The following is a 72,089-nucleotide window of genomic DNA, read 5'->3' as shown; positions in this document are numbered from 1 at the left end:
AATTCTCGCAGATCATGAGTGGCAGTTTACCAATTTCCCTCAAGAGGAAAGTGTACAACAGCATAATCTTACCGGTACTCACCTACGGGGCAGAAACGTGGAGGCTAACGAAAAGAGTTCAGCTTAAGTTAAGGACAACGCAGCGAGCCATGGAAAGAAAAATGATAGGTGTAACGTTAAGAGATCGGAAGCCGGCAGAGTGGGTGAGGGAACAAACACGGGTTAATGACATCCTAGTCGAAATCAAGAGAAAGAAATGGGCTTGGGCAGGGCATGTGATCCGAAGGCAAGATAACCGCTGGTCTTTAAGGGTAACGGAGTGGGTTCCAAGAGAAAGTAAGCGTAGCAGGGGGCGGCAGAAGGTTAGATGGGCGGATGAGATTAAGAAGTTTGCAGGCAAAGGGTGGATGCAGCTGGCATAGGATAGGGTTAATTGGAGAGACATGGGAGAGGCCTTTGCCCTGCAGTGGGTATAGTAAGGCTGGTGATGATGATGATGATGACATATCTAAGAAAGATTCTTGGCGGTGATGGGGATGTTTCAAGGGCACGGCGCTCAACAAATTCCATAGTCAGATTCGCGACAGTCACTGAGATAGAGGCGCCCATTGGTGTGCCCTGAAGTTGTCGGTAAAAAGAGCCGTGGAAGACAAAATGAGTGTTGTCCAGGCAGAACTGTAAGAGCCTGCGGAGATCTGGAATGTCAATGGGGGTCCTTTGTGGTAAACAATTGTCAGCTTCAAGGGCAGCAGAACACACTTGTACGGCGAGGTCAACGGGAACGCATGTGAAAATCGACTTGACGTCAAACGAAACCATGTACTCGTCATCGTCCGGTGATACGTCGCTTACGTTCTTGATGAAGTCAGTCGAGTTGCGTACGTGTGTTGAGACGAGACCGACAAGTGGCCTGAGGATCCGGTGAAGGTAGCTGGATAAACTGTGAAGAGGAGAACGACTGTAGTCTACCATGGGCCGCATCGGCATACCAGGTTTGTGCACCTTTGGAAGCCCGTAAAGAGCGGGGGCGGAACCATTCGTGCACAACAGTTTGAAGTAAAGTGCTTTGTGGGAAGGAGGAACGAATTTGAACACGTCAGAAAGAAGTCTTTGTAAAGCGCGCTGCACCTTTGCGGTCGGGTCCTTGTCGAGACGGGAGTAGGTGGCGTCATCTTGCAGTAGGCTTTGCATTCTGCTTATGTAGTCATTGCGGTCCAGAAGAACTGTCGTGTTTCCTTTGTCTGCTGGAAGTATAACAAGATCCATGTTCTTGTGAAGGCTCCTCACAGTTTCACGCTGTTCAGTGGTCAGTGGGGACGTGTGATGCTGCGGGTGGTACCTGGAGAGGACGCTGACAGCACGAGTCCTTGCTTCATCTCGGCGCGAAGTTTCAACCTGGTTAACCGCGTTTTCCACGGCACACACAAGGTTTTTGGCATCTAGGGTAGGTCCAGTGTTGAAATTTAGGCCCTGGTTTAAAACAGAAAGCTCGGCGCTGTTGGGTTTATAAGAAGAAGAGATTATGGACAACCGTTGAAGGCGCAGCTTTCTCTGTAGTTGAAGAGAGCGGAAGGAGTTGACGTAACTTGTTATTGTGTGCACGGTCAGCGGACCGAGACACCATGGTTGCTTTATGATTGGCATACAGCTGAATGCTAGGAAATTCCTTCGGATAGCGGGATTCCAGGCGGCGGCGGGCGAAAAAGGCTTCATTTTCCATTGCTCTAAGCTTTTCTTTGCATTCAAGTATCCTGGATTGGAGGAGCGAACGTTCAGCCTTCGCAATAACACTCAGCCCGAAGGGTGGGCAGACGGGACGAATCAAACGAAGCGATCGTGGAATAAATGCTAAAGACTTCCACATCAGGTTGAATTGAAGATGGCCTTTGAACGATGCGACACGGGTTACTAGGGACACGTACTAACGGATGCTTGTGACGATGGGTTGGCCGTACGCCCGGCGAAGGTTGATGAAGTCGAGAGTTGGACGAAAACTCGTCTGGTCGGGGACGATCATAATAAAACTTAAAAGGAGGACGCCGACCAAAAGTAAAAAAAACAAAAAACAAAAACAAAATGACGTTTCGGCTCCCGTACGGGAGCCTTGTTCACAATGAGAAGGATTAGAAAGTGCATCAGGATTAAATACGTTTGAAAAGAGGGCGCAGGGAGCGTGCGTATACAGGAGTTAGATTTCCAGTGTTGCGATTGAGGGTGCGATTAGTCGTTTGAATGAATAATGATTCGAGGTGAAGGCGACGGTACAGATTCTTTTCAGTTGCCAGCACGTGTGCCCTACCCCAGTCAATATCGTGGCCAGTTGATACGGAGTGTTCGGCGATAGCATTAGAGTTCACTTTTTTGTTTTTAACGTCATTACTATGTTCTTTTAGGCGTCTATTAAAATCACCAGTCTCGCCGATGTGTCACAATCAGACCAGGGGACGCTGTAAACAACGCCAGGGTACTTTTCTTTGGGGAGAACGTCTTTGACGTTAACCAGCGCATGCCGAAGTTTCCTTGTGGGGACATAGGCAACGTGAACTTGGAATGTGCGCAGCATCACCCGCCGCATCACACGTCCCCACTGACCACTGAACAGCGTGAAGCTGTGAGGAGCCTTCGCAAGAACATGGATCTTGTTATACTTCCAGCAGACAAAGGAAACACGACAGTTCTTCTGGACCGCAATGACTACATAAGCAGAATGCAAAGCCTACTGCAAGATGACGCTACCTACTCCCGTCTCGACAAGGCCCCGACAGCAAAGGTGCAGCGCGCTTTACAAAGACTTCTTTCTGACGTGTTCAAACTCGTTCCTCCTTCCCACAAAGCACTCTACTTCAAACTGTTGTGCACGAATGGTTCCGCCCCCGCTCTTTACGGGCTTCCAAAGGTGCACAAACCTGGTATGCCGATGCGGCCCATGGTAGACTACAGTCGTTCTCCTCTTCGCAGTTTATCCAGCTACCTTCACCGGATCCTCAGGCCACTTGTCGGTCTCGTCTCAACACACGTACGCAACTCGACTGACTTCATCAAGAACGTAAGCGACGTATCACCGGACGATGACGAGTACATGGTTTCGTTTGACGTCAAGTCGCTTTTCACATGCGTTCCCGTTGACCTCGCCGTACAAGTGTGTTCTGCTGCCCTTGAAGCTGACAATTGTTTACCACAAAGGACCCCCACTGACATTCCAGATCTCCGCAGGCTCTTACAGTTCTGCCTGGACAACACTTATTTCGTCTTCCAAGGCTCTTTTTACCGACAACTTCAGGGCACACCAATGAGCGCCTCTATCTCAGTGACTGTCGCGAATCTGACTATGGAATTTGTTGAGCGCCGTGCCCTTGAAACATCCCCATCACCGCCAAGAATCTTTCTTAGATATGTAGATGACTGCTTCTGCCTCATTCGGAAAGATGATTTGCTGGCCTTTTCGTCCCTTTTAAATTCCATTGAAAAAGCGATTGATTTCACCGTCGAAGAAATTAATGGCGCGTTGCCCTTCCTGGACGTATTGGTAAAACGAAACAGTGGAAAGCTATCATTCAGCGTCTACAGGAAACCCACCCACACCGGAAGATACCTTAACTTCAAATCTGTGCACCCGGCTAATCAAAAGAAATCTGTTGCCACAACCTTGTTCAAACGCGCAGAACGCATATGCAGTTTTCCTGAAGATCGGGCAGTCGACTTTGGTACTGTACGGCAAGAACTCGCGCGAAACGAGTACCCAGCTGCTTTTGTGGCATCCGCTGAAAAGCAGTTATCTTGCCCGACACGTGAAACTCCCGTGTTGTCCCCTCTGAAACATGCCGCTGTTCCCTACACACCTGGAATAAGCGAAGCCTTGGCGCGTATTCTGCGCACATTCCAAGTTCACGTTGCCCATGTCCCCACAAGGAAACTTCGGCATGCGCTGGTTAACGTCAAAGACGTTCTCCCCAAAGAAAAGTACCCTGGCGTTGTTTACAGCGTCCCCTGGTCTGAATGTGACAGCGTCTACATCGGCGAGACTGGTGATTTTAATAGACGCCTAAAAGAACATTGTAATGACGTTAAAAACAAAAAAGTGAACTCTAATGCTACTGCCGAACACTCCGTATCAACTGGCCACGATATTGACTGGGGTAGGGCACACGTGCTGGCAACTGAAAAGAATCTGTACCGTCGCCTTCACCTCGAATCATTATTCATTCAAACGACTAATCGCACACTCAATCGCAACACTGGAAATCTAACTCCTGTATACGCACGCTCCGTGCGCCCTCTTTTCAAACGTATTTCATCCTGATGCACTTTCTAATCCTTCTCATTGTGAACAAGGCTCCCGTACGGGAGCCGAAACGTCATTTTGTTTTTTGTTTTTTGTTTTTTACTTTTGGTCGGCGTCCTCCTTTTAAGTTTTATTATGATCGTCCCCGACCAGACGAGTTTTCGTCCAACTCTCGACTTCAGCAAAGTACAACAATTGTAATTAAGAGTCGGTCCGAGTGGCAGAAGTTAAATAAAAGAAAACAGCGAGCAATGTACATAGATAACTTACAGGGTGACAGGTAACGAGGCTAGTATACAAAACATTTTTTTATGCACTCATAAAATATTACAGTAGTGCAGTTTCAAAACCCTTAGGCTCAGAATTTATAACTAAATTGTGTATTTTGTTCCAGACATCTATTGTCCTCACGAGAAAAGAATAATGAAAAGAGTCTGTCCTGTAAGTCAAAGGTTTGATGTGTTTGCTGTGTTTTGTCCTTGACTGGATAGAACTGTCAGCTACAATGTACCTTTCGAGGTCTACTTTCTAATAGCCACGTAAAATATGATAAAAGAAAACAATCCTATTGTGTACCATTTTCTTCTTAACAGTGGTTAATTCAGCCTTTATTCTTAGTTCTGAAACTGACTGCAGTCTAGAATAAGCATTATAAATGAACCTAAGAGCTTTGTTCTGCACACTTTCACATTTCAAAATATTCTGCTCAGTGTATGGCTCCCAAACGGGGCTTGCGTAAGTAAATAGTGGCAGGACTGTCATTTTATGTGCTAACAACTTGACATCTGGCGTGGCATCAGTTAGCTTCTTCCATTGCGTCCAAAGCTTTCTGATCGCCTTATCACAAACTTGATCTACATGTGATGACCATTTTAGATCATATCTGAGACACAAGGCCAAGTACCTGAACTCAGCGACATCCTTTAGAATGTTTTTACGCGTCATGTACATACAAACGGTCTTCTCTGTGTTCATGACCATTGGCCACCGTTTGCAACAGGTTCTGATTATGTCCAGATGGTCATTCAGTCTTTCCTGATCATCCCAAGATTTTACATTAAAATAAATAATAGTATCATCTGCATAATGTTTAATCGTTATCTCTGGTGAAAAGCCGGTGATCATATCGCTAACATACAAAGAGAAAAGCAAAGGACCTATCACAGAGCCTTGTGGAACACCTGATCGTACATTTTTATTTGAGCTGGCAACGCTATTAAGAAAAACAAACTGCTGTCTATGCGTTAGGTACGCCTCAATCCATTTTATTACAATATTATTTTTCAATAAGTTGTGAAGTTTCAGTAGTAGTTTTTGGTGGGATATTTTATCAAACGCTCTCCTAAAATCGATAAAGATGATATCTATTTGCCCTATTTCGTCGATACATTTGGAAATGTCATGTACAACTTCACCTAATATGGTAATAGTGGAATATCCGCGCCGGAAACCATGCTGGTGGCTTCCCAGCACCCCATCTTTCAGCAAATTATATTAAGTGTTTAGTTAAAATGTGTTAAAATGTTTTGCAACACGTACTAGTAAAGATATTGGTCGGTAGTTTGTTACATCATGTTTTGCTCCTTGCTTATGTATTGGTATTACTTTGGCATACTTCCAGTCGCCAGGGACGTCACCAGATGTAAGAGACTTGTTAAATATTTCTACAAGATTGTAGGAACACCATTCTGCGTACCTTTTTAGGAACGTATTAGGGATTTCTTCCGGTCCTACGGATTTTTTCGTGTCCAGATTAAGAAGAAGGTTAAGAACTCTGTCGTGACTAATTTTTCTATCCGGTAAAGACGGTATGTTTGGCGAGTCTTCTAGATGCGGTGTTGTACCATCATTCCAGGTAAATACGGATTCGAAATATTCGTTAAAAAGGCATGCCACTTCACTACTATCGCTAACTGTGCAAGTAGAGTTTTTTAAGAACGGAATGAGGGATTTCTGTTTTGACATGTACCGCCAGAATTTTCTCGAAGATGTTTTAATGAACGTAGTCAATGATTCATTCATAAATCGCTGTTTTGCTCTCGCAATCTCTGCTTTAAATGCCTGGGAAAGGTTTTTAACCCTATAGTCTGCAGCATTTGAGGTTGTATTTGTGCATTTTGTTCTCATACGTTTCAACTGGCGCTTCTAGTGAATAATATTCCGCGATATCCACGGATTTCTCTTGCAAACTTTCTTGATGCGCATAGGAATGAAGGATTTTATGCATTTGTGAATTACTTTTTAAACCGTTCCCAAGCCTGATTTACAGGTGTTGATTCAAGAGTTACAAAATTACTGATACCGTCGAAGCCTTGTTCTAGACAATCCAGTTCTCCTACATCGTCTGCTCAAGAAAAATCAGGGACTAGCGCAGTTTTTGCGGGGTGAGTTTTTTGGCACTTGGCCAGCCGGACGATTACCATCATATGGTCGGAAAGACCACTCATGACGTCACAGCGTGAATGATATTGTGTTGCTGACTGACTAAGAAAGACTAAATAAAGTAGGGATTTTCCGGATTCATGCATTCATGTAGGCGTCCTGACAAGCTGAACCAGATTTATGGAAAATACGAGATCTAAAAAGGCACGGGATGTTGCCACAGCAACCGTACCCTCCTTGTAATTTATCCGGTCTATATAGGACACATTGAAATCCCCAGACAATATAATTTTCTTTGTTGTGTTAGCAAACAGGAGTATTAAATAATCATTTAGTGACTGCATATAACCTTCAGTGACACCCGGAGGTCTATACACCGCAATGATTGTGAAAGAGATAGTACCGATTTTCATACTGCACAAGACGCACTCTAAGCCGTGTGGTGACGGTATTTCAACGCAGATAATACTGGATTTGTAAACAATGGCAACACCTCCACCTCTGGTTCCACGGTCTTTACGGCAAGCTGTGTAATTAGGCGGGAGAAGTTCTGTATTATCCATAAACTCATGGGAGAGGCCTTTGTCATGCAGTGGGTGTAGTCGGGCTGATGATGATGACGATGAATGTTAAGACACGTTTCTACTCTGCCTATATAACTGATTTTTCATGAGTTGGAGCTCATCTCCTGATTGACTTAGCAAGGCAATCTAATCGGCGAATCGCAAAGTATTAAGATATTCTTCATCAACAGTTCCCAATCCACACCTCAGAATATCTCCTCTAAACAGGCGGTGAATCGCATTGCCGAAATCGTGTCTCCTTGCCTGACGCCCTTCCTTATTGAAACTTTATCGCCAAATTTATGGAGGACTATGGTATCTGTGCAGTTTCTATATCCAACTTCCAGTATTTTGACCTAAAGCTCATCTACACCCTGATTCCGCGAAGGCTGCATGATTGCCGAGGTTTGCACAGAGTCCATTGCTTTCTCGTAATAAATGAAGGCTATATAAAGGGGATGGTTACATTCTGCGTATTTCTCTATAACCTGATTGATAGTATGAATATGATCTATTGTGGAATATCCTTTATGAAAGCATGCCAGATCATTACGCTGATTAAAGCCTAAGGTTGCCCTAACTCTATTAGCGATTACCTTAGTAAATACATTGTAGGCAACGAATAGTATGCTGAATGGTCTGTATTTTTTCGAGTCCTTGATGTTTCCTTTCTTATGAATTAATATGATGTTAGCGTTTGTCCAAACTACCGGTGCGCTCGAGGTGATAAGGCATTGCCTATACAGGGTGGCTAGTTTTTATAGCACATTCTTCTCACCATCCTTTGAGATACATGCTGTTAACTGATCCTCACCAGCTGCTTTCCCCCTTTTCATTGTCCCTAAAGGTTCCTTTACTCCCTCTTTCGTTAATGGCGGGATGTCTCGTTGCAGTGCGCTACTGTCTCTCTCATTAACGTTCTGATTACATTGGCTATTGTGTATCTTTGTATATAGCTCTTCGGCCACTTTAACATTCTTATTCATATTGCTAATTAAAATACCCCCTTTGCGTCTTAACACATATATCTGCTTTTTACCTGTGCCTAGTTTCCTCTTCAGCGCTTTTCAGGATACCTCCGTTTTTTAGAGCATGCTCTAATCTCTCCATACTCACATTACTTTTGCCGGCTACATTGTGCTTATTGATTAACTTTGGTAGCTCTGCCACTTGTATTCTGTCTGTGAGGTTTGACGTCTTCATGGTTTGGCGTTTTTTAATCATATACTTCGTGTCCTTAGATATCTTGCAGGGTACTCGGTCCAATTTACTTTCCACCTACTTCTAGTGCGCATTACGTGATGATGACTGTGCGAATATTGTTCATTCCTTAACCATTATGGTGGTCGTTCTCAGTTAAAGTAGAATATCTCTTCTCCAACGATATCATGAACTCCCCTCTCTCTAAACACTAACTTGTTCACAGGCTTCTGTTTCTTCATTTTCTTGCATTTCCTCTTCAAGCCTAGGTAATTCGAGACCTTAACATATGTGGCAGCTATAGCGCTCCTTTCCACGGACTTACACATCTTGTGCTATGCCTCGGTGCGTGCACAAGGCGAAGTCTTTTTCATATTTATTATCATCATTGGGCCTCATGCACATGAATTTTCTGTTTTCTCGTTTTCAGAAGAATGTATTCACAATTCGTGAATTATTTCTCTCTGCGAATTCTACTAATAACTCCACTTCCCCTATTCCTAGAGCCGATACCAGAGCCGCCTACTACCTAATCTGATAGCTTGTTTCTTCCCTAGCTTGGCATTCATGCCGCCCATCAGTACAGTGTATTGTATGTTTTTTGTTCACTGCCCCTTCCGCATCATTGTGTACGCTCCCGTAATCACAGCTAAATGTAGGCACGTAGGCCGGCACCATGTCCAATTTGTACATGTTATTAAGCCTAATTACGATAGCTGCCACAATCTCCTTTCTGCTGTAGAAATTCTCCATGTTCCAGCTATATCATGATTGATTAGAACCCTATACTTAGTTCTCGTCTGTCCGTTACTCCACGATAGCATAGTTCGTATGCGCTTTTTATCCTCTATACGCTTCATCTGTGCTTCTAACTTCACTATGCCCTACGACACCTCATTTATTACCTGCCAGTTCCTTTAACAACGCTGCCAGACTGGACTCACGGGATCAGGTTTTAGCGCTACACGTTGCCGGGTTGTTTCCAAAGGCGGCCTGTCGAGAGCTCTATTTTCTTAGCACTCTCCGCTGCGTACCACTTCTGACTGTCGCTTTTGTCAGCTGCCCCGCAGCCACTTGGGTCTGAGGGCCGAGGGAGAAATGGTTTGTTCATATAGGAGGCTATGGCGAATACTACACTAGGTTGGCCAATGCCTGTACACTTGAGGGAGAGCTCTGTCGGTTCTCGTCACCGATATCAGGCCGCACCCCAGGCACGGTTATGGATCGAATTCCATCGGCACACGAAGTTTTGTATTTTTTCCAAAGCGCGGCAACAGGTTTCGAAGCCCGGTCCTCTTGTACGCGAGGTGGATGCTGTGCTTAAATTGCGGAGGGTAACCTAATTTCAAATTCCACACTTCACCCACGTGTAGCCTACACCAGTGCATGGAGACTACGCTCCATCCTCTCCAAACTGCACACCTGCTTTGGAGGCTCCTGCTACTTCAATAGACCCCACATTTCTCGCATATAAAGCAACCTCCTGGTATCATTCTTACACAAAAATGGGCATCCATCCCCAGAAGAGGGTCAATACTATGCACTAGTGTTCCTGTATATGCTCACGCAGGGAGCAGAGTTGCGCGTCTGTTTTTCTTGCCGCTCCGAACGCCATTCGCCGAGAGGCGATCACATGATTTTCGTGACGTCAAGTGTTCATCTTTCCGCGGGGAAGCTGACTTCACAGGCATAGTGTTGCTGTTTATTCTCACACAGGAACACAACACAGGGGACAGCCCCTCCTACATTGAGCACAGTCTGCTTTGTTATCCGACGGGAGGATATTGTGAAGGCCCCCCCTGGACGAGGATGGGGCCAGGGGCTCCCAATCTTGAGTGCTGTCTGCTTTGCTATCCAACTGAGGGGGTAATGTGAAGACCCACAGGGACGAGGAGGGGTGCCTCTAAACAGTCTTCTCGTGAGCTTTCCCGCAAAACTTGGAACAAAATGGCGGACCTTAGCGCAACTCTACTCCCTGCGGAAGCATATATAGGAACACTACTATGCACAAGCACTCCAACACATGCCATATGGCAGTCTACGTCGACGCCGTGGTATACGCAAAAAAGTAGACTTTCCAATCGCTTCGTAGACGACCAAGGCAACCCTGTGCCATCCGGTATACCGCCCGCTCTGGCCACTCCATGGCGGCTAAGGAGGCTGTGGAAGCGAATATAGCCTTGGTAATCGCCTCCAAATCGGCAGATGTCATTATTAGCGACTCTAAAATCACCATACAAAATTTTCTTAAAGAAGGCTTTCCACACTTACTCTTTCTCTCGTCTGCGCCGCAAAACTGGAACCCCGCCAGATCGATTTCATCTGGGTCCCAGCGAATTCCTCCTTTTCAGGACCGAGGCTGCCCACAATTATCCGCGAGATTTCTTCGACAGTGTTGTGGGCTGCTTTTCCCTGCGGTCGGCGAAGGTTCGTTTGGTGGCGTACCAAGACCTAAAAATGCACTACCGCAGTAATCGACTTCACTAGCCCTCTCGCGACATCTGCCTTACTAAGGCCGAAAAAGCCGATTGGAGTCATACAACCCAGCACCTCTCCTAACCACGCGATATACATGCCCTGAATTATCCCAGGTTACATACACCCCAATTTGGCCTGTGCGACACCCGCGCCAAACTTGGTCACAACCCGCATGCGCGCCGCCGCGGTTGCTTGGTGGTTATGGCGCTCAGCTGCTGACCCGAAAGAAGCGGGTTCGATTCCGGATGTAGCTGTAGAATTTCGATGCAAGCGAAATTTTAGAGGCCTGTGTACTGTGCGAAGTACAAAAATTCGACCCTGTGTTTTCAAGTACATTTTCAATCTTATGCCTTATACTTCTTGCCTTCGAATGAGTGCATTGTGCTTTTAAGTTGCCTCCTAGGCTTTGTTTTGATTGTGGATGTCTTCTGCGAAAAATTTCTAAAACCGTTGCTATTTGCCGCTGATTGTCATTGTCCAGAACTACAGGATCTTGTCAGGTGTTTGCAACATGCACGTTAAAGAAGAACGGGTGGTAGAAATTTCCGGAGCCGTTCCTTACGGCATCCCTCATAGCCCAAAACGTTTTGGGACGCTGAGCCCCCATAAACCATATGTGTAAACATTCCGCATGCACGCCCTCAGCATACCCCTCCTCCGGACCTGCAGTTTTCGATTCCCAAACAGTCGGAGGCCGCGTGGCTACTCTCCGACCCAAACGTCCAAACGCGTCGTTACAAGAGCTACCGAGGTTGCAGAGCACAACGGGCTCAAGGCCACCTGTTGGGGCTCTATACCCCAGACAATTTAATTACACTTTGTGGACGAAACGAAAGTTTTATTGTGATTTATGAGGGCCCAGCGCCGGCGACCCTCATAAATAACATTAGTAGATAAAGGCAAAACTCGAGCTGGAGCGGGGTTGGTATGAAGCCTCCACCTGCTGGATGGTGTTTTGAAAAATTTGTCTTCCTACACCAGCTACCAGTCAACGGTCCCCTTCTCCATTTAAAGAGTACACGAGGAAGCCGCTTTGTGCTGATTGACTGAAAAAAACAACTAAAATGTGTATGAAATGACTGAGACAACAGCAGGCTTCCGTGCAAAATGTACATCCTCCCGAAGAACGGTGTGTGCGAAAATGAGGTCTCTGGGAGCTCTCCTTCACTCATCTCTCTAGAAGGTTAACCTTGGTCACCCGGGCCTCACCAGCGGCTTTGTTTGAAACCCGTCACCTGGCAGCAATGCAGTTAGGAATCGCTTAATCACAGCTCCACTGCACCAATAATGGTATGAGGACTCAAAGCGATATGATGATGTGACTCATTTTGCATTGTTGCGTTCTAGGAATTCGGAAAGAATCACAATTGCAGTGCATCGGCGAATAAAATGCAATGCAGTCAGAATCGGAATAGAATCACAACTCGAATGGAATCAGAACTGGAATCGAGTGGCGACTGAAAGAATGCCGTCGCATTTCCGCCGCATCAATCCAACTGATCGCCCCACAATTTTTCATCCAACTACCCCCCCCCCCCCCCCTGTAACAGTCAACAAGCTTAAGACAACTCAAGAACGGCAGTGTAGTTTGCGGGCAGTGCAAACTGCACTGTTTGCAGTGTGCGTGCTGACTGCAAGCGGGTGCAGCGCATATGGCTCCCTCGCTATTCAAGCTAGGCTTGATAAGTGACGAAGGCGAATTTACATAGGTGCCAAAGGCTGATCTTGATAGTTGTTTAGACACAAGTGCCAACGCCTAAAGTTAGGGCTATGGAACTTAAGCGCCAAAATAAATGAGCGGAAAAAGAAAACTGAGAACATATGAATGGTGACATATCTGGCATTTATAACCATCTAAAACACTGTTCCATTTACTAATTTTAAGAAAGATTTAGTTGTGCACATTTCATTGGACAGTGCAATGTTTTGCATTAAAAAATATGTATGTTTGCGCTTTCCCACAAAGTAGCGGGCAGAGGCGGTTGTGCCAACCACCTTGACTATTCTGCTATAGTGTAACTCTCCGGCTTGCCTGGCACTTGCGGCAGTAGTTGGCCAACGTATCTCGTGATCTCGTTCCTTCTTTGCATGCGGTACTCGCCTTTTATCAGAGTTATATTTAACTGCTTGGTTACTTTCTTTGGGCGTGGTACGTTCCAGTCAGCAGCATATTTTTTCTCATACCAGCTGGATTTCCAGTGGTAAGAATACGGCGCATCAGCCTTTGGAAACACTATATGTGGTTCGAGCCGAAAAGCGCGTTGCACGCAAGGAAGTGGTTCTCCGTAGAAAACTGTCAGTGCGTGAAATGCTCCTGCGGTATTACATTGCGACAGTATGTTGTTAAAGTGGCACTGGAACTGTGATATGGCATCTGCACTGAATGCCTATGCCACCGCCAAAGAGCTATGGGTGGTGTGATATGTGACTTCTGGTTGCTCGCTTTGTAGTTTGTACAAAAGCGCCTGTTCGATTCGTACTTAATACATTAATTTTTCATGGAACCTGCAGTGGGATGAATGATTGTGCTTTCTGTTTATTGTACTGAGTGAAACAATACGTAAGGACTATTTGCATCCGTGCTGAACAAAGCTATGAGGAAAGAAATGCGCAGCCCTTTTCCTTGCAAATACGACGTAGAGCAAAGAGGAACACCTGCGTTGCTTACATGTCACTTAAAACTAAAAGCTACGGAATAAACATTTTATACAACAAAGTACGTATATGTTAAAGCAATAGATCAGAGAACGCAGATCTTTATGTCACGTGTCATGATCTGGTCTCTTTGCAAAATCTTGCATGCTCAGACTTTATTTCTAGTTGTTTGTTAGACACAGAGAAACCTTTATTTACATCAATTGTTTTGCTCAAACGTCTGCTAACCTCCTCGAATAAGTGTTTGCTTGAACGTTTCCTATGGCTACTAGATGAGTATTCGAATTTGTTCATTCTCTCGTATATCTTCTCAGCATTCTCATTCTCGGATCACGGGTTTCGTTTTGTCTGCACAGCTTTTCTTTGTATTAACGTGGCTCTGTCGTCAATGTGTTTGAAAAGGCCGGCTTAATTTTGCTGCAAAAGTGCAGCGCTATTTGAAAGACTCTTATGCTCTTTATGCACAACAGGGTGGTAGGTCATTCCCTGCGGGTGCGAATTTCAAAAGTGTCTCGAGGAATATTTCATAAACATAAAGCTACGCCGCGGTTCCGTCATTTTTTGGTTTGATTTTCAGCTAATAATTTATTACTTTCATTATTATTTTCAGTATTATGTTTTGATATGTGAGCTGAACACGACTGACATAATTCTCTGACAACCCATTGCTCACAAACTACGGTGCTCAAGATCCGCTCCCAAGAAAAAGCTACACCTCTATCTATAAGTGTACGATATGGGCATAAAGCGAAATAGTGCAGTATGTTGATGTATGACTGATGAGTTATGACGCCCACCGGCGTGGTAGGCCAACGTGTACTGTACAAATAAGCGGCATCTATTTTCTTCAGGTACTTGTTCATAGATGTGATTTCCTTATCATTACGATGCGGTTGGCTGATTCAGTGCGGTTGCTTTTATTCACTCGGAAAGTCTGGTGGTCTTTTAAAAAGAAAGCTTTACTGGCCTAGTCAAAACAAGGCCATCGGTGCCCCAATTGGACATTCAAGTGGACGAGGGGTGGAGGTGTGGCCGCCGAGTGAGGTACCACCTCACTCGCCGCAGCTGTAACCTCGCGAAGCCACCGTGCCGACCGCTGCGCCGACCGCAGCCTTGGAAGCTGTGGTCACGTGACTCACCACGTGACTCGCCGTTTGCTGAGAAAAAGGAGCCGGCGCCGTTCTGGCGGCATTCGCATAGCAGTTCTCTGTATGGACGAAGCGAGCCGGCCTGGGCCGTGTATGTCGTCTGGATGATTTAGTTAAACGACGCTGAGCTGAGCTAAACTGCAGCCACGTTTTTTTTTTGGCTATAAGCGCAAAGGGAACCACATGTGCAAGCAAAAGGTTTCGATCGTAATGTTGTTTATAGTGAATGGTGCATTTCTAAAAAAAATATATAAAACCGCCGTATCCATTAAAACGCGTCCCACAAGGACGCACGTTGTTAGTATGGTTAAATCCCAAAGAAAAAAAGAAAAATAGACATCTCATAATATTAGTCCCGATTGACTTTCACCGCATATTTTTGGGGGCATCTTTCTTGCAAATTTTTAAAATTTCACCGAAATTGAGGCTGTGCAGCGAGATATTCATGCTACAAAATTCCTAGCGAACGCAGAATGGCATACTGTCATGTACGAAGCGTTTATGGGATGCGGATTAGCAGAGAACGATAGATTCTGTGCAATCGAGGAAAGCTGTTCGAATAAAAGATATTGGCATTAATCAAAATGCGTGCTCATCAGTTGGAATCTTATCATCAGACTGCGTTAGCCTGTAAACTTAGAGGTGAATTCTTTCCAGGGATTGCGCATCGTGCAAGCTTTTGTGCATGACTGCAGATGCTGAAATAAATTACAGGGCGATTATGTTTGTTGCGAGACGTAAGCAAGCTACAGAAGTCAAGGTAGAAACAGTACGATCATCATTAGGTGGAAATGTTGCCTTGTCCTCTCAATTAATGTCAACTACGCTTTCTAAAGAGGCAATGCAATCGTACGCGATACACCGCGAGCATCTCAATCATTCCATTTTCTCGTGCATTGCTGCAATGTCATAGCTGTCCAACAAGGAACAGCCACCGAAAACAACACGTGATCATGGTGAAAAGCAGAAAGGAGAACGCCTTTGCGTGGAAGTGTCAATTTTACCTCTTGTTTCTTCTCGTTGAAAAAAATGCTGCTCTTCATCGTGGAATCGTTCTTAATATACTGATACGCATAACAGCAAATAGGTGCTCCTCGAAGCGATGATCTTACCATCACACCTATGTTTGCTGATCAAGCAATGTTTACTTGACATTTGCCATGCATCCGTTACTTACAATGCACAGTGAAGCAAGGAAAACTTTAATACTACCCACTTGCAGGTTTTGAAGTCAGTGGCTACAACACTCTCTAGAGCATTGCGGCCATGTACAAGGAAGTGGGAATCTACGGACATCGATGGCAGAGTGACGGTATAACTAACCGCTTGATCAATATCTACCCATCACGTCGGATAACCTCTGAGACTGAACGGCGCACTGCGGAAACACCGATCCAGAACTACGTGGACAAAACTTATGCGTGGACCGTTGATGACTCCGACACTATCAGCCGATTCCTCGGGTGCACGTTGTTTTCTATTGTCATGGCATATGCCATGGCAGCGGCCTTTGTTTTTTTCTATCATAAGTGATTGCACCGCATTCCTCAATATCCATGTCCCAGAGCGCGCGGGTAAACTGGCCACTAGTGAGCTTTTTGCGGAGACTACAGCGCTCCGGCCGCCATACGTGCATAAGCCGCCATACGTGCATAGTAGGGTACTATATATAGTGCCCGGCTGTAAAAATCGCAAAAAAATTGTTCATGCGTACAGATGACATAATTCCCCTGGTCCAAATAGAAAACATTAGAGGAGTTTAAAAGGAATGATGCATTGATACTTACAAACTCAGACATGAAGCAGCTGACGGTAGCGTATGGTGCTGAAGAAAGCTCTTGTTAATCATTTCCCGAAAACAGCTTCTCAGTATTCTTTGCAGCGCTAGGCTCCAATAAAATTCATCTGGTGGTGTGTCGTGCTCTTTTTGCAACTCACAAAATGAAGTTTGTTGGATTTGAATTCTTTAACGCACGACTTCGGTTACGAAGAAGCTAGGGAGAGAAACAAGAGAGAAAGGGCGCAGATTATCAACAAATTTCTTTTATGAGGGAATCCATTATTCGTGAGCTTTCACAAGAATAAGCATAAAGAAAATCAAACCAGACGACAAAATCAAGGAATAAAATGATGGCATTAAGGCGCATGAATATATTTTCCCTCTGATTTGGAAATGCATGGAGGGCCCAATGCGGTCCCGTGCATAAATTCCGCCTCTCTTTTCCTCAACGTCCCTGACGGGTTGCCTACACGTGTAGCTTCATTCAAGATGAACATGCGGAACTCCTTAAACAGCTCGATTTGCTGCTTAAAGACACGCTAAGTACATTTTATGCTGGCATTTTTTTTAGCAAGAATTTATTCCCTTGCCCTTTTACGGTGTGTTGACGCTGGTCTGGCACCAATTATGCATTTATTGGCGAGCAACGTCAGTTTCATTATCTTTCCCCAGGCCGATTAAAAAGCATGACGTTTTTACAGAAAGGACGTGTTGTCGTGGTTTTGAAGAAAATCTTAGTGTATCCAGGCCGCAGGGATTCGCGCGGAGATCTCGCCTTCGACGCACACGTTTTATTTGCGAAGTCGGCCGGTGATGTAAGCGCCTGTACTTCTGATTTAAAGTAGTCAATTGTAGTCTGCTTAAGTAATTCTGTTCTGATGTAGTTAGAGTAGTCGCTTTGTCATTAGAACGCGCCAGCCCATCTATACATGCCACAGTCTATTTCTGCTCAGTGTACCTCTAGCCTGGAATCGAACGTTGGCTGTCGGCTTAGTAAAAACCAGTTACCACTTTGTTAGTTTTTATATTAAATAATTAAGCTCTCAGGATCTGCATTTCTTGCCTGTTGCTTAAAGCTATTTCTTCGCCCGTGTTTCTGGCATACTTGCTGGTTAGATTCAAAGTATTTTTCAACACAATGCGACAAAGCTCTTTCTGCATAAGTATTGAAAAACCTTAGTTGCCCAACGGTTACCATAGAGTTTGCTCAGTCGTTCGCCATATATTATTTTACTCTCAGTTTCGACAGCATCACACGATTCTTAGCTTATGCCACCCTGTACTGCCTAATTTGTGGTCTTGCGCGGGGAATCCGCGCAAATCTATCAACAGCTGTCCGATTTATTTGTAGTCCCGACTCAACTTCTGCTGTTAGGCACACAAACGAATTCCCAAAAGTAAGCCCTGGGACGTATATTCTTTTTCAAACACTTTTCAATGATTCATACTTCTTGTACCTCTATAATGCTCCATGTTTCCTTATCGTGGCATCTTTTCGCCCTTTTACCCTAATGTGAGTTCCCGTTTTTCTGTGTATTTGCAATCGTCATGACGTCTATGTTATTTACATAATATAATCAGTGAAGAAGTAAAATTCGCGGCCCATTTTTTCACAGTATTTGTGTAATCAAAATGCAGCAGCGCCGAAAATCTCGCTCAGTCTTCATTAACTGATCATTCGCAGAAAATTCAGCCGTTTAACTTTTTTCATGGACTCTGCCACAACAACGCATCATTTGCACGCTCACGTATTGTTTCGCCGCATCAAATTTCTGCTCTTGTGAATCGCATCTAAAATATTACGCCTATTTTGTCTCGAAGAGAACGATACAAGTACTGACAACTGATCCTGGCTATTAATGAGTGAAACTTGCCGCAGCGGTAGCTCATTGGTTATAGTGTACGGCTGCTAGCCCGAAAGATGCGGGTCTGATCCCGGCCGTGGCGGTCGTATTTCGATGGAGGTGAAATCCTACAGGGTTGTGTACTGTGCGTTATCAGTGCACGTTAAGGAAAACCAGGCGGTGCTCAAATTTCTGGAGCCCTTGGCTACGCAGTTGGTCGAAGACCTAGTCAGACGGGACATTAAATCCCCATAAACAAAACCTTAGTGTAACTCGCTTCCTTCTTTTAGTGTGGCTTTTGCTGAATCATCATCATTTGAAACAGCTATTTCCTCATATTTAATTTTCTGCAAGCCAGAGTGATGCCATTTTTGCCTCTTTTGGTTCGCTGAAATTTTGTGTGTACGTGAGTGGGTATATCAGCAGTTGTATCTGGAAAACCATTAGATGCGGTGTTTCCTAACCTACAAAGAAAGGATTTCTGTTAACCTTTGAGAGCTAGTTTTCTTGCCTATTCCTTGTTCCCAGACATTTTTTCTTAATGTTTTGAGGCACGGTTCTTAGATTGTTTATTACTGTTTTTAGCCCTTTGTGTTTTATATCGTAAAAATGTTAATTATTTAAGAATGCGCCCTATCTAATGCCAACAAGGCCCCTGAGGATACCGAAATGAAATAATATCTGTCCTTGTTTATTCGTGCCTCGAGACATTTGTATTCTACCAGACCGGTTACACCATTGACATATAATCACCTGATCATTAGAATCGTCGAAAATCATCACACCAAGATTAATTGCTCTGAATGTGAAGTATGCAGCGTCCCTTCCGCCTCCACTAGAACTAACCAGAATTTCCAATTCTTACTATCTACCAGCTAATAGTAAAATATCGTCCGCCTCCCCCCACCATGCGATCGACGCACGGGCTATAGGAAATACGACGATAGGAAGACTCCCGACGACCACCCACAGTGCTTCCATTGTGGTTATGCCTGCCACATCGTTCATCATTTCCTGTACAGGCGCATTGGTTGGCGAGGTTTCGCTATCGACACCCCACGACCCCGCAATGGACCACGGTAAACTGACAGCGGACTAAAGAGGGCGTGTTGCCGTCTGTGCCGCCCTTCATCGCATTTCACTACATGCTTTTCGTCGCAGGGCTACAGCTACGCAGCGACTGTGCGAGGAAGGTCTCCAAGCGCCAGTAGCAGAAGCTATAGACTGTAGTTTTTGGAGGTGAGGTTGTTTACGAAAGAAACGCCAAAGCTCCTCTACCGACCACGCCGCATAAAGACGCCGAACCCCAACACCGACGCCGCATAGAAACACAACCTTGACCAGGATGCTATCGGACGCCGCCTCTCTGCGAAATCACAACGGTGAACCCCGGCCATGATCACAGCCCCCGGGGCCTAGACGCGACTCCACGACTAAATTGTAATGCGAAAACGCGAACAAATGATCTTCAAGTGGCTGACAGCAGCCGAATGGTAACTGCGTTATTGGACCCAGGAGCGAACTAATATGTTATAAGTTGACTGTTTGCGCCGCCACTCACAAAAGTGACGACCACTCTAGAACGGCCCTCAAATCCGCTTGGTTTCAGGCCACCTAGTTCCGCCTTAAGGACAAGTAAACGTAAAGGAATATATCTACCCTGTGCTCTTCATACCCTTGCAGCAATGTTCTTGACATGTGATCTTAGGTATGCACTTTTTGACTGAGCAGAGAGTGATCACCGAGCTTCAATCCTAGTAATCACGTTCTCTACCGAGGAAGCCCTACGTTTATACACAGCACAGGAGTATCACATCGCCCTGCATGAGCTCGATGAAGTTAGCGTTCCACGCAAGTCAAGCGTCACCATTCCGTTGGGTGCCAAGATTACCTGAACATTGAGGACATTATCGAGGGAAACACGCAGTTTCTCTTAGATCCGTTTTCGAAATCTACAGACTGAGGTGGTACTGACAGTTTGTAACGAACAATAACGACGCCTCATCAGAGGCACGACGACTGCTTCCTTAGCCGAGTTATCAGATGTTCTATAACGCCTTCGTCCTCTCCTACCTACCCTGAGAACGTAAGGTAAACCTCAAGCCCGCATTCCACATAAACCCAGCCCAGCCGCGTGCAGACAAGACCAGATGCGCCGTCTTCAAGTGGAAGCGAATTCTTCTCGTCGTCTCCGAATTTTCGGTATATACGCCGATTGCAAAAGATCAGGTTGTAACTGACGAGCACGCCCGGTACCTCCGCCTGAACCCCTTCCCTGTGTCGCCGTGGGAGCGCCAATCTATTATGTATCATGTGAAAGAAATGCTCAGTGACATTCCATGGGCGGTACAGGTCGTTCTGTTGAAAAAGACGACATTCTTCAATTCTGCGTCGATAACCGGTAACTGAACGTAACGAAGCAAGACTTGGGCCCCTTACCACGAATCAACGATCGCCCAGATGAGAATACAAGCATCAACACATCACGCCAGCTTGCGTGGAGAATGAAAAGAAGCACACCTTTCCGCTACCTCGCCGCCACAGACATCATACATCAGCCCTAATCAGCTGCCTGCTATCGGACACGAATGCGTCCGACCGTTTGAACTTTTCCCGGCGCTGCCTGACCGCTGCCGATTGCCTATACTGTGAAGTATAGAGCCAACAATGGCACGCTTTGAAAGCGAAGACAGCAAGGGTAGGTTGGCAATTAAATTCTTGTTTATTTCTGATAGCAATACAAATTCTTTGTGAATATTGTCCCTGCTATCTGAGATGAGAGATATGATGTTCATAGAATCTAAATGGGGCGCGAAAAACATGTCATGCACAACCATGTCAAAGGCGCCGTGCAGATAAAATTGCAGCAAAACTACGGGCAGTTGCACTGCGGCGCAACTTCACTGCACTCCTCCCTAATTTAATATTCTTGAAAAACGCCCGTCTTGCGTATTATAGCACGTCTCTGGTGTGAACTAAAGCTGCAATGTAACTGCCCATGCAGATTTTATGGCCAATAGTTTCGACAGTTACAGAAAATCACAAGTTTAAGGAATCAAGCTTTACAAGGTTATTAGACTTCGGCATGAGCATTACATAGGACGTTTTAGAAAATTGGGGGGGATGGGGCGGTCGGGTTCAGCATCCAGCATTCTTTGATCACACATTGGAGAAAATTCTACCACGCCCAAGCGCCTACTTAAATTTTTTTGGCCCATGGCTTCATCACCTTTTGGCTAACTTAAATGTTCCTCAAGCACCTTCTGGACATCATCATTCACAAATGCTGTAACCACTAGTAAATTGGTTTAAGAGCTGTCGATAAGTATAATACTGCTTAGCAAGCCGGTTTAGTTTTCCGAAAACGCAATTTACCAATGTCTTTCAGCTAGTTACTCCACTGTTATAGTAAGCTTTGCTTATCTCGCTTGTCACTGCATCTTTTACCAGAAGATATAAAAAAAAATAGGACGATGTGGCCAATTTTTAAAATATTTTCACTGAATAGAGGTCTCCTAGATGCTTCCGCATACAAGAACCTCTAGAAACTGGCCTTTGTAACCGTGGCATGGTAGTTTTGTTTTACAGCGATAGCTTTCAAGCGCCTGTTTATAGCTTGCGCTCCGTATCCACCCGCCGTATTCGACGGAACTAGTGGGTGCTAACGCACCCACCGGGTGGCTCTCTTCGGAACAGCCCCTGTTAGTGCAGGGGCGCATCACTTGACCACTACAGCAGTGCCCTAGGAAAATATTCCCCTAACTAAACGCCTAAAGTGCACTCGCTGAACCTCGCGTTACACTGTCGTAACAGTCCTATTACTTTTTTTAAACACTTTCAGATGGCTTTTTAAAGTTTTTTGTTATTGCTTACCAATAAACAACGAGGCGTCAGAAAGGCTGAGCGATATCAGGAAATCAGCCGTAACAAAACCTTTTCGTGCAAAGGACACTGAACTCCGCTCTTCTCGTCAGGTGCGACATATCCAACGCAACTTGACTGAGCTGAGGGGTCAGTTTGACGAGACATTTGAGCTGCGCTGAGTCTGCGTCAATCACTCGGGACAACATGGCGGATTATTCGAGGCATGCGTCCACAGCCTCAAAATGTTTTCCATTATGCTGAACATGTTTAAATGCACAGACGACACTAAAATAAATTTCCCAGGAATACCTTAAAACTGCGTCCAGCGGCACAACATCCAGCACACCTATGCGCAGGGGCTTATGGCCTGCCGCAATTTCCGGAATTCTTCAGTCAGATCTTCCTCAGGCAACTGATCTCGTGTTTTAACTGGTCATCGGAATAGCAGAGCTGTCGACAGCTATAGCGGAATAAAACATACGCACGTAACCAGGGCATGATGAATAGAGTTAAGAGGCTATAGATGAAGTGCCCAGCTGCTCTCGGATTTTGAAATGGTAATTGGTAATCGGTAATTGCGAAGCGGCAGCCGTCTTGTCGGGGTCAGGGCTAACATCTTCAGCGCTCACAACATGACCTGAAAACTTCAGCCGTTAGAACTCAAAGTGGCACTTTTCTGTTTTGAGCGAGATGTCGGCCGATCGTATGACCCCAGCACTGCACTCAAGCGCTTGAGATGTTCGTCGTTAATGTCATTAAGGCAGACGAGGCAGGGCTGTCATTTGAGGTCAACTAGTACAGTGTCCATTATTATTTGAAAAGCTGCAGGAGCGGAAGACAAACCGAAGGATACCACGGCCACCTTGTTGCAGCCCTCCCGAGGCTGCAACACAGATTCTATGCAGATGATATAACTTTATGGACCACAACTGGCAGCGATGTTCAGATAAAGGACACTCGGCAACAAACCGTAGAAATAATAGAAGACAAGGCCGCTAAAACAGTCCTAACCTGCTCGCCCTCCAATTCGGAATTACTCGTAATCAGAGACACACCAAGAGGCCGTCGAGCCAAAAATTATAAACCTGTTTCCTGTTAACATCTAGGTGGAAGGTCTCCCTGTAAAGGAAGTTGAAAATATAAGAATCATTTCCTTCAGTCAAAGAGGAAGAACACACAGACGTTACAAAGACTATGGACTACTATAAACATGACAGTAAGACTAATCAGACGAATTGCAAACAAAAGCATGAGAGTGAAGGGGAAAGGACTCTGCAGAATGGTACAAGCATTTCCACTTAGCAGGCTTGTCTACGCACTCCCATACCTAAAATTAGACAGCGTTGAAAAAGCCAAAGAGAGGCTATAAAAGGCACGCATAAAAGGTAGCAAAATGGTGGTTTGAGCTAGTTGGTACATATTCACAATTTCACCAGCGCTGCGACTAGGAACAAGAACAGAGAAGGAAGACAAGGACAAGCGCTACTAACAACTGAAAGTTTATTTGAAAAAAACACAGATTATATGCACACAACTGACAACCCAAAGCGCCTGCGCTTCCCCCACCAGGCACGCAAAAGAGAGTTAAAAATCTAGATACAAAATTTCACACTCATGTAAGTTTACAGATGGTGTGCTAACGCACGTGTCGATGTTCTTGTGAATGTGATAGGCTTCACACAACTCCCTAGTTAACTGATCTGGATGTCTGAATTTAATCTTAGCCCTGTTAAGCAGAGGAAAGCATGCTTTTTTGTTAGACACACCGGGTTTGTTTAGAAGACAATCTCTGTAATGAAGGGACAGATTTGATGAAGGAGCACCATTCAAAGAGGTTCTATGCTGACGTAAGCGTGTATTTATGCATTTACCGGTTTGCCCAATGTAACTCTTGCCGCATTTAAAAGGTATGTCATAAACCACTCCCTCTGCACATGGCACAAAGGTTGACTCATGATCCACCTGGCATGCATTTTTTCTTTTGCCTCTTATTTGCTTCTGTTCCCGGGCTCTTTTGTCAACAATAGCACAAACCTTGCCTAGTTTATTAGGGACCGAAAAGAGCACTTTTACCCCATATCTAGTGCCAACCTGCTTAAGCCTATGGGATAACTGATGAATGTAGGGTAATGCGGTAATACCCTACATTCATCAGTTATCCCATAGGCTTAAGCAGGTTGGCACTAGATATGGGGTAAAAGTGCTCTTTTCGGTCCCTAATAAACTAGGCAAGGTTTGTGCTATTGTTGACAAAAGAGCCCGGGAACAGAAGCAAATAAGAGGCAAAAGAAAAAATGCATGCCAGGTGGATCATGAGTCAACCTTTGTGCCATGTGCAGAGGGAGTGGTTTATGACATACCTTTTAATTGCGGCAAGAGTTACATTGGGCAAACCGGTAAATGCATAAATACACGCTTACGTCAGCATAGAACCTCTTTGAATGGTGCTCCTTCATCAAATCTGTCCCTTCATTACAGAGATTGTCTTCTAAACAAACCCGGTGTGTCTAACAAAAAAGCATGCTTTCCTCTGCTTAACAGGGCTAAGATTAAATTCAGACATCCAGATCAGTTAACTAGGGAGTTGTGTGAAGCCTATCACATTCACAAGAACATCGACACGTGCGTTAGCACACCATCTGTAAACTTACATGAGTGTGAAATTTTGTATCTAGATTTTTAACTCTCTTTTGCGTGCCTGGTGGGGGAAGCGCAGGCGCTTTGGGTTGTCAGTTGTGTGCATATAATCTGTGTTTTTTTCAAATAAACTTTCAGTTGTTAGTAGCGCTTGTCCTTGTCTTCCTTCTCTGTTCTTGTTCCTAGTCGCAGCGCTGGTGAAATTGTGCATAAAAGGTTCAATTAGGGCTACCGAACTGTACCTCGACCCAAAGACTCCTTGGCCTTGAGGTGCACAAAACCCTAGACGAGCTTTAGGAAGAATACTGAGCAATAAACGATACTAGCTTTCCCGCACCAAAGCAGGAAGCGCCATACTTGATCTCCTGTGACTAGGCATCGAGCTGTCACCACTTGACACAGACTCAAATACCTAAACTCATCGCTCAGGCAATACTGGTCATGCCACTACCTAAGAATATGCATCCTGCTCACCACAAGGAGAAAGGAAAGCTAGAGCAGAAGGTCTACACAGAATGCACAGCCAGCATGAAGAAGTGGTATATATGGATGCCGTATAATACAAAGAGAAACAAGCGTTCGCAGTAGGGGCGGCGGACACGCATGACCAGACTGTTAGTCTCCGGCACTACTAAAACGAGATCCTCAGAAACGGCAGAAGAGGCGGCTATCGCCCTTGCCATTATTAACACCAATGCTGATAATATACTAAGCCACTCTAAATTCGCCATATGCAGTGATGCGAGAGGCAGAATTTCTCAGGCAGCAGTGAACACATTAGGTCAAACAAAAAACTTGGGAAAAATTATTGAGTTGATATGGGTCCCGGCTGACTTGGGGAATCCTACAGAAGACCAGCGGGTGCTATCGTACCGCACGGCAGCGCAAGTAAATGTGTACGTTTAAAATACAATATAAATAACTCCGCATATATTCCAAACATATTTATTTTCGATAAGGGTATAGTTGCGTTCTGAAAGGAATGTTGAGAAATACTAACACCAATCCAACTTTCAGCTTCAATCCAGCGTTTCGAGAACAACTCGGTCTATTCTTCATGGGTGACTCAAACGCGAGCCAGCAGCAGCAGGTAGTGGCCTCCTCTTCAGCTTTCTTAACACTTGGCGAAGTCCATTAATATACGCGTAGCGTTGCGTTCCGGGAGTCCTATTCACCGGTACCTCGCTAAGCCGGTTGAGCTATGACTCAATATGGCGCCTCTTAAATGGACTACGCTCCACGGCCAAGACGCTAACCTATTGTTAGGCGATTCTGTAGTCGGTGCGCTCGCAAGGCTAGAAGAGGGTGTTGCGTTCCGAAATCATTGACCTGACGTCATTCTTGTGTTGCATGATTCTCCGATTGAGGCTTTTTGTCCCGCCAATGCATGAGGCGATAAAAGAGGGGCGTTTTCGCCGTTTCCTTTCAGAGCGCAGCTGACACGTGCCCGTCCGTGCGTTGAGCCGCGTCGCTGCCACCGTTGCCGTCGGTGTGCTCGAGCGCGATGGGAGGAGACCGAGCGCGCTTCCTTCCCGGCCGGTTGTGCCGAGCGATCGGAAGAATACCGCCGCTGCCGTCCATCACCACTGCATGTGCGGAGGATGGCAAAGACGGAGGTTTGCTTGCGGAGGCACGTGCAATCACGCGCTGTCTCCTCGCAGTCGCGGGTGGGCGGTGCTGCGAAATGTGCTGAACGCAATTGATTGTCCGCGTCAGTCAGGCCACTCACAACGTTGTCTTCCTATTATAAACCCTCTGCTTACGAATCATGCACTGTTGCAGCACGTTGAACATATATCCATCCTTATCTCCGAATACAAATCCACCTTTATGAAATTCAAAGAGTAGCAGTGGAGTGTTTCTTGAAGTGTCCTTTGAAGATACAAAAGGCTTTGTAACTGTGCATACATGCACACATATCTCAAATTCTTCGCCTGAATATATAGCACAATAGAAACACCTAAAGAGCTGGCTCTAATTTTGCATGTGAAGGATGGTAATCGTGCTTAGAATTTCTGTACTCCATCATCCTTATATTAGGAGGCAGCTATCATACGTCGTTAAACAATGTTCAAAAGCTGGAGGGTTAAACGTGGTTGTGGTGGTTGTTGCTATGAAAGGGGGAGGGGATACTTGTCCTGACGTATGTTGGCACTTTGCGCATCACTCTTCGGGAACAGGGGAGAGGGGTAGGGGATGTAGGGGAGAGGGGAAGGTCGCCGCCGTCGTATGCGTGGAAGTCCTTGGCCGTTAAAGAGTCGCACCGCAGCAGCAACATCAGCGTCAAACAGGGAGGGGAGCCACGGTGTACTGGGAGTGTGTGCAAGCACCGGGAGGAAGGAGGGGAGCCTCGGTGCAATGGGAGTGTGTGCAAGCACCAGGCGGGGGAAGGGGGGCCTCGGTGCACTGGGAAAGTGTGCAAGCACTGGGCGGAAGGAGGAGAGCCTCGGTGCACTGGGAGTGTGTGCAAGCACCAGGCGGGGGGAAGGGAGCCTTGGTGGCCTGGTAATGTGTGCAAAGCACCGGGTGGAAGGAGGGGAGCCTCGGTGCACTGGGAAAGTGTGCAAGCACCGGGCGGGAGGGCGGCGAGCCTCGGTGCACTAGGAGTGTGTGCAAGCACTGGTCGGGGGGAGGGGAGCCTCGGTGCACTGGGAAAGTGTGCAAGCACCGGGCGGGGGGAGGGGAGCCTCGGTGCACTGCGAAAGTGTGCAAGCACTGGTCGGGGGGAGGGGAGCCTCGGTGTACTAGGAAAGTGTGCAAGCACCGGGCCGAAGGAGGGGAGCCTCGGTGCACTGGGAAAGTGTGCAAGCACCGGGCAGGAGGGAGGGGAGCCTCGGTGCACTGGGAAAGTGTGGAAGCACCGGGCGGAGGGAGGGGAGCCTCGGTGCACTGGGAAAGTGTGCAAGCACCAGGCGGAAGGAGGGGAGCCTCGGTGCACTGGGAGTGTGTGCAAGCACCGGGCGGGGGGAGGGGAGCCTCGGTGCACTGGGAGTGTGTGCAAGCACCGGGCGGGGTGAGGGGAGCCTCGGTTCACTGCGAAAGTGTGCAAGCACCGGGCGGAAGAAGGGGAGCCTCGGCGCACTGGGAGTGTGTGCAAGCACCGGGCAGGGGGAGGGGAGCCTCGGTTGACTGGGAAAGTGTGCGAGCACCTGCGGTGGGGGGGGGGAGAGGAGCGTCGGTGCACTGGGAGTGTGTGCAAGCACCGGGCAGGAGGGAGGGGAGCCTCGGTGCACTGGGAAAGTGTGCAAGCACCTGGTGGGGGCAGAGGAGCCTCGGTGCACTGGGAGTGTGTGCAAGCACCCGGTGGGGGCAGAGGAGCCTCGGTGCACTGGGAGTGTGTGCAAGCACCGGGCAGGGGGAGGGGAGCCTCGGTGCACTGGGAGTGTGTGCAAGCACCGGGCAGAAGGGAGGAGAGCCTCGGTGCACTGCGAAAGTGTGCAAGCACCCGGTGGGGGCAGAGGAGCCTCGTTGCACTGGGAGTGTGTGCAAGCAGCGGGCAGGGGGAGGGGAGCCTCGGCGCACTGGGAGTGTGTGCAAGCACCGGGCAGAAGGGAGGAGAGCCTCGGTGCACTGCGAAAGTGTGGAAGCACCTGGCGGCGGGGGGGGGGGGGGGAGCGGAGCATCGGTACACTGGAGTGTGCGCAAGCACCGGGCAGGAGGGAGGGGAGCCTCGGTGCACTGGAAATGTGTGCAAGCACCGGGCAGGGGGAATGAGCATCGGTCCACTCAGATCCATCGCCTCGTGCTGGACGAGGCGAAGATCTAGAGGAGGATGCTCAGGCCAGTATCCTCGGTGAAGGAGAGGAGGACCCGATGCGCCAGGAGCTGGCTGCGAGCCGGGAAGAGGAGGTCGTGCTCCATGGCAAGCGGGAGACCGAGTGCTCGGTATCACGACTCGAGTCATCGCCTGGGGGGCTCATGGGTCGGGCACGCCAGCAGGAGGTGGCCGAGCGTCCCCGTGTCCCCGCAGGAGGGGCAGGCAGGAGAGGAGGCGCTGCCGCAGGTGTACAACCAGGAGGGCGTCCACGTGCACACGACGCGGAGGCGCAGGAGGAGGACTCGGTCGCGCCTTGGCAGCTGGTCCGAGAGCCGGCGGAAGGGCATGTAGGCCGCAATCCTCCAGTCGGAGTGAAGGACCCGTACCATCGGCATGAGGAGGGGGCGGGCAAAGTCATGTTGAGTCACTGCAAAGGATACCGGGGACCCATCGGTGTGGGCAGACTTGGCCAGGGCGTCAGCCAGGTCGTTGCCTTCAATGCCGGAGTGGCCCGGCACCCAATGCAGGGAGACCTGGTGGCCCGCACCCTCCAGGGTTTGCAGGCGGGCCCTTAGCAGGGAGGTAGTGACCAAGTTGACATGAGGCTTGGGCAGCAGCTGGAGGGCTGGCCGGGAATCACAGAGGACCGCGACTGGACCAGGTAGGATGGTCGCAATCAGGTCCACTGCAAGGTGGAGTCCGGCCAGCTCAGCCGCAGTTGAACTGCCCGGGAAGGGCAGCGTGCACGTCCTTGTCGCGTTCAGCTGCGGAGCCACGAGTGCCGCTGCCCCCTGTCCTATGGCTGGTAGCACCGAGCAATCGGTGAAGAGAATGGTGGACACCTTCATCTCATCCAGGAAGGCAGCAGCGGTCTGATTGAGGGCCGCAGCTGGTGTGTGGCGTTTGGACTTGCCTCCGACGTCCAAGGAGACCAGCAGGGGAGGATGCGTAGGTGGGGGGGGGGCAGGATGGCTGGCGGGAGGGCCCAGGGACTCCATGTTGGCAGCAATGAGCATGCCCTTCCTTTAGTAGGGAGTTCAGTGGAACTCCCAGGAGACGGCGGATCTATTTCCGCCGAGAGGTCTCGAGGCGGCGGAGCCGGGTGGTCCTGAGAGTCAACAGAGGAAGGGCACCGCTGATGTCCCAGCTGCCTCAAATAGCCGGATGGCCCAGGTAGAGGAACAGCCGTTCCCGCGTGCCAGGAGGCGTTCGGCTGCTAGGCCGACGTGGTCCAGGTGGAGCAGGAGTGCCTTGTCCGCTGGGATCCAAGTGAGACGATGGTCGATGGTGAGACCGAGGTACCCCACTTGCTGCCTCCAGGGGAGGTCGGTGCCGTCAATCCGCAGGGTACGGATTCGCGACGTGGCCCGTGCACCCCGCGGATGGACGAAGAGTGCCTCTGACTTGGTGGCAGAGAGCGCCAGGCCCCTGGACGCCAGGAGGTTAAACGTCTCCGCCGCCCTCGTGGCTGCAACCGGCAAAGCGAAAGAGCGCAGCGGAAGATGAAATAGAGCGAACGCGAGGCGTAGCGAGATATGAAAGAGCACGAGCAGGAAAGCGCAAGGGTGTACGCCGGTAGAGACAAGTGCTGTGGCGACGCATTGTAGCGTGCGCTGTAGACCATTGATTGCGCGAGATGTGCAGGAAGTTGCTCAGATATGGCACCATAGGGCTTCCTCTCGTCGTCCTACCGCAAATACCTAAATAGCAGCGCTCAAATTTCGTATTACCGTGTACTGTAACCGGAGAACAATTTTTTCTCCAAGAGAAAAGAAACATATGTGGGCTTACAAGGACAAAGTTGAACCTATGTTTCCTTATGTCCAGGTGTATACAGTTGCAAGTGAATTAACATTTTCAGTTTTCTTTACAGATGAATTTGATGACGTTTATGAAAAAACAAATCTTGTGATCGAAAATTTTCCTCGAGATGTTCTTTCTTTGTTTCCTTCCAGTGTTCTGCGTAAGTATTAAGCGAACTTTCATTTCAGTGTAAACGACGCTATCCTTAGGTTAATTCCTGAGAAAGCACCACATTCACAGGCACACCTTGTTTTATAAACCTCTTGTACTATTGAAGGATAATTTTTACCCGAGAGTACAAATAACTTTTTTCATCACACCTAAGGCAGGATTAGTTGTGTTTATTGAAAGAATTGGAAACGCTACACAGTTAGCACCAAGTGTCTGCAGATGAAGAATTCGAGATTTGGCACGACACGTTTAAAAGGCATCAGATTCAAAATTGTTCAGTCCACAATTACTGCTGTGCTAGTCACCAATTTTAACCTGCCCCTATGCTATATAATGATGCGTTTTATGTTCTACGTCATATGCTCGTACAGATTTAAGATTAGTACGCACTAAACAAAGCCCGGTTTTGTCTTGTCCGAAGGCTAAATTTTCTAAATAGCCTATAAAGATATTCCAGGAAATAGACGTCCTGAAAAAGCTCAGGGCCATACCTCTGGGCCTTAAAGGCTATGGGAAATCGCAGCAATGCTGTCCGTCCACAAAATGCGAACAAAAAAAAATCCTTACCGCATTTATGTCAACTTTTAATGTATTCTTGTGCACCTAGGTGATTTTTATTTTATTCCTGCTATCATATTTGCAGTTTTCATTTCTTTCATCTCATTTTACTTTTTATGCCCCTCAGTACTAGTGGCGTTAAGGGTCGGAATGGTAAAAACACAGCAATGCCGAAAACATAACAGTTACATAAATAATTAAATAGCATCTGCGTGTACAATTTTAGCTACTGACACACACAATATCTTGCTTGCAACGCGCCGTTCGAGCCTAGAGAACCCACAGATCAGGACACAACGCGCATAATCACGTATCTCTGTCCTCATATAGCGTTTAACTTAATTGTGTGCAAAGACGACGAACGTGAAGTGCTAGCTCTTCAAACCTTGCAAGCCAAGCAGTGTTCCTAAATTTAAATAAGACTGGTTTACAGTGCACAATCTGTCAACCTGACGCAATTTCTAACATTAGATCCCGAGCCTGTACGGCCCAAAGAATGGCTGCGTGCACCCACAGGGAAACAGAAAGTGGGTTATTAGCAACCAAAAAAGCTGCCCGACATTGGATGGTGGTATGAATTTATTCTTCAAGATGTGCTTTCATTATCGCACGGTTTCAAAAAATTTGGTTTTCTGATTTAGCCTTATAGTCCTGGCGGTTTTTAGCACCAAACTCCAGGTGCTTTCGCTGATCCTGTCATTACAAACATGTTTCTTGGCTTCTTGACCACAGATCTTGTTTGTGCCTTCAGAAAGAGAGCATAAGTTTGATCCTTCCAATCAGGTTTTTTTGCATGCAACAAAATCTCATTACTGCTCCAAAAATTAGCGCTCAAAGAATAATTACAAATGTATTGTTATATTTTTGCAATATTATTTTTCTCGCGAACCACTACTGGCTCAAGGAACTCCACGCCCCGCGCTCGCCTTCGTCACGGGCTCTGGCGTAGCGACAGTGTGGTCATGGCATCATATCAGCGAATCCTGACGAGCGGAAACAATAGCTATTGGCACGTATAAGAACACAATCCTTAGAATATATCACCCTTAGGCCTCTGTGCAGCAAAGCTAGAAATTTAAACGATTTCGGAACATACTAAATTTGCTTTAAAAAATACAGCTCTCAGTAACAAAGAAAACGTCAGTTCTATACAGAGCGAAAGACGTAGCTTATTGGCCGCGCCGCAACTCGAACTGTATCAGTGTGTCACGTCATATCTTTCAAACTTTTATCAAACAAATGACTACTTCTACCATTGTCCAACTGTTGCCGCTAGTGTTGCTAGTTATAGTGATGGTTGCAGCATCCAGACTGCAGAAATCAGCGCCCTGTGCCTTGTGCAGAATTTTGTGCTGCAAACGTCCCCTGTGTTTTGCAGAAGGCAAGACTGAACGCACATGTGTCATGCCTCTTTATTTGATCAAAGTTGTCTTCGTTGAAGTTACAGCTCCTTCGATGTACTGCCTAGACAATATTAGTTCAGTGGACTTCCGTGTCGACCCCAAGGTATTACTTTTGTGGTCCAAAAGCTGGTTAATACCAAGCAGCAGTTCATGAACATAAACGAGAGCTACACAAGCTAGAAAAGAACAAAACATTTTTAGAAGTGCTGGGTGAGAAAGTAATTATTTTTAAGAATCCCTTAGAAGTGTGCTCAGGATTGTGGGGCATTAGCGCTCTGAAGCGACTCAGGGTGCAAGAAGAAGCCGTAGTGAAAGGCTGTGAAATAATTTAGACCGCCTTGCGCACTGTTAACGTGCGTTCACATGTACACCATAGGGGCGTTTTTGTATTTCACCAAATTCGAAATACGGCTGCAGCAGATGCGATTCAACCAGTGACCGTAGGTCGACAGCTTAATTCCAGGGCCTCTGACCTGCGGTAGAGTTGAAGTGCTTGTGCTCTTCACTTCATTCTACATTCTGACTTAACCCCCAGTCCCCACCATATTTAGAATCGACATTTGAGCTAGCTGGTATAGCATCACGGAAAAAATAAAGCGCCCTTAGGACAATGAACAAAGACGGTGTTGTTTGGTCTTCCTTTTCCGTTTCCCTGAGAGCGCTTTATTTTTTCCATGATCCGAACTTAATTGCTGTGCAGCGTGCACGTTGTAAGGGCAATGAATCTTGACACTACTTTTTAGCGTGGCCAACTGACAAACTTATCTTCCCACACAGCAATGCCAAATCTGCTGTGCTGTTCAAACTATACTCGTTAACGCGTAAAAGCTTTAATTCCTGGTTTCCGAACAAATGTGCCGCAATTTTCTTCCTCACATCGCAAAGACAGAGTATATGCTTTTCACATTTACCATTGATAAAACCACATTACTGTTTTCCTTATCCCCCTCACCCCCCACACACAACCCGGAGCTCTTACGTATATTCAGCGGAGCTGGTTTGACAGTGAGCTCTAGCCGAACTGGTCCCAGCTTCTAGCGTCTTAACAGACACTTGTAGCAGACCGGCCTTACGAGTCTGCTTTCAGCCGCTCATTGGGCGCTCAAGTGCGCATGTGCTGAACAAAGAACTAATGAGTGCACTAAAGATCAAGGCGGAAAGCTGGGCTAGTTGGTGTGTCATCATTAATTAAAAGACTAGCGCATGTAACTAGGACACAGACATAGAAGACACGAGGAGCGCTAAAGCTAACGTAGCGCTCGTCCTAACGTAGCGCTCGTCCTGTCTTCTATGTCTTTGTTCTAGTTACATGCGCTAGTCTTTTAATTAATGTACGAAAGAACCTCTCTGTTCCGCTGGCACACTGCCCCACTTGAGCGCCCGCCGTACACAACTGTCTCAGGGCTTCCGCTTATTCCATGATGGCTGCCTCCATCTCGATTTACACATCTGAGAACGTCCCTGCAGGGGGAATCTGCAGCTTTCAGGCGTTGGTGGGTGGCGACACCACGGGTTCCCGAGAATCCGCAGGGACATCCCCGCAAGGGGATGATGGTGAATAGTGCAGCACCACGGACCAAGATGCGTGCGTGGCATCGCCGTGTCCGGGGAAAAGGGGATCCTTGTTGTTGAGCCGATGCCGAGCGTTTGGACCTTTAAGGCCCCTCGGTGGAGGCAACACACCACCCTGGCCCCAGCTTCCTGTAGCCGGCACCTCCGGCCTGACCCGACCGGGGGAAATCGGCAGTCACCGTTTCCTGTCCTCCCCTCGATCTTTTTCTTTCCTATTTCTTCATTACAACTCTCCTGCCTCCTATTCAGTTCTCAGATTTTCCCCTCTTCCTATCGAAGAGGGCTAACCGTGTGTGGCCAACCACCCTGAGCTGAGTCATACTGGGTTACAGTTGGGGTGTACAGCTGGCGTGGGCAGGGCTTGTTCGTCCCCTTGTACGGCTCTATGGGTGGCGGCTGGCAACGTGGCCGAAAAATATATACTCTTATGGCTAGCCTCCCATCCAAACACGATCGCACTCTAAAGAAAATGCGGAAAGAGGTAACTGAGCTTTCTTCGAAAAAAAGACATCATTCACCAAATTTTATGTCCTCCACAGTGAATCAGCTGAGAAGCTGCCAAACTTTTATCCCGATTCGTAGTATCGAAATGGCTAACAAATACCCTGGGCCCTGGCTTCAATGTGTCCAAAATGGCTAGCGGAGACTTACTGTTAGAACTCCTTGACAATGTCCAGAACTCGAAAATCACAAACATTGCATCAATTGGAGAAATACCAATCTCCATAAAAGCCCACCGATCCCTAAACTCCGCCCTTGGCGTCACCTCTGAAAATGACTCCATACACTTAACTGAAAAAGAAATGCTGGAAGGCCTGTCAAACCAAAATGTCACAGATGTGTACAGGATCAAAATCCGGAATGATAACAAAGAAATAAATAAAAAGAACTTGGTTCTAACATTCAACACTAGTACGTTACCTGAAGCTATTGACTTAGGATACCTAAAACTAAATGTCAGGCACTATAATCCGAACCCACGAAGATGCTTCAATTTTAAAAGGTTTGGCCACGACTCAGAGCTGCCGCTGCCACAAAAATTGCGATAAATGCGCTTCCAAGGATCATGTTTCTCAGGAATGCGACGCAACCCTGCGCTGCGCTGCATACTCCAGGGCCTGTCCGTCCTGGAGAAGGAAAAAGAGATAACCATAAAGACCAAGGAAGACATTATAGAGAAGCGAGTAGGCGATTTGCTCTTACCAACCAATTCTCCTTCACAGCAAAATCCAGCTTTGCTGATGTGGTGCGGAGGGGCGGTGCACCACACAGCACTCCGGCACCTGCCGAGGCCGCTTTCACCGAGCCCATGGCAGGGCCATCCACGCCCCAGGCAGGGACAGCGAAGGCTATTCTGCAACTGCCAATGCAGGGAGCGCCGGCCCAAGGGTCGGCATCCCGCAGGTCTTCCCGCCTTCGGGGGAGGTCTAGAACACGCACGCCCACGGGTTCTCCGCGGTCCTCCAGCAACTCTCATGAGGTGGTGGACACAACTCCTCTCTCGCCCCCGCTGCAGAGGCGGCAAAGCTCTCTTGAGCGCAAAAAAAAGGAACAGAGTCTCCATATCAGGTCCAGAAGACCCACCTACCTAGTTTTTAACACTTATCTCCAACTGGTCTATAATCAAGGGGCTTCTAGTTCACCGGAACTGTCGTGCACTTCTAAACAACTACACTGACGTAACATATATTTTAAATTCATTTTCTCCAGTAGCGCTGTATCTCCAGACTAGCCTAGAGAGAGAGAGAAAGAAAAGGCAGGAAGGTTAACCAGTAGAATGTTCCGGTTGACTACCCTGCAGTGGGGGAGAGGGATGAGGGGGAGTAAAAGAGTAAGAAGTAGAGAAATGCAGTTCGTAGCAAACACGACAGGCAATGACACAAGCACTGTAAGTCACAGGCCGCCGCCGCTCTAGTCTGCACACCTTGAAGGCTGCTGACTGCTGCGACCTGAGTGGAAAAGATCCAGGGCCCTCCATCACAAGGCAGCGCAGACGTTTCATTGTCAAGAAAGGCGTCTTGCCGTTGAGGCTGATAATGTTGATGACAACGTAAGCTTCGCACTTTTTCTCGGAAGGATGTCGCTGGGAGATGCGTTGTACCAGCTATTGGACAGCTGCAAGCACTGCATTCAACAAATCCAGCATCTGTAGTGAATTCTGTGCAGCATGTATGTGCATGCTGAAAAGCATCACACGCATGAAATTCACGCTTGGCTTTAGCATTGCAATCACTTGCTCGTCTGCGACGTGGTCCGGTTTCTGACCTACTACACGACCAGCAGTAGGCTCAACACACAAGGTGCGTGGTGCTGCACACAAAACACAAATCAACCCAAATGGGTGTTTTTCGCTTGTCCTCTAGCGTCCTCCAAAATCAAGGTTCGATATACACCGTTAGACTTGGGGTACATTTCAACCCAAAAAATACGGAGGACTTACGGTTCGCGAAGGGAGCAGATTTGGTGCAGATTTTTACACCAAAAAATACGAAACACTTCCGGTTAGCAATGGGAGGTTTCAACCGCAGCGATACGCTGAGTGGTGGCTGCGGTGTTGTGCGTATGCAGGCGCCAAGATTTCGCAACGCCGGCATCCAGGAGGAGGAGGTGATGACAGTGGTCCGTTTTTCTATATTGCATTTTTGCTCTTTCTTACAGGGCTACTAGAACTGCTAACTATATAGGGGGAACGGTGCTAGTTCGTTAATCACAATAATCAGGTTCGAATGCGCTTTGCAATCATGAACAAATCCCAATCGAACTTCAATGTTGAGATATAACAACTAGCCCCGTTCCGTCAATGCCGTAACAAAGTAGTACTGAAAGGATGAAACGCTGGATGAAAAGTGCATCGGACCGCTGTCTTCACCACCTCCTGGATACCTGCGTTGCCCGATCGTGGCGCCATGCATAAACACGACGTCGCAGTCACGTCGCAGCGTACTGCCGTACATCGCGGAAACAAAACGAGACCAGCGGCGGCGGCAAAGAAACCTCTTTAATCTTACTCCGCTGTGTATACGGCACTTCTGTAAAAAAATACACAAATCATGGCTCCGGCGCTAGCCGAAAGTATCTTGACGGGGTGGTTCGGAATGAGCAAGAAAAGCAGAGTTGGGGAGACGACAGGCAATGAAACTGAAAACAAGACCGTGGTAACGGATCTACGTGCCAAATTCCTGCAATAAACTTTTTATTCTTCTCATTAAAGTATACCATTTCTTCACTCTGGTCCAAAAACCGATTTTCTGGTGTTAGAGAACCTGAATGGTGCACAAGCCACTTGTGGGCAGCTCCACATTGGACAAATAATGTTTGCTGTCTCTCTGCCTTTAGAAGTTTTTAAAAAGAATGCTCTTGTATATTGTATCCTTAAAATCCGTTCATTACAGTTACTTATTTTTGCAGTCCATAATGGATATTTTTAAAGAAAGTTTTGAATTCCGTGCTCCACCCGCGCATTGAAAATATTTTTCGAGCACTATTTTCATCCAGTCTATAAGTCCTCGAAGTCGATAAAAGCAGGAGGATTCGCAGTAAGGATTACACAAGAACATAGCATATTGCTTGTGTTCCGTGGTTTTATCTTCGAACAAAAATATAGTTCTTGGATTTTACCTTCATAGTGCAAGGAAGCTGTGTAAGTTTGTTAGACATTTTTTTGCGACACTGCTGTTTTAAGCACTTTACAAACATTGTTACTAGCATGTCCTCAAAACACTGTTCGCTATATAACTTGTGCATACGACTTACATTCATTCTATTGGATGTTCGAAAACACTGAATTACACAGACCACCATTACAACTGAAATATTAACACCAGCAGCATTAAAAGGCTGCTTAACGTGTCAAGCTTATTCAATTGAAAAGAAATTGATGAGCCTGCGTAAAGTAAACAAAAGGTCACGAAGATCTGAAAATTACAATTTCATTTTTTAAATGGAGGACAATAAACAACATTTGAAACCACAATTCTTGGACAGGTATTAGATATAGGGACTAAATTGAAATCAGCACCTAAAATTAATCAGAACGATGCGATAGCAAATCTTGAAAAACAATGCAGAGTTCACTTGAAAACTTCATCGCTACACTTCAGGCTAACTGGTGCTGTCAGATAAGATCAGCTAAAAAAAATGTTATGCACCAGACAATTCTAGTGGCTAATTCCAAGTGGCTAACTTCAAGATTCAGATTACAAACTACAGAAAAGAAATACTAAACAGACATCCTAAAGCAGACCACTAAATCTACAGTAAAATAAGCATAAACACAAGGGTAGAAACACAAACCACAAAAAGGCAGTCTAGAACCACCTGAGGGCAGGCCTTGTCAGTTTAAAATCCCTTGAGTTCCGTCAAAGGTTCGAGCTTCGCCAGCCTCTCAGGGGGAGATGCTTGTGTTTTCAGCACCTCGAAAAACTTGCGCATGTTCTCAACAAAATACAATCGCACAGGCTGCGCATCCGGATCACAATGAAAGCCTGCCATTCAGGAGCGCCATACGCTATGGAGGCCTGCGAGCATTACTAAATCGAACAGTATGCAATTTCCTTTTACCGTAGGCAGGAATCGGATTCTATACGGATGCAAACGTAATTAATTTTTGATAGTCCTTTGAAGGACGTCCCGAAAATATACCCCTTCCCAACAGTGCAAGAAAACGCAGTCGATTATTTCTCGTTGTTTACAGATAAGGCAGTGGGATCCCCAAGGTAGGTAAAACCCCTTTTTTCGTGGGTAAACTTTACAGACTTTGCCGTTTTGAAGTTTGATGAAATTTTATTGTTCCCGGTGGCACCTGCATTTTTTTAAAATTATTTCAGGGCAATTCTGCCTGGGCCTCCTAAGCATATTGCTCTGTACATGGATTCGGGAAGTAAAACGTCACATACATGTTTGTACAATGTTTTCCGCTGAACACCACTTAAATATATATTTTTTGAAAATCTCGCCTTCAAGAACCTGACGTTAAACACAACCTCTTTAAGAATACCAAGAATACCTCCGGTCATAAGCTCCGTTCTAACAATGCAATCTGTCACAGCACGCCCGAGCCTGACTTGGAATACGGTGCGAAAAAAGGGATCTTAAACGTCCCGGAGAAACAAAAATCTGTTTACTATCTGCCATACAAACAAGTTCCTCAGACCAAGTCCCCTTACCTTGACGATTCTTAACAAGTTCGTCCTGCTGCACCTCTCCCATTTCGAGGCCCATATAAAGACAGCGAAAATGCGGTGCAGCTTTTGCACATTTAACCGTGAGCAGTGGAGTACAAGCATCACAAGAATTTCGTCATTCTGATGCTTATTGTTTAAAATCCAGAGGTCCCATTGGAAAGATTTTTTACGTTTTATCGTGCCTATGCTACATTTCAACAAGCAGAGGTCTCAGAAAGTTGCAGGAACTACATCACAGCTGTGACACTTTGGCGATAGATCAACCGATACATATTTTCTATCAAGGCGGGCATGGCTACTACGTTGGAAGTGCCTGAACATCATGTCGCGCTTGTAGACCACACATTCAGTCACGTATTCCAATGCAAACTTATCGATCAAGCGACGCAGCAGTTCCGTACTTTCAACGTGGTGGGACCGCGTGCTGGTTTTGTCGCCGCGCTCAAGACAATTAATGTCTTCCAGCAAAACCAGGTGTTTTTCTCTGCTTAACAACTTCTGAATGCTCGAAAAAAACCTACCCTATCCTCACCCACGTTAGGTGTGCAAACGCAATTTAGGTGTCTTGCAGAGCATGCGAAAGAAAAATCCACTACTGCACAACAACCCGAAGGGCACGACGTGTACGCCTGCACCGAAAAGCAAGGCAGCTTTTTTTTACAAATACAATGCATCCGGCAGATGTGTCGACGGCACGGCTCACGACCGCATAAATTCTAGACATAAAACGTTGCACGATGCTCTCGGTGTCTTGTTTACTTTCAACTTTCTTCTCTTGAATAGCAAGCAGATCAATGCTATGATCTGTTAAAATGCACAGTGCACTTGGTTCGGCTTCGTCTTAGCGGCAAAACCTCTGACATTAAGCGTTGCAAAAGCCAAGAAGGGTGCGGAAGCTTCATTTAAAACTTGTGAAGATGCCGAGAGCACCGTGCTTACATTTCGCGTTTAGCACGAAGCTAGACGCCGTTGCCACCCCCGGAGCCGTCAGGCGCGGATGCTGGCTTTGCAGCGGAGGCAATGGGGGCGCCTTCTCGGCGCCCCGCCTGCCTGCGGAAACTTTGGGCGTTGGACTGAGTGTGAATCGCCTGGACAGGGTTGTTTTTCCTGGCTGCACCTCAACGCCGGCAGCTGCGGGCTGGTCCCCTTCAATTTCAGTCAAGGCGTGAGGTCGCCTTTCTGGGTTCGTGACGTTTAACGCACGGGCGCCGCTCTGGTTCATCTGTTCCTCGATGGTCGACAAATTTATAGCTCGTCCCGTCGCTGGACGACCCATCATTTGTTCGAGCAGAAACTACCATCTCCGGTTCCTTCGCTGTGCCGCGGCACGTGTTTCCGTCGCCGCTCGGGCGCCTAGAAGTCTCCGTCGTCATCGCCGGATTCGCCGTCTCGTCCTCTTCAGTCTCGGCGACGTCCATAATGTGCTCTATCGTGTCGACTCCCATTGTTAGCCCGGTTTCCACTGCGTATGTACGGATGCACTCGCTTTCAGCGTAGCCGTAACGCCTGCATTTAGAACACCGGGGCACTCTGCATTCTCGTCGAACATCACCTGTGCCATGAGAGCGCAAGCACTACATCGGTCGACCGGGCGCTGCAACAAGAACCTACTCCCCGCGACACGTAGCTGGTGAGGCAGATCGTCGGCCTTCAAGTCAGGTTTCAGTTTTAGGAGCACAGTTCGTGTTGTAGATCCCTTGTCGTGGACGCGCCACCTCTCCCGGGTAACTTCGGTTACCTTCCCGAACGCAGCACAAGCCACCCGAATGTCGTCGTCGGCCACGCCTTTTAGCATCCAGTGGAGCCGTAGCTTCACCTGTTGGTATTCTGTATCGATGATAGGGCATCGCCGTCTTTTCGCTTTCAGTCCATTGAAGGCGAGCAGCCTCTTGGCTCCTTCAGCGGCTCCTTCAGCGTTCTTGAACGTTACAGCCCAAACATAGTTTATTTGGTACGCCCCCAAGGCCACCACGTCGGGAAGCGTACCAGTCCGGGCTAGCGCATCACAAAAATTCTCGACCCGAAAAGGCCTAACACGAACATCACCTGAAGAAAAATTGTGCTTAAAACAACACGTCTGGTAGCCGGCTGCGGCAAGGTCCCTTGATAATCTGTACTACCTTCGTTTCCCTCGATCCTGTTACCGCGGCCGGCAAGGGCCGCTGTCGCCGCTCCAGCGGAACCCATTCTACACACGTCCGTCACGCTCGGTGGCCGAAGGTAGAATGACTGAGCTATTTCGGCAGGACGTAGCCGTCGGTGTCTGCTGTGTGCGTACTCTGCTGATTATAAGATGAAAAACAAAAAAGGGCACTGCCGAAACCCGGGATCAAACCAGAAACCTTTAGATCTTCAGTCTAACGCTCTCCCAACTGAGCTATTCCGGCTTTTTTTTATTGCCTGGCTCTAGCATTACGCAAGAATGATCAGAACAAAATTAAAGAACAAAAAGATCACATGGTATTTATGTAGTCAGTCTTCCCAATGGCTGACTTTGTCACATTCAAATTCCTTTAGGGCCATCAAAGGCTCCACCCTCGACAACCACTCGGAATAATCGCCAGCAGCTTTGAGCCTCTCAACAAACCGATTCACAGTTTCGCGAAAATGAATTCGTGCCAGCCATGATTCGGGATCACAGTAATATCCTGCCATTCGCGAGCGCCAAATACTGTGGAGGCCCACTAAAATTATTAAATCATATCAATGGAATACGGTATCAACGGACAAATTTCGTATTTCATTGGGGTGAAGTGAAAATTGTTTCTTTATCGTCCTTTGAAGGACATCCCAAAAGTAAACCCCCTTCCCAAAAATGCAGAAAAACGTGATCTATGGTTTCTGGATGCTTGAAGATAAGGCAATGAGGACCTCATAAAATAAATGAGTTCTGATACTGTAAAAACATTTTTACTGATAACGTTCCAGTGTGCAACTTGAAAAAGAAGGTTTTAACCAACGGCTTGACATGCATTCTCTTAACCGTTTTTAACACATTCCTCCGAGGGCCTCCACTGTACAAGGCGCAGTACATAGGTTCCGCCAGAACAACTTAAAACAAATCCTTATACAACTTTTTCTTGTTCACTGTAGATAAATATTCGTTAGAAAACCTCGTTGAGAAAAATCGCACACATGGGACAACTTTTCTGAAGTACCCGAAAATTCTACCCGATAGGGTTTCGGTGGCCACAACGTATTCATGCAGCTAGCACCCGAGCCTTACCTTGAACGCGGTGCGCAAAAACTGACACTGACAGCACGCAGAAACATAAATGTGTTAACAATATGTCGCAAGAAAAGGTGTCTATGACCCACTCCACGATCCTTAACTCTTCTAAATAATTTCGTCCGGATGCACCTTTCCCATTGCGCAGCCCGCACAAAAACAGCGAAAATTCGACGTGACTTCTGTAAGTTAATTCTTCCACAATGCAACACTTGCATGACATACCGCACCCTACTGATAAAGAAAAGGTTGCACACGGTGGCTCTAGCGAAAATTAATAATCCTGTTCCTTTCCATCTTTCCGCCTTCTCACGTGCATCCTGGGTCTGCGCTCTCCAATATGTCTCGCTATCGCGATAGCTTTCTAGTGGTAGTCCTAGGTACTTCGTTGGAGTCTTCATCCAGGGTACGTTTGCAAAGTGGTCAGGCGTCGTTTGCCATGCTGCGTGCCAGAGCCCCACTGACTCAGACCCGTTCACTCTCCTGCCTGAGGTTTTCCAAAATTCTGCGACGCATCCAACGGCCTCAGTTACACGTTCTCCATTAACGGAAAAACCCGCAAAATAATCCGCATATGCCAGGAGTTTGACCTACGCAGCTTGCAGCCGAAAACCAGAAATTCTTTCGTTTTCAGTAATGTTTAAACCCAACTCTCGTTTTAAATGGCAAACAGAAGAGGGCTGAGGGGGCAGCCTTGACGTGCCGAGCGATGCATGCTAATGGGGACCCCCCGACTCTGGTTAACAATCAATCTACTCGAGCAGTTCTGATACGCCAAGGCGACTCCCTCCTGGATAACAGAACCAACATACACGTAATCAAGTATGCACAGCAAAATATTATGCCCGACACAGCCGAGCGCCTTCTCGAGGTCAATCTGCAAGATGGCAACGCGGCTATTTGTATCATCACAACACTCGAGCACACATCTTGCCTTGTGTATGTTTGACAGGATAGACCGACCCTTTGCCCCACATGTTTGATGGGGGCAACAATAACCTGGATTACACACTGTAACCTTTGCGCCAACACCTTCATGTAAATTTTATAATCCACATTTGCGAGTGCAATTGGCCTATATGTACCATGTTACGTGTCGTAACTGGTAAGCTTAATCAACTTTTGGAATTAGGACCGTGTGCGATGTACTACAAGAAGGAGGCAAATCATCTACGTCGTAAGCTTCTTTAAAGACCTTCGTCAACACTGGCGCGATTCAGTTCTTAAATGCTTTGTAAAAAACCACGCGTAAACCATCTGGTCCTGGTGATTGCCCAGAATTTCAAATGTCTATTGCCATTCCTACCTCTGATTCGGTTATTGCGAGCTCTGACGCGTCTTTCTACTCGTCACTAAGTCGTGCCAGTACCTCAAGAAATCTCTCCTTGAACGTGTTCGTGTTTTCGTCATGTAATGCCAAGAGCGCCTAATAGTATTAAAAAAACTCACGGTGTGTATGTTCGTTTTCGTCTTATAGGATGCCACCCCATTCTATGCTGTCAATGTGTTTTCGCCGAGCATGAGCCTTTTTAATTCACAACGCTCGTTTCGACGGCGTATTATGTGCAGCTACATCTTCCGCTCTGGCCCGCACCAACGCTCCGCGATAACGGCCCTCTTCTATTAGTAGAAGATTTTCTTTTATTTTCCTGATGTCATTGATTCATTTACCAGGAGATTGGCATTCCTTTTCGAGCAGTTTTGTAAGCATACACCTTAGGTTGCGTTCGCTTAGATTCTCTTCGTGCGCAATGGCACTATACCGTTCAACTGCTTTAGGTTTAAACTGTTCTTTGCAAAGCTCCCACTTTTGCCATATTTTCAGTTCACTACTAGGCTATATTTTGCTGATTTCTTCAGTTACTGCATGATTAAAGCCGTCGTCCTTAATTAGCTAGTTATTTTCCACAATTCCCAACTAAAGCACTGACCTGTTTTTTTCAATCCTATCCCACATTGTACAAAACAGTGGTCCGAAAAAGACACCGGCAGTACATGGTAACTGTTGCATTTTGAAATCACGTTAAGTGATACATAAATGCGGTCAAGTCGAGCATGGCTTGTCCTTTGAAAGTGAGTGTACTTCACACCGCTCGCGCTTTGTATACACTCCGCCACATCCTCAAGGTTCAATTTTTTTATGATTTGCGACAGTATCTTCGTACTTGCGTCCCTAAACACCCTTGCACTGGTCTTATCGCAGCCACTCGGGACGCAGTTGGAGTCGCCCATAATAATAAGCTATTTCTCGTAACTAAGACGCTGTTCAACACTTTGAAAAAACGCGGCCCTTTTGTTCGTAACATTTGGTGGATACACACACACAACCCGCCACTCAGTGTTATTCAATGTAAAATCAACAGCGACACACCGACCTGAAGGGCGCGAGAAATGATCGTGCACGACAAGACCCGGCAACTTCTTTACAAAGAAGACACAACCAGCAGATGAGCCTATCGCATGGCTTTATACAGCGTAGAATCTAGACGTGAAAGGTCGCACCATTCTCCCCGTCTACTTTTGTCTCCTCTACGTCCAGTAGGTCGATATCTTGCTCCGTTAAAAGCCGGTACACATGGCTTTGCTTTTTCTTTCCTCCCAGGTCCCTAACATTGAGTGCGGCTACTTTAAACGTGGTTACAGAAGCCATTTTCGCACAAAGTGAAGAGGCCAAGAGCGTGGTGCGTACCCCTCCCGTCTAGCACATGGCAAGATGCCGTCGTTGCCACCGGAGCCATCCGGTGCAGGCCCCTCGCCTTGCCGCGGGGCTGCCTTATCGCCGGTACGCTTGTCCGTCAAAGAAGACCGTCGGGACTGAGCAATATTTGCTGGTGGCTCCTCACTACTGAAAACTGGCCCCACAAACGACCAGGATATGGAGCCATCCTGTTGCAATATTGGGCCGATTACCTGTGCTGCTTGCGCGGTAGCGAACACACTGACTGTCGCCGTGGCCGTAACGCCTTGCATTCACCTCGAACGTGACACGTGCGGCGGCACCGTAGGCACTGCATAGGGCGCCGAGGCACCACAACAAGCGCCAGCTCCCCGTTGAGGGGTAACTGGTGTGGTAGGTCATCCACCTTCATAGCGGGTTTCAGTTTCAGGTGAACGGTCCTGGTTGTAGACACCTCCTTGACGCCTGAAACACGCCAACGCTCTGGGTCACCTCCGTTACGTTCCCAAAAGCAGCAAGAGCCGTCAGAATGTCGTCGTCGGCTACACCGTGCAGCATCCAGTGCAGCCGTAGTTTCACCTGTTGGTCGGCTGGATCGATGATAATGCAGCGACGTCCTTTAACCTCCACTTCCTCGATTGCTGCCAGCTTCTTCGTTGCTTCCATAGTGTTGAGCGTGACCGCCCAAACATGGCTGACCTCATACGCCCCCAACGCCACAACGTCAGGGAGTGCACCAGCACTGGCGGGGGCGTCGCGGAAATCCTCGACCCTGAAGCGCATAACTTGCACGTCACCGTGCAAAAAAATGTGCTTAACATAACACGACCGGCAGGCAACGTAGGCAAAATGTTTTCATAGTCCTGTTCTTCCTTATCTTCCATCCCCTTTCCGCGGCTAGCAAGGAACGCTATAGCCGCTCCGCTGGAGCCCATGATCCCATGTCCTCACTCAGCTGTGGCCGGAAGTAGAATGCTATTTCGGCAGGACGTAGCCATCGATGTGTGGTGTGCGCGTACTGTGCTGATTATGGGAGGACAAAGCAAAAAGGACACTGCCTAAACCCGGGATCGAACCATGGAACTCTAGGTCTTCAGTGGGACACTTTTATTGCCTATCTTGGCACAGAAACGAAACAATTTTCACATAAATGTTAAAAACGCGACAGCGTCATGTCGGCTATGACGACAGGTTTAATATTGTTACGTGGTCCAGGCGGGAACGACGCGAGAACGCCCGGGCACAGCACACAAGTCAAGAGCACAGGGCGGCCCGCACAGAGCACCAGGCACAGAGCACAGAATCCCAGAGCACGCGCGCCTCCGAGAGTCTTCATTCATCTCTTCTTCTATCCGTTGCATGGCCCCCGGTCTAAAAAAAACACCGTCTCGGTGGAAATTAGGGCGGGGCAAGGAATTGCGACACGTAGGGCTTGAGGCGAGAGACGTGGACAACGTCACTCTGAGATGCACCGGAGGTGGTCTCCGGAAAGGCCGGCGCAATCTCGTAGGTGACGGCGGTGACCTGGCGGAGCACACGGTATGGGCCAGCATAGCGGGACATTAGTTTTTCGCAAAGCCCGACACGGCGTGTGGGCGACCAAAGCAAGACGAGGGCTCCAGGGGAAAAAGTTACCATGCGGTGGCGGCGGTCGTAGTAGTCCTGCTGTGAGGCCTGCGAGGCTTGAAGGCGGGAGCGAGCCAGCTGGCGGGCGTGGTCGGCGCGGGCAATAGCGTCGTGGGCATATTCAGAAGGCGGGGAAGGAGATGTCCGAAGCAGCGTGTCCAAAGGTAATTGGGCTTCACCACCGTACCACAGATAGAACGGGGAGTAACCGGCAGTGTCATGACGAGAAGAATTGTAGGCGAAGGTCACGTATGGAAGGGCAATGTCCCAGTCCCGATGGTCCGGGGAAACGTACATTGCGAGCATATCCGTGAGAGTGCGGTTGAGGCGCTCTGTAAGACCGTTGGTTTGTGGATGATAGGCGGTGGTCAGCTTATGTTTTGTTGAGCAGGAACGGAGAATGTCGTCGACAACTGTAGAGAGAAAGCAACGGCCGCGGCCGGTGAGAAGTTGGCGGGGTGCACCATGACGGAGGATGAGGTCGTAGAGGAGAAAATCGGCCACGTCGGTAGCAGTACTGGTGGGGAGGGCCCGCGTGATGGCATAGCGAGTAGCATAATCTGTCGCAACGCCAATCCATCTGTTTCCGGAGGTGGACTCCGGAAACGGGCCCAAAAGATCCAAGCCAACACGATAGAATGGTTCAGGGGGCACATCAACAGGCTGGAGCAAACCCGCGGAGAGCGTGGCGGGACGTTCCCGGTGCTGGCACTGGTCGCAGGCACGAACATAGCGGCGGACGGACTGGTAGAGACGGGGCCAAAAGAAGCGACGACGCACGCGGGCGTAAGTACGCGAGACACCCAGATGTCCAGCAGTGGGGAGGTCATTGAGCTCGTGGAGGACGTCGTTGCGCAGATGCTTCGGGACAACGAGCAGTAGGTCTGGGCCGGCGGGATTCAGGCTTCTGCGGTAGAGTGTGTCATGATGAAGTACAAACCGGCGCAGGGCAGGGTCAGATGGAAAGGATCTGAGGCGGGAAATAATAGAGCGGAGCTCGATATCTCGTCGCTGCTCATCGCCAAGGTGAGTAAGAGCAGAGAGCGAGAAGAGGTCAGCGGCGGAGTCACTGCCAGATTGATCAGAAGAGCCAACGGGATACGGGAGAGGCAATCAGCATCAGTGTGTAGCCTACCGGACTTATATACCACGGTATAGTCGTAGTCTTGGAGGTGTAAAGCCACGCGACCTAGGTGGCCAGTAGGATCTTTCAGTGATGAGAGCCAGCACAGCGCATGGTGGTCGGTGACAACCGTAAAAGGGTGGCCGTACAAATATGGGCGGAATTTCTCGACCGCCCAGACAAGGGCTAAGCACTCACGTTCGGTAATTGAGTAATTGCGCTCCGGGGCGGAGAGGAGGCGGCTGGCGTAGGCGATGACACGGTGCTGTTCGGATTGCCTCTGAGAAAGAATAGCGCCGATGCCATAGCCACTGGCGTCTGTGCGGACTTCAGTGGGAGCTGTCACATCGAAGTGGGCCAGAACTGGCCTGGTAGTAAGCTTCAATATCAAGGTGGAAAACGCGTGTGCTTGGTCGGGTCCCCAGATGAAGGTGGCGTCCTTTTTCAGGAGGTCGGTGAGGGGGCGGAGATGTCGGCGAAGCCTTCAACAAATTGACGAAAGTAGGAGCACAGCCCTAAGAAGCTGCTGACGTCGTTACAGGAACGTGGCTGAGGGAAGTCTTTAACGGCTCGGATCTTATCAGGGTCAGGGTGCACCCCCGTGTCGTCGACGACATGACCCAAGATGGCGAGTTGACGGCGCGCGAAACGGCACTTAGACGAGTTGAGCTGCAGGCCAGCATGACGAAAGAGGGAAAGGATCTGAGAAAGGTCAGTGAGGTGAGAGGAAAACGAGGGCGAAAAGACAATGACGTCATCGAGATAGCACAGGCAGGTGGACCACTTAAAGCCTTGCAAAAGAGCATCCATCATGCGCTCAAATGTGGCTGGTGCGTTGCATAATCCGAAAGGCATAACTTTAAATTGATAAAGGCCATCAGGAGTCACAAAAGCGGTTTTCTCGCGGTCCTGTTCATCTACAGCAATTTGCCAGTAGCCGGAGCGAAGATCTATGGACGAGAAGAATTTGGCACCATGGAGGCAGTCAAGCGCGTCATCGATACGCGGCAGGGGGTACACGCCCTTTTTAGTGATCTTATTCAGGTGGTGATAATCAATGCAAAAACGCCATGAGTCATCCTTTTTCCTGACAAGGACGACGGGTGAGGCCCAGGGACTGCGTGAGGGTTCGATAATGTTTTTTTCTAGCATTTTAGTAACTTCCGCATTGATTACTTGACGCTCGGCGTGAGAGACCCGGTAAGGGCGGCGGCGGATGGGAGGGGCATCGCCTGTTTCAATGCGGTGCCTGACGGCGAGAGTTTGACCCAGCGCGGTGTTGTTCACGTCAAAAATATCCGAAAAAGATTCGAGAAGGGCACGAAGCTTGGCAGTTTGATCGGGATGGAGGTCGGTAGCCATCATGGTTGTGAAGTTGTTGGTCGACAGAAGAGACTGCCGGCGCGGTGCGGCGGTTTCTGGAACTGGGGTAGCGGGCAACGTAGCCACGTGGCAAGGAACGAGAGGGGATAGCGTAGCGACGCAGATGCCAGACGGTAGCACTTGAGAAGTGAGGCCGAAGTTGAGGAAAGGCAGAGAGAGGGCGTTTGCTTAGATGGTGGTAATGGTATGAGGTAGGGCAACGTTACGGGTCAGGAGGAGGTCAAGATTGGGAGTAACGAGATAGTCGCCATCGGGAACTGGGCGAGATGGGGTCAATGGAACAAAAGAGGCGGTTCGGGATGACAGGCGAGCATATGCGGTACTGAAAAGTCGCAGTGATACATCAAGTGGGTCTGAATCCAGCGTTGGAAGGGCGAGGTGTAGAACACCCTCCGAGCAGTCAATAAGAGCGGAATGGTCAGTCAAAAAATCTAAGCCGAGGATAAGGTCATGGGCACAGGTGGTCAGCACGGTGAACTGAACTGGTATACTCTGGCCGGCAATAGTAACGCGCGCGGAACACATACCGTCCACAGCAGGCGAGCCACCATCCGCGACACACACACGGGACGTTGCAGGCGTGAGGACTTTGCGGAGGCGACGGCGGAGGGCAGCACTCATCACTGATACATGAGCACCGGTGTCAATCAGGGCGCGCACAGGAACACGGTCGATAGTTACGTTCAGAAGATTAGGTCGAGTGGTCGAGAGAGGATTTGTAGTCCGGGTCGTTGATGCAGCGTCACCTCCGGGAGCTGCATCACTTAGTTTTCCATTTGGGAGCGGCTGCGAGAAGGCGACTTGGGGGAACGAGAGCGGTGGCCCTGCGGGTACGGAGAGTGGGAGAATCGGCGTAGAGGGGGTACGGCTGGTGCAGACGGTTCGGACGGGGCGCGGGTCGAGAAGTTGTGGGATGAGGCGGGACTGTAGAAGCAGGGGAAGACGTTGCGGGGCGTTGAAGCTAGACCATGGACTGCGGCAATGACGGGCGATGTGGCCAATGTGAGAGCACCGGAAGCAAATGGGACGGTCGTCCGCCGTGCGCCAGTCATTTGGATTGCGGGAACGGAGCAGAGAATAATAGGTGCGACGAATCCGTTGCAATATTTCTTCAAAAATGCAAGTTCGTCTAGTGAGGTAATCAACTCAGGTTTATCGGGTAGTGTCCTGTATGCTTCTCTAAGGAGCAGCACACTCTCAATGAATTTTTCGCGTACAGGACGCGTAATGAGATCTACATGTCGAACTTGCATCCTTGTTTTCTACAGGCTGTGGAGGCCCAGGAGCATGGTTAGATCCACAGGAATGCCCTCACTCTCAACTGGTAAAGAGCGTATCCCATATGGGTCTAAAGGAAGTTCTTTTTTCAGTGTTCTCTGGAGGACGTTTCAATAAGAGATTAGGTCCCAACAGTCCAGAAAGACGTGCTCTATTGCGTCAGGCTTCTTGCAAAGAAGGAAGTTTGTTGTCCAAGTTTCAACTAAGTTTGAACTGAGGGTTGACTGGCAACATTTTCAGACGCTTTAAGACATCTTGTCCAGGGCCTTCACGGTGTGGTAAACGGTACATTGGCAATGGTATCATCACATCCAAGAGGTCCTTATAGAGTTTCCATTTACACACATTGCTCAAGTAGTCAATTGAAAAACGCGCGTGCAACATTCTGTCAGACAGGACCACTTCGCGCATGTACCCTTTCACTGCGCCACCCATATTCTCACTTGAGGACAGCCCAAACTGAGGGAGCATTTAACGCAGTCGTGGTTGGATGACAGTCCGCAGGAAGGCGTCTCCCTGGTCGCGAAGAAAAATAGCTTGAAACCAACTTCAGGAAAAATAAATGCACAAGCCCTAAACAACCAGCCCTAACAGGAAAAAAAAAGTTTGTTCTGCGACATTTTTCACAGGTTGATGACCAGATGAAAACTGTAAAGACGCGATTGATTTTGTGAATGCAAACCCGAGCACCGAAAGCTCATTCATAACGTACCATATTTTGGAAACAAGGATCACATTACACACATAAGCACGCGAAAACATTGACAGTGGCTTGCCTTGCCACCCATTTGCCTTCTCGCTCACCCTCTATGCTTCGTCGCCCCAGTAGTTGGTAGGATCACGGTATGAATCGAGTGGCACGCCCAGATACTGAGTCGGCAAGTTCGACCATAGCAAACGAGAAAAGTTCTGAGGAGTGACGTCTCAGTCTCCGTGCCAAAACCCAGCACTCTTCTCCCAGTTCACTTTGCAGCCTGCTGTTGACAGAATTTTACCGCAATGGTGGTGGCTTTCTGGACATTTTCCTTGTTCAAAAGAAAACATCGCGATGTAATCTGCTTATGCTAGTATCTTCACAAGCGCTGACTGTAGCCTCAAACCACTTATACGGTCATTGTTTATGACCGCCAAACAGAGAGGCTCGAGGTAGGCTGCAAACAATAAGCATGACAGAGGGCAGGCTTGTCTTACTGACGGTCTCACACAAATACTGTCAGTGAGCTCCCTAGTAACAATTATCCTCGTCGTGCAGTTCGCATGCGCCATTCGAACACCCTCATTAATGACGCGGCCAACGTTTGAGTGTTCCAATAACATAAACAGGGCATTATACGAAACCCGGTAGAAGGCTTTGTCGAGTTTCAGTTGCATCATTGCCATACGGGAATCAACCACGTCACTGCATTCCAGAAGTGTCCGTACAACGTCTACGTTTGTTGCGATGCTACGGCTTTTCATGCCACATGTCTGGTGTGGCCCAACTAGTTTCGCCATTACCCTTTGTAGCCTTTTGGCACTACTTTCACGTATATTTTGCAATCCACGCGGGTGAAGCTTATCGGGTGATAAGACCCCACCAACAAGCATTTTTTTCTAGATCGTCGGACGTTGGAATCAAAACGATGTGCGAGCTGGTAAATGGCAGTGGACCTTGCTTACGCTCATATGATTCGACTAGCACTCTGAGCAGAATGTGGGCGACAGGGAGCTGAAATGCTTTGTAGAATACAGCGCCTAGGCCATCAGGTCCCGGCGACTTTCCTATTGTCAGTTCGTCTATTACGTGTTCGAATTCAGCTAAAGTAATGGGTTGTTCAAGACGTGTTCTGACTTCATCATCGAGTTTTGGCATCTGGTGCAAAAATCCAGTCCGGAAGTTGTCTTTCACTTCGCGCCGGTGGCTATGCAATTCTTTATAATGTTCTATAAACACATTTTTATTCTCAGCGGGTTCTTTACCGACGATGCCTTCATTATTAATTTGCCACATTTCTTTTTGATTTGCGTATCGTTTTTCGTCGGACAGTGCTCGCTGTGTTGGCGTCTCTCCCGCCCAGAGTTTTCCCGACCTCGCGCGGACCAGCGCTGCCTTGTTCCTTTCGGTGTCAAAGCATTTAATCTGTCATTTCATGTCTTTTATTTCTTTCGTGTACATTCCTGGATGAAATCTCTCCATGCTAAGCAAAAAATCAAGTTTTTTGTGCATTTATTTCTCCTTTAGCTTCTCAGCAAACCAAAATGTACTCGTAGTTCTTGTCGCCATAATCTTTACTGGCTGCTTCAGCTCCTCCCACTCAACTGCATAGCTTGAGGGCTGCGCTGACAGTAGTTTTTTAATTTCTTTCGTGGTTACTTTTACAAAATATTTGTTTTCTAAATGTTTCGCATTGAATTTCCACAGATGCCAGTTAAATTGGTATCTCCTTTGTTTTGTGCCGAAAGCTGCAAAAACTAAGCAATGGCACTGAAACTTACGTGCTTAACGTCGTAGTGCACAGTGGAACAAGCTCAAGAGAGATATACTTTCAATCCAGTCTGGCATTGCTACCAAGCTGAAAATGAGTATATTTGGGGCGACCATTGCGAGCTTACAAATTATGGATGTCTCCAAGGTTACAGTCGCTGACAGAATTAAGGAGCTGAGCGCTTTTATCTCTGACCCACGAAGATTTTGCGCAGTCCTGAGCAAAACAATTCAATTGAAGTCACCGAGCAGGATTGAAATCTTGTCGCAATTTGGATGCGTTTCAAGACGTTCAACAAAGATTCTGCGCTCAATCTAGACATTAGGAGCACGAACACAAACGACACGGCAACTCAGACTCAAAAACCTAAAATCAACAACAAGCAGGCGACCACTTTCGAATGCAGCAACAGAAAAGACATTAATACCAAAAATTTTTCGAGTATAAAGAGCGCAGCCTCACTACGTGCCGACAGAATGGCAAACACATATGTCGCACAAAGAACTAAATGAAGCCACCATGCGGCCATTTTGCTCCTCGCTCTTGATCTTCGTTTCTCGGATGGCAAAAGCAAGATCGTTTTCAACAAAAAGGCGGTAGAGCTGCTTTTTTTTCCTTCTCCCTCCTAAGCTACGGACATTTAGGGACGATAAACAAAACACTGCATCAAGTTGAACCGCCATGTTCTACTGTAGCAGGCCCCGCAAGAAACGTTTCTAAGGGGCCAAAGGTGCCTCTTAACTCACAGCGCCTGAAGTGTCCATGTCTTGCTCTTTCAACCAGCCATCTGTAGGTGTCGTGAAAGTCAACGAGCTGTCTGCACGTATCAGGCCGACAAGCACATACACTGTGCTCACCGTCGCCTTCATCTCGTGGGCGCCCCCCTCCCACCTCCCCCTACCTCCGCACAACCCGGACACTGGAACCGCACCGCTAGAGAGGCGGTTTTTCCGCCTGCCTCGGCTCACTCGGGACGTTCGGAAGTGGCTTCAAGGTGGGCCGCCGCATACCGACCGTTTTCGACGGTGGTTCCTCGCTGGCACTGACGTCACGCTTCTTCGGCATCTTTTTGCTCGCGTGAACGCTTCCCTGCCACAAGGCAGGCACCAACGCTAGCTTCTCCCATATAAACATCCATTGGGTCGGCCTCGGTCGACACGGAGTTCGAGTCGTCCGTCGGCAGCTCCGTCATTACGTCTTTAGACGCCGCACTCTCTCCTTGCCTAACATCTTTCTGCAGACTTCGGGTGGTGGCGCTGACGCTGGCGGAGGGCTCTGCCACTACCTGAGCATCAAGCGTGGGTTTCGAGAGTATCGAAACGGGTTTAACTGCCTGCGAGGCCCCTTCTACATCAGCCTCATTCATGTAAAACCCGGACGACCTGTCACCATTCTCAGGGCCGGTTACACTGGCATAAGTGCGAGGACACTCGCTTTCCTGTGTCCGAAGCGTCGGCAGGATCCGCAGCGAGGAATGCGACACTCATGCCTAATATGACCCGTGCCGTGGTAGCGCAGGCAAAGCGGAGCCCTGCCAGGCACAACCACAAGAGCCAACTCGCCGCCGACGCTCACTTGGTGCGGAACGTCATCCAGCTGGACACCGGCATTCAACTTAAGGGTCACAAGCCTCGTTGTTGCGCTCTTATCGGACACGCCCTGTGCTCGCTACCTCTCCTTTGAAATGTCGGGCACCGTCACGAATGCACTATGAAGAAACCAGTGAAGCCTCCACCCGGATATCCCGATTGGCAGGATCAATGACAAGACACCAGGTGTTTTTCACTTGCAGGCCATCCACGCTGACGATTTTCTTCAAAGCGTTGGCGTCCTTAAAGGTCATGGCCCACACATGGTTCAGTCGGTACGTCCCCAGGGCGATAACCAAGCATGAGCAAAAGCGGAGCGAGCACGTTGCGGAAATCCTCCACCCTAAATGGGCGGGTCCTGATATCGCCGAGCAAGAAAACAGTGTTCTCTACAAAACGCCCTGTGGGCAAACTCGGCAATACGAACTAATAATCATTGTTCGATGCAAAAATCGTGTTTCCGCGGCCAGACATGGCCGCTGTAGCTGCTCCAACGAAGCCCGTCATCGCACGTCCGTCACGCTCGGTGGCCGGAACTCGAATCCAAGTCTAACTCTCTCCCAGCGGAGCAATTTCGACTTTTTTTTCTTTATTGCCTGTGTAGACAACGATAACAAACCGCTGAAACTACGTTAACCGGCTTTCGCTAAGCGTGGTTGTTTAAAACTTCTTGAAGGCTTCAACTTCATTCAACACGCCAAGCCATTCGGGTGGCTCCTGTTGGGCATGGTAACATTCCCGCACATACATAACACCTTCAATGAAATGTTCTTTACAGGACGAATGTTCACATCGGCATTTTTCACTGACATCCTTGTTTTCCATAAGCTCTGGATGCCCAGTAGCAGGATGAGATCTTAAGGAACATCTCCGTCATCTTCTACCGCTAAGAGCCGCATTCCATACGGCGTGATTGGCAGGTCTTTATTGCTCGTTATAGAATGTCCCAATAGAATAGCGGATCCCAAAATTCTATAACACGTGCTAGATTGTGTCGATTGTCGATTATACCAGAACACTTGCCATTCACTGCAGCCGACGCTGTTGACGTCACCCCATTGGATTAGGAGGTGTGACGTTCTACCGACGGTTTGTTCAGAAACCCACCCAGTGACCCGCCGCGGTAGCTCAGTGGTTAGGCGCTCGGCTACTGATCCGGTGTACCCGGGTTCGAACCAGACCGCGGCGTCCGCGTTTCGGTCGAGATAATAATAATAAACGCAAAGGTGCCCGTGGGCTGTGCGATGTCAGTGCACGTTAAAGATCCCCAGGTGGTCGAAATTATTCTAGAGCCCTCCACTACGGCACCTTTCTTCCTTCACTCCCTCTTTTATCCCTTTCCTTACGGCGCGGTTCCGATATCCGCCGGTATGTGAGACAGATACTGCGCCATTTCCTTTACCCAAAAACTAATTTACCCACCCAGTGTTGGGAATTGTAAGGTTATCGTTCACTTCCTTTGTACTTATATTTTACCACTAAATTTTAGTGCGCTTCACTTTCTTAAATTATGCAGCTGGACGTTTTCTAATTGCTTTGTGCTTATATTTTACCACTAAAATATTAGTGTGCTTCACTTTCTTAAATTAAGCAGCTGGACGTTTTCTAAACCCGTTCTTTAATAATGCACTTATAACGTGTTCAGAATAACAGCTGTGAAGGATTAGAGGAATGAGACGTCGTTTGTTATTGTAGGCGCTGTCGACGCGCCTCTTTCCATCGGCGCGGTTATTAGGCTTGGCACGTAGTCACTCTACGTATGGAAGTTTTGAAACAAGACATCCGGGCCAGTAGGGTGAAAAAGTGGGCTTTACTAGCGGTTATTCAGCCGTTCAAAATCGACGTGAACAAAACTGTCATTAGCCGTCGCTTATAGTTACACGAAATATTTTTGACAGCAGGCGGTGGTAAAAATATTTGTTGCATATTCACGGGACGGGAGGCATGTTCGGATCAGCCTGTAAGGGACCGGTCTACATTGGACAGGAGGCAAGCTTGGGACATCCTGTCAGAGGCCGGTTTAAGACACTAGGTGGAGGTCCCTGGTTTGGGACTCGCGTGGCCAATTAAGGTTTGTTGGGCCTGGAAGTCGTGGCAGCCGAGCAGGCTCGCCTCCCAGTCCTCCCGGTTAGTTTGGATATGGGGTAAATAGCCGGGTTCGAGGAGCAGGCCCACACCATGTGATATGTGTCCGAAGACACCGCTTTTCAGTACTGGCAGCTGCCGCTAAAGGGAGCGTCAAAATGTTTTGTAGCAAAAGCGACACTACGCCGCCGCGAAGGCTCATTGCTTATAGCACTAGGCTGCTGACCTGCAAGAGGCAGGTTCGATCACGTCAGCGGCGTTCGAATATCGATGGAGGCGAACTTTTTGACGCACGTTGGCGGTGCGATGTCAGTGCACGTTAAAGAACACCAGGTGGTCGAAATTGCGGAGCCCTTGACTACGGTGTCGCTCATAGGCTGAGTCGCTTTGGGATGATAAACCCTCATAAACCAACTAGCCTAGTGAGCGGCGCATTTCGGGTAAGCTTCCCTAGTTCCTACCGCGCATGCGTCACTAACATCGAGCCACTGGTGTTCCGCCGATGCGCCGCGCCTATCCTCAATATAAAATAATTGATTTTTGGGGAAAGGAAATGGCGCAGTAACTTCCTCATATATTGTTAGACACCTTAACCGCGCCGTAAGGGAAGGGATAAAGGAGAGAGTGAAAGAAGAAAGGAAGAAAGAGGTGCCGTAGTGGAGGGCTACGGAATAATTTTGACCACCTGGGGATCTTTACCGTGCACTGACATCGCACAGCACACGGGCGCCTTAGCGTTTTGCCTCCATAAAAACGCAGCCGGCGCGGTCGGGTTCGAACCCGGGAACTCCGGTTCAGTAGTCGAGCGCCCTAACCACTGAGCCACCGAGGCGGGTGCGCTCGGCTACTGATCCGGAGTTCCCGGGATCGAACACGACCGCGGCGGCTGCGTTTTTATGGAGGCAAAACGCTAAGGCGCCCGTGTGCTGTGCGATGTCAGTGCACGTTAAAGATCCCCAGGTGGTCGAAAATATTGCGGAGCCCTCCACTACGGGCACCTCATTCTTCATTTGTTCTTTCACTCCCTCCTTAATCCCTTCTTTTACGGCGTGGTTCAGGTGTGCAACAATATATGAGACAGATACTGCGCCATTTCGTTTCCTCAAAAACCAATTATTATTATTACTGTGGAAATATAGGACGACCAGCATCCCCCCACCACCCGTACTCCCACTCCGTGGAGGTAGAGTTTCCTCCGCAGGTTAGGGTATAGCAGTAGAGAAACAGAAGGCAGAGTAGCAAACATACCAAAGTCAGACAAACCATCAGAGTCTGCTCCTTACCGAGAAACATGGACCCAAACCTGCACGGGGCTAGACGAGCCGCTAGGGCAGAGTACGTAGAAAAACACTTAGCTACCAAATAAAACACGGTATACACGGATGCAGGCCTGTATCGATGGAACAGGGACACCAAAGAACATAGAGTTACATCAGTGGTCGTCAACCAGAGCCTAGAGGCAGTCACGTGTGTAACAACCAAAAAGTGTTCGGTATCCAAGGGGGATGAAGTTGCCGTAGCTCTGGCAGTAGCTGAAGGGAACCGACTAAATAAATCACTCACGATTCTGACAGACTCGAAAGCCGCGTGTAGAAGCTACACGGCGGGAAGAATATACAAGGGAGCACTGCAAATCATCCTCCAGGCAGGGCCTCCCCAATACATCATTACAACACAAAATTTTCTGTATACCAGGACACGCCGGAGCGGAAGGGAACCTGAGGGCAGACAGTCTAGCTCGCGAGATGACCCACCGAGCAGACACAACGGAGTCACAGGAACATACCACAACGGTAGAACCCACATATGCAGAAATACTAAATTACCACAGAGGAAGGAGACTGACGTATCCTCCACCACACCCGTTGCTACCACAGCACGAGGCAGAGGGATGGCGAAGATTACAAACAGGTACCTTTACAAAACTACACACACTACATAAGATGTATCCAGGACAATACAATGACAAATGCACGTGGTGCGGGGCAACCCCCACGCTATATCATATTACATGGGAATGTAGACACAACCATGCATTCCATATACTAGAAAATCCCAGTGCGGAACAGTGGGAGGGCCTGCTCACCAGCAGCGAGCTGGTGGTCCAGAGAGGACTCGTGCGGCACGCAAGCGAGGTGGCAAAGCTCAGCGGGGCCCTGCAATGAGGGCACCGCCCATTGGAACTCGGAAGATGAAGACGTCCGGAATCCGCTAAACCCAAAGAAACGAAAATAAAGTTTTATTCATTCATTCCGCTCGTTAACCGCGGAGGGGTTCGTGCTCGAAGGAAGAAAGGGAGGGGACGACAAGCCAGTAACACTCATAATCTATTATTACACTTGATATAATTACACAGAGCGGGCCGGCTAGCTACAAACATCAACGAGACATTCCTCGGGAATAAATGGCTACGTAGGAAGCACTTCCGATTTACCGTCTGGGGCGCGACTCTGGAGGTATCATCGGCGAACGTTCCTATGCGTCGATAATGGCGGCCTGGTTTTATCGTGCGTTCCGCATTCTTAATAATAATAATAATAATGTTATTATTAATAATAATATTAATAATAATTGGTTTTTAAGGAAAGGAAATGCCGAAGTATCTGTCTCATATCGTTGGACACCTGAACCGCGCCGTAAGGGCAGTAATAAAAGAGGGAATGAAAAAAGAAAGGAAGAGGGGTGCCGTAGTAGAAGGCTCCTGAATAATTTCAAACACCTGGGGATCTTTAACGTGCACTGGCAACGCACAGCACACGGCCGCCATAGCGTTTTTCTTCCATAAAAACGCAGCCGCCGCGGTCGAGTTCGAACCCGGGAACACCAGAACAGTAGCCGAGCGCCCTAACCACTGCGCCACCGCGGCGGGGGAATTCTTGGGGCAAAGCCATTTTTGAGCATTTGATAGGGGAGGCGACGAGAGCACGCGTTTGCTGCGCTCGCTTCGCTGCCTAGAACCAGAATTCCAGCGGCAAGGCACGACGGACCTCCGTGCGCCGGGCGCGGAAGGTGATGAGAGCGTGCGGCTGCAACCGCTCACGACGATGGCCGGACCCCGACGAAAATCTAACCATCTAACCGGCTCCGCGGTGTGCCGCGCATCCTTCGAGGTGGTGCTCCCGTCGCTGCTTTCGCTTTCCCCGTGAGGGAGACTTCCCACCTCGCCCAGCCGGTGCTGTCCTGACGCAAGATGGCGATGGGCCGCGTCGAAATGGAAGGGGGAAATAGGTTCTCTACAGTATATCCTAGATTATATGAGCTAATTGAAAATAATAATTGGTTTTTGGGAAAGGAAATGGCCCAGTATCTGTCTCATATCGGCGGACACCTGAACCGCTAAGCTGGACGCGCAATCTTGGATAGAGTGGGTTCCCCGGCTGACACACGCGCCGTCCAGGACAACCGAGACCTACCCTCAACTCTGCGAACTCGCGTGTATGTAGCTCCACTCCCGAAGGACATGCACTCGGACTCACAAAAGGGACGACGAAAGACGCGAGTGGACTATCTGCGCCTGCACACATCGACAGGCACAAAATGCTGTATACGTCGACGCAGACATGTAGCCCGATTCAACAAAGACGGTGGCGGTCGTCTTGGACACCAATTTCAAGGAAATCGCCAGCGCCTCCTTACGAAACTGATCTCCCGCAGTAGCAGAAACGGCTGCAATTGCCCTCGCAATCCAGAACGGCGATGCTACGGGAAATGAGTTAAAAATTATTATCGACTCCCAGTCCGCGTGTCGCCTCTTCCTGTCTGGCAGACTTCCACACTCCGTCGCTCCCGTTCTGACTACCCCACAAGTTCAGAATTCCACATGCAAGCACCAAATCACTTGGACTCCTGGGCACGAGGGGCTCGACGGAAACGAGGCCGCGGACAGTCTAGCTCGAGGATATACTAACCGAGCGACTAACCTCCCCGACCTCACCCCTCTCCCCTCTACATACGGCGAGCGCCTGCTCCTTCTCCAAACACAAAGACAAGTCTATCCCCCACCACACCGTAAGCTAACGGCGGCAGAGGCGAAGGAATGGTGACAACTACAGACGAACACATTTCCTAACCTACACAAGTACCTCATCATCTTCCCCGACAGATATGACAGCATCTGCCCCTGGTGTGGCGGAATTCCAACAACATATGTAATATGGGGCAGCTCCGGTCCCAAGCCCCCCGAACTAGACAAACATAACTCCGAGGAACAGTGGGAGTCTGCCCTGCTCAGCTCTGACTTGGCGACGCAGCGAAAGCTGATATGCCAAGCAAGAGCAACTGCGGTGGACATTGGGGTCCTGAAATAAGGACTCCACCCAAAATCTGTATTTTCGCCTCTCTATCCTACCTTTTTGGAATAAATGTTTTCTACTACTACTACTACTACCTGAACCGCGCCGTAAGGGAAGAGATAAAGGAGGGAGTGGAAGAAGAAAGGAAGAAAGGTGCGTAGTGGAGGGCTCCAGAATAATTTCGACCACCTGGGGATCCTTAATGTGCACTGACATCGCCAGCACACGGCCGTCTTGACGTTTCGCCTCCATCGAAACGCAGATCAGTAGCCGAGCGCCGTAACCACTGAGCCACCCCGGCGGGGTTAATTGAGAAGTGAACATGGAGTTCCCGGGTTCGAACCCGACCGCGGCGGCTGCGTTTTTATGGAGGAAAAACGCTAAGGCGCCCGTGTGCTGTGCGATGTCAGTGCACGTTAAAGATCCCCAGGTGGTCGAAATTATTCCGGAGCCCCCCACTACGGCACCTCTTCTTCCTTTCTTCTTTCACTCCCTCCTTTATTCCTTTCCTTATGGCGCGGTTCACGTGTCCAACGATATATGAGACAGATACTGCGCCATTTCCTTTCCCCCCCAAAACCAATTATTAATTATTAACATTGGTTTTTCCGGAAAAGCTTGAAATGGCGCAATATCCGTCTCACATATCGTTGGACACCTGAACCGCGCCGTAAGGAAAGGGTAAAGGAAAGACTGAAAGAAGAAAGGAAGAGGGCGGTGCCGTAGTGGAGGGCTCCGGAATAATTTCGACCACCTGGGGATCTTTATTGTGCACTGACATCGCACAGCACACGGGCGTCTTAACGTTTTTCCTCCATAAAAACACAGCCGCCGCGGTCGGGTTCGAACCCGGGAACTCTGGATCAGTAGTAGAGAGCCCTAACCACTGAGCCACCGCGGCGGGGCTAAGAATGACTTCCGACTTACCGTCTGTGGTGCGACTCAGGTGTCGTCGGCGAACGTTTGTATGTGTCGATAATGGCCGGCGGCCAGGCTTTGCCGTGCGCACCGCTTTCTTAATATTGATAATAATAATAATTGGCTTTTAAGGAAAGGAAATGGCGCAATATCTGTCTCATATATCGTTGGACACCTGAACCGCGCCGTATATGAAGGAATAAATGAGGGAATGAAAGAAGAAAGGAAGAGAAGTGCCGTAGTGGAGGGTTCCGGAATGAGCACATGGGCGCCTTAGCGTTTTGCCTCCATAAAAACGCAGCCGCCGCGGTCGAGTTCGAACCCGGGAACTCCGTATCAGTAGCCGAGCGCTCAAACCACTGCGCCACTGAGGCGGGGGCATTCTTGGGGCAAAGCCATTTTTGAACATTTGCTGGGGCAGGTGACGAGAGCGCGCGTTTTCTGCGCTCGCTTCGCTGCCTGGAACCAGAAGTCCAGCGGCAAGGCACGACGATCTCCGTGTGCCGGCCGCGGAAGTTGACGAGAGCGCGCGGCTGCAACCGCTCACGACGGTGACTGAATCCCGATGAAAATCTAACCATCTAACTGGCTCCGCGGAGTTCCGCGCATCATTCGAGGTGGCGCTCCCGTCGCTGCTTTCGCTTTCCTAATGAGGGAGACTTCCCACCTCGCCCAGCCGGTGCTGTCCTGGCGAAAGATGGCGATGGGAGCGTCGAAATGGAAAGGGAAACAGGTTCTCCGCAGTATATCTTAGATTATATGAGCTAATAGAAAATTGGTTTTCCGGGGAAAGCTTGAAATGGCGCAGTTTCTGTCCTACATATCGGCAGACATCTGAACCGCACCGTAACATAAGGGATAAAAGAGGGAGTGAAAAAATAAAGGAAGAAATAGGGGCTGTAGTGGAGGGCTCCCAAATAATTTTGACCACCCGGGGATCTTTAACGAACACTGACATCGCACAGCACAGGGTGCCTTAGCGTTTCGCCTCCATACACAGCCCCCGTGGTCGGGCTCGAACCCGGGAGCTAATCCACATTCATTTTGTAGCGAGAGCTACACTTGGCGACCACTAGAGCATTTCGCCTTGGTCCGAAGAGGCCAGATGTGCGCATACGTGGCGGCTGGAGAGGAGCAGCAGGTGCGCCGCGCCTGACGTCAGTGGAACATCGTTTGTGCGCAAGCGCTGCAACGAGAGAGGAGCAGCTGGCCGGCTTTCACCGCTGAGGCCGCTCATGGCACACGTTAATGCCACGTGCTAGCTATGCCCAAAACTCCGCATGTACAGCTGCGTGTATAAAATCCGGAGGTGACTCGGCGGCCGTATCACTGTCGTTTCGCATGGGCGACGCGAAGGAGACGCTGTTCAGTAGATGTATCAACAGATCAATATACGCTACGGATAATTTACGCTACGCTACGGATCAATTACGCTACGGATAACCAGGCAAAGCCGATCGAAGCCACTGACAGTATGTTTAAGGCTGTCGGGGACAGAAATGTTTTAGAGAGAAGGCGGAGGAGCCACTCATACGCCTTCTTGAGGACTTAACATGGGGGGGGGGGAGTGTAAAGGCGACGGCTCTCTGCATAGTATGTTGTTGCGTTGACCGTCAGACGCAAGAGCGACCGGGGAACAGAGCACATGGAGCATCCGACAAAGCGCGCGCACCACCGAGGCGTTTTCTATACGTCGTCTCCCTAGAGATTATCTGTTGCATGGCTTCCCGGCCGGAAGAACACCGTCACGGTTGTGATGTGGGCGCATCTGGGCATGGTAATAATATGAATTGGTTTTTGAGGAAGGAAATGGCCCAGTACCCGGCTCAGATATCGGCGGACACCTGAATCGCATCGTAAGGACAGGGATAAAGGAGGGAGTGAAAGAAGAAAGGAAAGAGGTGCCGTAGTAGAGGGCTCCGGAATTATTTCGGCCACCTGGGGATCTTTAACGTGCACTGATATCGCACAGCACACGGGCGCCTTAACGTTTTGCCTCCATAAAAACGCAGCCGCCGCAGTCGTGTTCGAACCCGGGATTCCGGATCAGCAGCCGAGCCCCCCCCGCCGCGGTGGCTCAGTGGTTAGGGCGCTCGACTACTGATCCGGAGTTCCCGGGTTCGAACCCGACCGCGGCGGCTGCGTTTTTATGGAGGAAAAACGCTAAGGCGCCCGCGTGCTGTGCGATGTCAGTGCACGTTAAAGATCCCCAGGTGGTCGAAATTATTCCGGAACCCTCCACTACGGACCTATTTGTAACTCTCTTCTTTCACTCCCTCCTTTATCCCTTCCCTTACGGCGCGGTTCAGGTGTCCAACGATATATGAGACAGATACTGCGCCATTTCCTTTCCACCAAAAACCAATTAATATTATTATTAGCCGAGCCCCCTCACCCCTGAGCCACAGCGGCGGGTATGGGCATGGCAAGATTTGCGTTTTCAGACGAGAGACGTGGACAACGTCACGTTTAAGCTGGTGGCGTCCGGGAAGGCCAGAACATCTCGTAACTGAAGGCGCTGACCTGGCGCAAGACGCGGTACGGGCTAGCATAACGTAACAGAAGTTTTGTAGGCAGAGCTACACTGGGCTGGTTGGTAGTTTTTTGGGGGGAGGGGGGAAGTAAATGGCGCAGTATCAGTCTCATATATCGGCAGACACCTGAACCGTGCCGTAAGGGAAGGGATACGGGAGGGAGTGAAAGAAGAAAGGAACAAAGAGGCGCAAGAGAGCGTCGTGTGGAGTGGTAGAGACGGGGCTAAGGGAACCGACAACGCACGCGGTCGTAGGTACGCGATACACAGAAGTGGCCAGCAAAGGGGAGATCATGCAGCTCTTGGAGGAGAGCAGGACGAAGGTGCTTGAGCTTGTGGGGTTTGAATTGGGGAGATAAGTACGTTCTCCCTTCTCAATCGCGGCTGACACGGTTCAAAGCCCCCCGGACCCCACCCCGTGGTCGCGTGCGCTACCGAGCGCTCGCCGACCACGGCGGGCCTTGCTCTGAGGGAACAAAGAAACGACACATTGGTTGACACAAACAGGCATTTATTGCTACAGAAACAATAACGCCAGCTAGCAACAAGGTACACTAATGAATGAAGGACGTCCGACTCACCAGCAAGGTACCGAGCGAATGTTCGCCCGCGCTAGGGCAAGGGATATATACTCCGAAGGCTGGACGGGACGAGTACGGGAGCCTGTCTCCCCGTCGCTTCCTCGCCCCGCCGGCGAAGAGCGGAGCCGCGAGCGACACGTCCGTCCGCGCCGATGATTTGAGCCGAAACCCCTCTCCCGCGCGCGGGCTTTGGCAGTCTCCCGCGCAGCGATGCTGGCGCCCTCTCTTACCAGTTAATGTAACTGACAAGGGAATGCGCTCAACCTCGAGGTGAGACTGCCGCTGCACGTTGCCTCGCGGGAAAGCAAACTTAGGGGGCTGCAGGACAGGTCCCCACATCCCCCCAACCTTTAATAGACCCACGCGTCTGAAAGTACGTGCTATGGAGGAGTCTCCTGGTCTTCATGTCCTTGAGGCACGTCTTGCAGCGGAGGTCACGCCGACAGCGTCCACGCAGACTTCCGCGGTATTCCGAAATCGGCGTGAAGGTCTCCGCTGGGACGTCTCGCATGGCCCGCGGACTACCGTGTCCGCAGGCCCGCAAATCGAAGGCCGGTGGGAAAACTGTAGGCCAGGATCCTGCAGTTGTAGCCAGGGCAGCAGCAGCCGGAGGTCACTGCTGACTGGTCTCGCCACAGCTGCCCCGGATGGATGCGGCGAACAGGATACAGGCCGCTCCGTCGCAGCAGGTGGCAGCGAGACGATGTGCACCGGACAGCAAGCCTGGGTGGCTCCATCGGGTCTGTAAAATTGCCGAAACGCTCTCGGCGTGCCTTTAACGTAGGTCACGGGAGGGGAAACGGCATCCGCAAGGGCCTCGTGGCACAATGCCTAACTCGCTAGCAAAACGTGTCGGCGGCTGTGCAAACGCAGAGTTCGAGTGAACAAAGCCCTTTCTTGAGTTGAACGAGAGTGCTCAGTTCGTGCGAGATAACAAAAAAAACGGGCGGGCAGCAAAGTGCGCCCCCTCTCAACGACACGGTCCGGTGGTCGTGTCTCTTTTAACGTGGTGCAGGCAGCTCCGAAAAGCCTCAGGCCTACCGACCACTCCGACAACGACCGTGAACACAACAAAGACCCGAAACGGGTTATGTGCGCGCAGCCGCAAGGAGACGTTAGCTTTGTGTGGTAGTCCTACCCCACTCACTGCACAAAGCAGCTTCTGAGCGGTCGGCGCCCACCGTATCGGACGGTGTCGGAGCTCCCGGTGCCGAGCTGCAATACCAGCGAGCTCGTAGCGGCACACGTGTCCCCAGGCCACCCGGCTCCCGGAGCCGCGACTCCCAGAGTCGAAAAAGAGACAGTAGAGAAAATATATACAGAAAGTCGGACCGCCCACGCGGCTTCCGTACTCACTCGCTTCGGGCTCGGCGACTCCGCGGGCGCTAGGCCTCGCGCTCCCTCGATGCTGACCAAGTGATTCTCACGAAGAAACTCCCGGGGAAAAATGTGCTGAGCATGTCGAAAAGTTCAAATATGGTGCAGCGCAATACTCGCACTCAAGAAAGCATGCCGCAGGTCCTAGCGATCAAAATTCACTCTAGGCCTAGCACTTGTCAAGTCCGGACAAGGAGCGTTTCCCGAACCGAACCGACAGTCGTCCGATATTCCAAGAGCAGGCCCCACGTTGGGCTGCCAGATGTGGGGTTGAATTGGGGAGATAAATACGTTCTCCCCACTCAATCGCGGCTGACACGGTTCAAAGCCGCCCGGACCCCACCCCGTGTTCGCGTACGCTACCGAGCGCTCGCCGACCACGGCGGGCCTTGCTCTGGGGGAACAAAGGAACGACACATTGGCTGACACAAACAGGCATTTATTGCTACAGAAAGAATAAAGCCAGCTAGCAACAAGGTACGCTAATGAATCAAGGTCGTCCGACTCACCAGCAAGGTTCCGAGCGAATGTTCGTCCGCGCTAGGGCAAGGGCTATCTACTCTGAAGGCCGGACGGGACGAGTACGGGAGCCTGTCTCCCCGTCGCTTCCTCGCCCCTCCGGCGAAGAGCGGAGCCGCGAGCGACACGTCCACCCGCGCCGACGATCCCAGCCGAAGCCCCACTCCCGCGCGCGGGCTTTGGCAGTCTTGCGCAGCGATGCTGGCGCCCTCTCTTGCCAGTTAATGTAACTCACAAGGGAATGCGCTCAGCCTCGAGGTGAGACCGCCGCTGCACGGTGCCTCGCGGGAAAGCAAACTCAGGGGGCTGCAGGGCAGGTCCCCACAAGCTCGACCAGTAGGAGGTCCGGGCCAGCCTGATTTAGGCTGCGGAGATATAAAGTTTGTGTCCACCATGGGACACAAAGCGCCGCATGGGAGGATGAAATGGAGCGGAGTGTAGGCGGTCGATAATTGAGCGCATCTCGCCATCGCGGCGCTCTTCTTCGCCAATGTTGGCGAACGCTGAGATAGAGAACAGCTTGGCGTCGCGGTCAGTGCCAAGAATGTCAGACTGGCAAACAGGGCAACGGCAGAGGCAGTCAGCGTCTGCGTGAACCTGCCAGACATGTAGATCACTGTGTAATCGCGCTCTTGCAGGCGCAATGCCCAATGGCCAAGCCGGCCTGCAGTGCCTTTCAGAGAAGAGAGCCAGCACAGGGCATAGTGGTCGGTTTTAACAGAAAAAGGGCGGCCGTATAAATAGGGATTGAATTTCCCAACTGCCGACACAAGGGCTAAGCACTCGGTTTTTGTAATGGAGTAATTACGCTCTACGGCTGGCGTAGGCGATGACACGATCGTGACCGGATTGCCGCTGACAGCACAGCGCCGATGCTCTAGCCACTGGCGTCAGTATAGATTTCGGTGCGGACTGCCACATCAATGGGCGCCAACACTGGCGTTGTTGTCGTCTTGAAGATCCAAGTGGAAAAGGCGCGTTCTTGGTCAGGTCCCCAGAAAATCGTGGCATCTTTCTTCGAAAGGTCGGTGAGGGGGCGGGCGAGTTCGGCGAAGCCTTCAATGAATCGACGGAAGTAGGAGCAGAGCCCCGAGAAGATCCCGACGTCGTTACAAGATCGTGGAGGAGAAAGTCTTTCGCGGTCCGGACCTTATCGGGATCACAATGAACCCCTGTGAGGTGAACCACATGGCCCAAAATGGGGATCTAACGTCGCGCAAAGCGGTACTTCAAAGATTTAAGCTGCAGGCCGGCACGACGAAAGAGTGAAAGGATCTAGGAGAGGTCAGTGAGGTGGGACGAAATTGCGGGCGAAAATACAACCATGTCATTGAGATAATGCATGCATGTGGTCCACTTAAATCTTTGCAAAAGGGCGTCTATCATACGTTCTAATATGGCTGGCGGGTAGAATATGCCAAATGCATCACTTTAAACTGATAAAGACTATCAGGTGTTACAAAGGCGGTCTTGTCACGGTCCTGCTCATCTTTGGCAATTTGCCTAGTAGCCAGATTGCAGAACGTTTTAGCATAAGTTTGCACCGTGCAGGCAGTCAACAGCGACGTCAATATGTGGCAGGGGTTACACGTCCGTTTTAGCATTCTTAATAAAGTGACGACATTTATAGCAAAAGTGCCAGGAGCCATCCTTTTTGTTCACAAGCACCGCTTGAGAGGCCCAGGGAAATGTGGGTGGATTCGATGATGTTCTTTGAGAGTATTTTTGTAACCTCGGCGCTGAAGACATTGCGCTAGGCGTAGGAGCAACGGTAGGCGCAGTGGCGGATGGGAGGGGCATCCCCGGTGCCCCTGGGAGGGTGTCGTCAAAAAAGAGTAGAGTATCAGCGCAGCGGTGGTTAACTGGTATAAAAAAATTTATGGACACACAAATTTTTGACAGCAGGAAATTAGTGAACACAACCTGAGGAAGCTTATACCTAGGCAAAAAATTACAAAATAATAGAGAGGAGTTTGTTGTAAATATGGGGTTAGCCAATCAAGGAACAGGCTCCGAAGACCTTAAAAAAGTCCGCAGAGTAAGAAGCTGAAACCGGAAATTTAGTTCAGGTATCCGCCCCTCCAATTACAGCACAACATTAACTACTCATTTAGGTAGACCTAAGCAAAGGCGCAGAGCGCGTCGCTCCAGAGCAAACAATTGTTCAGGTTTGTACCTTCGGCACCCAAAAAACAGAACAGAGCTCAGTTCAAGTATTGGCTGTGCATAGGTCTTATAAAGAAAGAGCAGAATGTCCAGAGGCATACCGAATTTTTTGTTGCTGATTCTTTCCAACCGGCCAAGGGCACACTCACCTTTCAGCAAAATGCTTCTAGTTTGGGGCTGCCAGTCTAAGTGCGGGTTATATATTATAGCTAAGTATTGAATAGAATAAACTTGCGGGATGAGGATCGAGTGATACTACAAAGAAATGTAAAGACGGGATGCCTATGAGAAAACAAGGACTCCACACTTGTTGACACTTAAAGGTAACTTCAGGCTCTCCAGTGAAATTTCCAGAGCATTGAAATACTTTTTTAACAACTGATACATGATACGAATATTTTCGCAGATGCTAAAACCACCATTAGCATCCTCATTCACAAACTTTGACGACAAGGTGAACAGAGATATCAGGCATTAGTATATCAAAAATAACATGCAAAGAACGAAGCTCTGTGGGAAACCTCTCGACTGGGTGCATATATAGAATTTACCGTTCCCTTGGAGAAAAAGAATGCTTTATTGTTTAAGGACTCCCTTATCCACTCGAAGAAGTACAAAGGAGGTTGCGCGTCAGCTAGTTTTGGAAGAAGGCTCCTATGTTCAACGCTGTCATACGCATATAGAACATCGAAAGGAACCAGAGTCGATACCTCTTTTTTCCCTTAGCAGCCCTATTACGGCTCTCCAGGAATACGTGCGAGGTCCAAATCGAACACCCACGGCGGGAACTAATCTGACCCACGCTGAAGCCTTGCATAGTCAAAACATGATTGTTTATGCGGCTGAAGAATGCCCGTTCTACAAGTTAAAGTCCTCGCTTTCCAGGGAACGGGGTCCGTGAGTCGTGTTCTCGCCCGACGAGTGAAACATCCACAGTCAGTACAAAAAGACCGGTTTATTCCGGACGAAAACAACGCTGTCAAAAGGGGCACATCAGAGCAAGCCTGCGGCTCCACGAAAACACCGCTGAAGCTGAGCACGGGAGAACAATTACACGAAGTGGAAAAGCCAATTATAAAGAAATAAGCAGAAAATACAGCAAGATGCGGATAAGGTCCGGCGGCAGGTATGACGGCTTGAAATGCTAGATGAAGCCTGGCTGCTTGTGTAGCAGCCACTTAAGCCAAAGTCCTATTCGATCCTTGCCGATGTCACTTCCACCTGCGCTCTTCATCCCGGTATGGTGCCGCCCCGCCGTCCGTGTACTATACGTACATCCGGCTCGCTCGTACCGACCGCCGAATCCGTGGCCACGCTCTAGCAACGCTCCCACCACAATTCCCCCGTTCGCCGCTTCGCTGGCCTTATCAATGATTCACCGCAACGATCACCACGACTGGCGAGCACCTGTTTGGTCATGCCCAGTTACGCTGCTTGCATGCGCGCGCATCTAGATGACTGGAAGAGAGCGCGCGCATTTTAAATTACTAAAAAAGGGGGCGTAGGGCCCTACATTCTCCGCTCCCGTGACCTTCATCCCAAGGCCGGCAAGCCTATTGATGGGAGAACCTTCGCCCCATCTCCCTCACGTATTGTTTCGGAAAGCTGGTGAAGACGACCGTGCGCGACAGACTCTCCGACTTTCTCGAAACAAAACACATTTTTTTCGGACACCATTTTCAGTTTCCGCCCTCCGAAATCAGCACAGTATATACTTCTGCACCTTCACCGCGTCATATTAGCTCCTTTCGAATGTTCCCCGACTACAAGGTAGTCGTGGCCTTGGATCTTAAAGGCGCATTCGACAGCGTCAAACGCGAATTAATCCTGGACCACCTCAGTCACACTAACTGTGGCAACAAAACATTCTATTGCATAAGGCAATTTCTTACAGACCTTCAAGCCTACATACGCATACAAGATGCGGGACACGGGCCTACACCATCGGCTAGAAGGGATCACCTCAAGGTGCGGTCTTGTCTCCCCTACTCTTGAATTTGGCAATGCTTCATCTTGCCTCCAAATTGTCTTCGCCGCACGGGATACATCACGCTCTTCACGCGGATGATATTAGAATCTGGGCTACGCAAGTTAACCGTGGCCACATGGAGTCCCGCCTGCAAGCAGCGGCGACCGTTGTCGACGACTACGTGACCGCCTGCGGACTGCAGTGCGCCCCAGCTAAATTTCATTTGGTGCAAGTTCGTCCCCCTCTCGGGACCCAACTCAACTTCGCATCAGCCTCTCCTCGGGAGCGATCCGGGATGCCAAGGAGATCCTGTTCTCGGCATCTTCATACGCCACCAACGCAGGGCTCATATCTTCTCTCCAAAACTTCGCACGGTGGGAGCCCAGGTGGGCCGCATGGTCCAACGGGTCTTTAACAAACTGGCGGATTACGAAGAAGGGATGCCCTGCGGCTTGCCCATGCTTTCGTAAGGAGTATAATCCTCTAATCCATCCCCTGCTTGCACCTGCGCAAACACGACGATAACCAACTGGAGGTCATGCACCGGAAAGTCACAAAGCGGGCTCTCGACTTCTTGGTCGCCACGTCGAACAAGAGGCTTCTGGTCGTGGGCGTGGTGAACACCTTCTAGGATTTCAAGGAGCCCACTTAGTCGACCACTACACGCGTTTTGCAGACCACGTCCAGTTGCCACCTGTTGGGCCAGCTACATATCAAACACAACTGCCACATTGAGGAAAGGGAGAGAGTGCCAGAAATCAGGAGACGCGCCCTCCGGGTCCGGCACCTTCCCCGCAATATGTCCAGAAAAGACCATAGCGGTCGTTGCCAGACGCGCGCGGAACCATTGGCGCGATAATATGGTCACCAACAACATATGTATTACCTGGACGTTGCCGGTCCACCACACTTTCTGTGGTACACAGTTGCAGTTGTACACAATACAAACACAGTTAGCAGGCTCGCTTTCAAAGCCTACAGCACAACACACGCGGAGGA

The 72,089-nt window shown here is 49.0% G+C and overlaps 1 non-coding gene across 1 annotated transcript; it reads right to left on the bottom strand.

The window, feature by feature from the left end:
• Positions 1-41,594: 41,594 nt before the first annotated feature.
• TRNAF-GAA (transfer RNA phenylalanine (anticodon GAA)) lies at positions 41,595-41,667 on the bottom strand. The gene has a single exon. It is a non-coding gene; the product is annotated as a tRNA-Phe (tRNA).
• Positions 41,668-72,089: the final 30,422 nt, after the last annotated feature.

This window comes from Amblyomma americanum, chromosome 9 (genome assembly GCF_052857255.1).
Source record: "Amblyomma americanum isolate KBUSLIRL-KWMA chromosome 9, ASM5285725v1, whole genome shotgun sequence".
Lineage (NCBI taxonomy): Eukaryota > Metazoa > Arthropoda > Arachnida > Ixodida > Ixodidae > Amblyomma > Amblyomma americanum.
Note: the sequence above shows the minus strand (reverse complement) of the source record. Positions and strands in the feature narration are given on the sequence as shown.